General features: G+C 42.5%; 1 protein-coding gene across 2 annotated transcripts; it reads left to right on the top strand.

The window, feature by feature from the left end:
- The first annotated feature begins 29,552 nt into the window (after positions 1 to 29,552).
- On the top strand, positions 29,553 to 54,678 carry TMEM26 (transmembrane protein 26). 2 transcript variants are annotated; one of them, XM_054035769.1, is made up of 6 exons: positions 29,553 to 29,617; positions 38,373 to 38,451; positions 48,333 to 48,449; positions 48,970 to 49,190; positions 50,296 to 50,372; positions 53,242 to 54,678. In XM_054035769.1, the coding sequence occupies exons 1-6, from the start codon at positions 29,613 to 29,615 to the stop codon at positions 53,655 to 53,657; spliced, it is 915 nt and encodes a 304-aa protein (XP_053891744.1). In that variant the 5' UTR covers positions 29,553 to 29,612; the 3' UTR covers positions 53,658 to 54,678. The 2 variants fall into 2 exon arrangements, with proteins under 2 accessions (XP_053891744.1, XP_053891743.1); XM_054035768.1 differs by lacking the exon at positions 29,553 to 29,617 and adding an exon at positions 29,949 to 30,427.
- The last annotated feature ends 17,411 nt before the right edge of the window (positions 54,679 to 72,089 follow it).

Here is a 72,089-nt window from a genome sequence, read left to right as displayed (position 1 = left end):
TAAATGGACACTTGCATGGCTGGTAAAGGTACAAACAATACTGCTCCCTGCAAATACCCTGTATCATGCATTGTAGCTGACAATCATTGCAGGACCCTGTCTATTTTTCTCTGCAAGAGAGATATAGCAGAACTGGAGACTGAGAAATTGCTGTATTTCATTTCACACATTATAGGGAATAGCTGCACACCCATTCCCCCCAGCATAGCTTGCAAATCCCTTGCAGTCCTGCAGCATTTCTGGGAGGACCATCCTGGAGAATAACTTACTGGTGCATCTGACTGGTCTGCCCTTTGCGTTTTTGAATAAGTCCGTTCTCTGCTCCTAGCCACCTGCATCAGCAGAACGTCATCGAAAGTCACGACAGCCTGAACAGGATGTAGAGGGGATTATCCACCAGGTCACTCTACCCCCACCCCCACCTCCAACTCCTCTGACACTCTAGAAGCTCCTCCAGTGCACAAACAAAATTGCAAAACCAAAACAGGAACATAATTCCACCCCTAGCAACCCCCCCCAACTTTCCTAAGTGCAGACAAATCCCAGTGAATCCAGTACCTCCTGACATGCAGACTGCTTCTCTTTGAGGTTTCCCCAGGACTGAGAAGAACCTGAAGGAGGTAAAAATCACATTCATATTTAAAACAATGCTATTATGGCCTGTCTGGCATAGGAACAATAAGTGATTTTGTTTGCCATATTCCCACAGCCATAGCACCTGCAATAGCCAGATTGTCAAGGACAGGGCCTCTATCTCCTGCTGAGAGCTGGCCAACCTGAGGGCATGAAAAAGTGATAGGCACATGAGTTCCATTAATTGCACTAATATCATTTGGGAACCCATATATGCAAAGCCATAGATAGTTTCCTGAGCATTTCCAGCATTATGACTAGTTAGACAGCACCTTATCAATGGCATAGCAATCTGCATGAGAACTGCCCCAACAACCCTTGCTAAATTGGTTGGCTACAGACCAGTAGCATTCTGGGATGGCCAGCTTTCAAATGGCAATGGTAATCTATCCCTCCAGAAGGTATGGGACACCTCGTGTTCATACACTGTGACTTCAGCTCTGGGGTCAGTTCTGCACAGGTCTCAAAAGAGGTGGCTCTCCCCATCCTGAAGTTATCTCACCACTGCTGATCATCCCAGCTTTGCAAAACAATCCCCTCTCACTAATCCACGCTGGTTTCCCAGGCCCAAAAATGGCACAAAAAGCTGTGTAGCTGATCTAGGAACTGGTCCTCTAGTTCCAACAGCTTGACATAGTCCTCTTCTTCCTCCTCATCTGCTGCTACTGCTTCAGAGTGTTCTCCTGCTGCCAGAGGAACTGCTGCTGTTGCTCTAGAACATTCTTCTGCTTCATCTGCTTAGTGGTGCAATGCGTAAATTCCAGTTCTGCAGTCGTCCAGCTGTAATACAACCCAAGCAACCTCTGTATATTCACACTTGTCACCATAATGGTGCAGAGCATTGTTGGGCCAATGCTGGCCAACAGCAATTCTGGAGAGGGAGGATAATGCATTAATATGCTACTCTGAAGTTATAGTTCATAAAATTAGAAATACATTCATAATCAAAGCATGAGATACATTTATCAGAAGTACCAATATACTTCTTATAGTGTCAAATATAACAACATAACTAAGAATATAAATAATGAATAATTAGGATAACCTCTGCAACAAAAGTTTACCATCTTTTCACTGTAATCATACCCTTTCTAGAAATGTATGGGGTAACTATCCCCTTCACTTGTACATGAACTGTCACAGACTTGTTGCTAATTATTGCTATCAAACATGCAGAAGACTAAGTTAAGAGGAAAGACGTCATGAAATAAAGATGAGTGAAAGACTAAACATTAAGTAATATAGAAACTGGAGTGGTCCAAAACTCTGTTGCCATGATGCCATCTATTAATACTGCAGTATCTCTATCTCAAAATATGAGTATCCGTTGTTTATTTAATAGTCTCTAAAATGTATTATATTTCCTTTGCCATGTCAACTTGCAGTTTATGTAGGAAACGTTCATGCACTACTATTTCTCTCATATCTGTAAACCATTCTTTGTCTGAAGTACTGATTTAGATTTCCAGTTCCTTAACAGCATTCGTTTTGTATTGAATAATGGAAAGCCATGATTTAAATATCCTACAGTAGTTGCTTTGGTTATTAGAGAAAAGTTACATCTGTGGGCAAATTACACTTAGTTTTACCAGTAGTCTCCTTTTTAAAAATGAGAGCTCACTTATTTTGTGGAATCTACAGATCCAAAGAGGAAATTATCCAGCAAAAACTTGGCCTCTTTCCCTTCTCTCATTCCCCTGCCCTTCTACCACTAATTTATCACCTCGGTAAACGGGGAAAATATGGTACATGCCCTGGCAGCATGGTAATTTCTTCATTTGCCAAGTTTTTCAGCCTGTCTCCATTTAGATCTTTCTCATTTTAAGAGAAACTAATATAGCAACTATGTCGACCCTAGTATACAAAGTCTATGGTACAGTGAGCTGTGCTTTACCTCACCTAACACCCTGTTACATCATGAAAAGGCTACAGAAACAGAACAGACTGTATCAGCACCAACAGGTAGGATTTCATCTTGTGGATGCTGCTTGAGTCTGACTTTGGAAACACCTTTCCTGTGAGTTTTGGCAGTTTTTTAATATATATTTTAAAGATAGCTATCTTTTTAGTTTTATTGCTGTAGTCTATATATATGTCTACACTGCACCTGGAAGTAGGCCTTGCGGCCTGAGTAGATAGAGTTGTGTCAGTGGGGCTCACACTAGTATGCTAACAGTAGTGTGGACATTGCAGCACTGGCTTGGGTTAGCCATCCAAGCTCAAGCCCACCCTACCCGCTGGGTCTGAGCCTGGGTGGCTAGTCTGGGCCTCCACTGGTGCTGCAATGTCCACACAGCTATTTTTAGAGTCCCACTAATGTGAATCTCACTCCCAGTGGCAGTGCAGACATACCTTTTGTGGCATGTACAGCTCTCTGTATTTGAAGCTACAGTCACTCTCTGAGGTCTTTGCAGAATTGCCAGCCACAAACATTCAAAAACATCATTCATGAGTCACGACACAAAAAAATCCTCAGACTGGCTTAAAAATCATGAAGTTTTTTTTCTTTTTTTTTTAAGTTTGGGGTTCTTTTTATTTGCTTTCTGGTTTTCAACCCTTTATGGTATTCTTGGGTCACATTTTCAATCTTTTCTCTGCAATCATGAGGGCTAAAAACTTTCTAAAAAAAAAAAAAAAAAGCACATAAACATTTGTCTCCAGCAGCTGTTGCTCTGAGAAAAAACACCAAATATCGTAGGAGTTGCAATAAAGTTTTGGAAAGTTGGCAATACTGTCTTTGTAGAGTTTGATGTACTGTATTTGTCTGAAGGCCGGGGTTCTGAGCATTTTAGGCTTAAACTCAGCCCTAGGTACCCTTCCATACTACCTATGCTGTCTTTGTACAGCGAACATTTTTTAATGTAATTCAATTAGGCCTCAATCACTGAGGAAGGTGGTAGTCCTAAGTCAGTGAGACATTTTATCTGGGAGCTTTGGAACTCTGTCCCCAGAAGGCTTGTGGAGGCAGTAGCTGATGTTGTGGGTCACGTTGGGGGAATGCACCAAAGGCTACTGGGGGAAAAGAGATGAGGCCTTCCTCACCCTTCCTCTTTCCCCAATTGCTGTAGCTATTGATTTGCTGATGTTATTTTTAGATAATATGTAACAGTTTTATTTATATCCTAGGAGCAAAGACCATGCTTTTATCTAGTATAACTGTAATTAAGCTCTGTTTTAATAGTATTTCAATGGGCATTTACCAAAACTTCTGAAAATGGCACCTACTCTCTTGAAATTAAGAATGTTAGGCTTACCAGCAATTACAGGCTGGTAAGCCTAACTTCAGTGCCAGGCAAACTGGTTGAAATTATAGTAAAGAACAGAATTATCAGACACATGGATAAACATAATTTATTGGGGAAGAGTCAACATGGTTTTTTTAAAGGGAAATCATGCCTCACCAATCTACTAGACTTTTTTGAGGGGGTCAACAAGCATGTGGGTTAGGATATAGTGTACTTAGATTTTCAGAAAGCCTTTGACAAGGTCCCTCACAAAAGGCTATTAAGCAAAGTAAGCTGTCATGGGATAAGAGGGAAGGTCCTCTCATGGATCCGTAACTGGTTAAAAGATAGGAAACAAATGGTCAGTTTTCAGAATGGAGAGAGGTAAATAGTGGTTTCCCCTAGGAGTCTGTACTGGAACCAGTGCTGTTCAACATATTCATAAACAATCTGAAAAAGGGGTAAACAGTGAGGTGGCAAAATTTGCAGATGATACAAAACTACTCAAGATAGTTACTTCAAAAGCAAATTGTAAAGAGATACAAAGGGATCTCAGAAAACTGGGTGACTGAGCAACAAAATGACAGATGAAATTCAGTGTTCATAAATGCAAAGTAAAGCACATTGGAAAACATAATCCCAACTATACATACAAAATGAGGAGGTCTAAATTAGCTGTTACCACTCAAGAAAGAGATTTTAGAATCATTCTGGATAGTTCTCTGAAAACATCCACTCAATGTACAGCAGCGGTCAAAAAAGCTAACAGAATGTTGGGAATCAGTAGGAAAGGGATAGATAAGAAGACAGAAAATATCATATTGCCTGTATATAAATCCATGGTATGCCCACATGTTGAATACTGTGTGCAGATGTGGTCCCGCCATCTCAAAAAAGAGATATTGGAATTGGAAAAGGTACAGAAAAGGGAAACAAAAATGATTAGAGGTATGGAACAGCTTCCATTTGAGGAGAGATTAATAAAACTGGGATTTTTCAGTTTAGAAATGAGATAACTAAGGGAGAATATGATAGAGGCCTATAAAATCATGACTGGTGTGGAGAAAATAGATAAGGAAGCGTTATTTACTCCTTCTCATAACACAAGAACTAGGAGTCACTACATGAAATTAAAAGGCAGCAGGTTTAAAACAAACAAAAGGAAGTATTTCTTCACACAACACACAGTCAACCTGTGGAACTCTTTGCCAGAGGATGTTATGAAGTCCAAGACAATAACAGAGTTCATAAAAGAACTAGATAAATTAATGGAAGATTAGCCAGGATGGACAGAGATGGTGTCCCTAGCCTGTTTGCCAGAAGCTGGGAATGGGCAACAGGGGATGGATCACTTGAGGGTTACCTGTTCTGTTCATTCCCTCTGGGGCATCTGGCATTGGCCACTGTGGAAGACAGGATACTGGGCTAGATGGGCCATTGGTCTGACCTAGTATGGCCGTTCTTATGTTCTAATGTTCACACAGTCTGCAGCCTAGTACCTTTATTCCAAAGGTGTTTTTTTTCACCTGATGACTTCAAAGTTATTGAACCTTCTAGGAGCCAGTGTACAGTTCATCTACCACCTTCCAGAGTATAGCTTTTGACATGTTGTATGTCTCTTTAGCATCTTGAATCATAAATCCCACCCATACATTTTATATTCTGCATTTGAAACAGGAAATGATAACTGTCCTCAAAGATGACATACAAGATTCCCCATCGGTGGGTGTATTGGAGGGTGCTAATAATTTAGGATGCTAAAGAAAATGATGAAGCTTTTTGTTCACTGTCCAAAAGTTAACAGAAGCAGTCATATGGAACTTGTCAAAAGAAATAGCTTTATTAATAAAACAAAACAAAAAATTATTTGGTGAGGAGAGATTGTGGTTTTGTTCACTCCTAGTCATTTTGTACAATCCTAAAGCCAGTGTCATTCTAAAATTTCTTTCCTATGTAGTTTAGGGGTAAAGGTGCTAATCTGCCTTCATCATAATGCAATACCATAGCAGCAGAATCCTGGATGTGCTCTTTTGCCTCCCCCATCACTCTATTTGTATAGTCTTGGCGCTGGCATTTATATTACAAATGAAAAAGTCAGCAAGTAATTACAAAAGTTCAGTCCATAGAATTGCATTATTTTTTGCTCAAGTGTTGGAGGTTTCCTTTTCCAAATAAGAATTTAGTGTCCAATTCAAATGTTTATTGGACTCAGCAAATTCCATAAGAATTAATAGCCAATTCATTGGGATAATTAATCCCTTTCTTACCGACTTTTCCTTAATGTGACTCTTTCTTCAGAAACACATATCCTTGACATCTGATTTCAAGAAGTTTAAAGACCATTAGAAACATATTGTGGCATTTTCAAGTCAACCTCTGGAGGGTATTTATAGGGGCCTATTACACCATATAGTCTTCTTTATTAGTATCGCTTCAGTCATCTTCTACACCAGGAACAACATAGACAGGCAACTGTAGGCAATGAGATAAAGTACTCAAGAGGAGAAACAAATGAAATTAAGTATGAACAAGCTGGCATTATTAGCCACTTGGAGGGAGTTATCAAACCCAGAATTTGTAACAAGCACTCAGTTTTTGGTATTGCCAGACAACTGGACATTATTTTATGCAGTAAGATAAAAAAAAAAAGGTTCGAAATCTCTGTGGATGTTAGTTAGATCAGGTATTAATAACTTGGGTGTAGAGCATCCAGAAATTATTTCTGGCTCTCAGCCTCTCTTTTTTCTGGGAAAGAAAATGATATAGCAGATGGTTTGTTGAGAAATTACAGCCTTCGGGAGGAAGCTTCTTTGCAAAATTGCATATATTTTGCAACCAACAAAGATATGGGGATATCTGTTATTGGAAAAGTTTACAACATTATAAGAAGGCAGAATAGAAACTAGTGTGCTTAGATTCAAAGAGGATATGACAAACCATATTCTCTCTTCCATTTATCAGGTCAGTGGCAGCAAAAATGAAATCGGAGAAAGTAATTAAGCACCTTGACAGAGGCCTGGCTTTCAGACAATAATACCATGTTAATATTATATTTCTGCTGCAAATGATGAAGAATATCATTAGCAGACTCACTCTTGGATTTTTAAAATTCTGCATTCATGCAATGAGGGAAAGGACTTAAGAAAGCCAGTTTAATTCTCCAGCTGTGGATGCACCTAGTTTGTGGAAATCCCTGAGTGGCATAGAGCGAACACAGGAAGCAGCTATACACTTTCCTCCCTAGCCCCGGTGTACAGATGCACACTAGGGGTATGTCTACACTACGAAATTAGTTCGAATTTATAGAAGCCGGTTTTATTGAAACCGGTTGTATACAGCCGATTGTGTGTGTCCACACATAAAATGCTCTAGGTGCTCTAGTCGGCGGACCGCGTCCACAGTACAAGGCTAGCGTCGACTTCCGGAGCCTTGCACTATGGGTAGCTATCCCACAGCTATCCCACAGTTCCCGCAGTCTCCGCCGCCCCTTGGAATTCTGGGTTGAGATCCCAATGCCCGGATGATGCAAAACAGTGTCGCGGGCGGTTCTGGGTACATGTCGTCAGGCCCCTCCCTCCCCCATCACAGCAACGGCAGACAATAGATTCGCGCCTTTTTACCTGGGTTACCTGTGCAGACAACATGGAGCCCGCTCAGCTCAGCTGAGCTCACCGTCACCATATGTCCTCTGGGTGCCGGCAGAAGTGGGACTGCATTGCTACACAGCAGCAGCTGCTAACTGCCTTTTGGCAGTAGACGGTGCAGTAGACTGGTAGCCTTCATCGGCGATCTGGGTGCTGGCAGCCGTGGGGCTTGCCTTTTGGCAGTAAATGGTGTATTACGACTGTTAGCCGTCCTATTACAAGTCAGGTCATCGTACGTTAGCAGAGTCTTCCCTGAGCAGCCGATTGTGCAATAGGCCTGAAGACCATCGTCATACACCGCCCCGTATTTGCTGCCAAGCACCCAGAAAGATGCCGAGGGCTATCAGTCACGCTGCACCGTCGTCTTAAGATGTAAAAAATAGATTTGCTCTGTATTCATTTGCTTCCCTCTCCCTCCGTCAAATCAACGGCTTGCTAAACCCAGGGTTTTCAGTTTAATCTTTGGGGGGACCATTCTGTGTGACAGTTGTTTGTGTCTCTCCCTGATGCACAGCCACCGTTCTTGATTTTAATTCCCTGTGCCTGTACGCCATGTCGTCACTCGGCCCGCCCTCCCTCCTTCCCCTAGTCCGTCAGATACTACGTTTGCGCCACAGCTCAGAGAGCCGAGAAGCAGTTCGCGCCTTTTCTTTGAATTCTGGGTTGAGATCCCAATGCCCGGATGATGCAAAACAGTGTCGCGGGCGGTTCTGGGTACATGTCGTCAGGCCCCTCCCCCCTCGTCACAGCAACGGCAGACAATAGATTCGCGCCTTTTTACCTGGGTTACCTGTGCAGACAACATACCACGGCAAGCATGGAGCCCGCTCAGCTCAGCTGAGCTCACCGTCACCATATGTCCTCTGGGTGCCGGCAGACGTGGGACTGCATTGCTACACAGCAGCAGCTGCTAACTGCCTTTTGGCGGTAGACGGTGTAGCATGAGTGATCGCCATGGGGCTGGCAGCCGTAGGGCTGCATTGCACCAGCCCCTTGCCAGGAGATGGTATATTGTGACTGGTATCCATCATCGTCGTACTGGAGTGGCTGTCAATCATGGCCACCTGGTCAGACATGCTACTGTTTCGATGATGATGGCTACCAGTCGTAATATACTATTTTCTGCCAATTGCCCAATATTGTCTGCTAAGCACCCAGAAGAGGCCGAGGGCGATGCTGGGTGCTGGCGGACGTGGGGCTGGCAGACGTGGGGCTGCATTGCTACACAGCAGCAGCCCCTTGCCTTTTGGCAGACGATGGTATATTATGACTGGTAACCGTCGTCATCATACTGGAGAGGCTATCACTCATGCTGCACCGTCGGCTGCCAGCTTAAGATGTAAAAAATAGATTTGTTCTGTATTCATTTGCTTCCCCTTCCTCCGTGAAATCAACGGCCTGCTAAGCCCAGGGTTTTCAGTTTAATCTTTGGGGGGACCATTCTGTGTGACAGTTGTTTGTGTTTCTCCCTGATGCACAGCCACCTTTCTTGATTTTAATTCCCTGTTCCTGTACCTGTACGCCATGTCGTCACTCGGCCCTCCCTCCCTCCCGCCCTCCCTCCTTCTCCTGGTCCATCAGATACTACTTTCGCGCCTTTTTTCTGACCAGGCGCCATAGCTAGCACTGGGATCATGGAGCCCGCTCAGATCACCGCGGCAATTATGAGCACTATGAACACCACGCGCATTGTCCTGGAGTATATGCAGAGCCAGGACATGCCAAGGCGAAACCCGGACCAGGTGAGGAGGCGATTGCAGCGTGGCGACGAGAGTGAAGAGGAAATTGACATGGACATAGACCTCTCACAAGGCACAGGCCCCAGCAATGTGGAAATCATGGTGTCACTGGGGCAGGTTCATGCAGTGGAACGCCGATTCTGGGCCCGGGAAACAAGCACAGACTGGTAGGACCGCATCATGTTGCAGGTGTGGGATGATTCCCAGTGGCTGCGGAACTTTCGCATGCGTAAAGGCACTTTCATGGAACTTTGTGACTTGCTGTCCCCTGCCCTGAAACGCCAGAATACCAGGATGAGAGCAGCCCTCACAGTTGAGAAGCGAGTGGCGATAGCCCTGTGGAAGCTTGCAACGCCAGACAGCTACCGGTCAGTCGGGAATCAATTTGGAGTGGGCAAATCTACGGTGGGGGCTGCTGTGATCCAATTTGCCAGGGCAATGAAAGACCTGGTGATAGCAAGGGTAGTGACTCTGGGCAACGTGCAGTCAATAGTGGATGGTTTTGCTGAAATGGGATTCCCAAACTGTGGCAGGGCCATAGACGGAACCCATATCCCTATCTTGTCACCGGAGCACCAAGCCACCGACTACGTAAACCACAAGGGGTACTTTTCAATGCTGCTGCAAGCCCTGGTGGATCACAAGGGACGTTTCACCAACATCAACGTGGGATGGCCGGGAAAGGTACATGATGCTCGCGTCTTCAGGAACTCTGCTCTGTTTCGAAAGCTGGAGGAAGGGACTTTCTTCCCGGACCAGAAAGTGACCATTGGGGATGTTGAAATGCCTATCGTGATCCTTGGGGACCCAGCCTACCCCTTAATGCCATGGCTCATGAAGCCGTACACAGGCAGCCTGGACAGTAGTCAGGACCTGTTCAACTACAGGCTGAGCAAGTGCCAAATGGTGGTGGAATGTGCATTTGGACGTTTAAAAGCGCGCTGGCGCAGCTTACTGACTCGCTCAGACCTCAGCGAAAAGAATATCCCCATTGTTATTGCTGCTTGCTGTGCGCTCCACAATATCTGTGAGAGTAAGGGGGAGACCTTTATGGCGGGGTGGGAGGTTGAGGCAACTCGCCTGGCCGCTGATTACGCGCAGCCAGACACCAGGGCGGTTAGAGGAGCACAGCAGGGCGCGGTGCGCATCAGAGAAGCTTTGAAAACGAGTTTTGTGACTGGCCAGGCTACTGTGTGAAACTTCTGTTTGTTTCTCCTTGATGAACCCTCCAAACCCCCCCCCGACCCAGTTCACTCTACTTCCCTGTAAACCAACCACCCCACCCCACCCTCCCCTCCCGCTTGCAGAGGCAATAAAGTCATTGTTTTTTCACATTCATGCATTCTTTATTAGTTCCTCACAGAAGTAGGGGGATAATTGCCAAGGTAGCCTGGGATGGGTGGGGGAGGAGGGATGGAAAAGGACACACTGCATTTTAAAACTTTCACTCTTATTGAAGGCCAGCCTTCTGATGCTTGGGCGATCATCTGGGGTGGAGTGACTGGGTGGACGGAGGCCCCCCCACCGTGTTCTTGGGCGTCTTGGTGAGGACGCTATGGAACTTGGGGAGGAGGGCTGTTGGTTACACAGGGACTGTAGCGGCGGTCTCTGCTCCTGCTGCCTTTCCTGCAACCCAATATACGCTCGAGCATATCAGTTTGATGCTCCAGCAGACGGAGCATTGCCTCTTGCCGTCTGTCTGCAAGCTGACGCCACCTATCGTCTTCAGCCCGCCACTTGCTCTGTTCATCCCGCGATTCAGCCCGCCACCTCTCCTCTCGTTCATATTGGGCTTTTCTCATCTCCGACATTGACTGCCTCCACGCATTCTGCTGTGCTCTATCAGAGGACATCTGCAGCTCCGTGAACATATCGTCCCTCGTCCTACGTTTTCTCTTTCTAATGTTCACGAGCCTCTGCGAAGGAGAAACATTTGCAGCTGGTGGAGGAGAAGGGAGAGGTGGTTAAAAAAGACACATTTTAGAGAACAATGGGTACACTCTTTCATTACAAGGTCGCATATTTCGGCTTGCAGGCAGCCATGGTAGGCCACAGTGTTTTGGCTTTTTTAACCTTCTTAACATGCGGGAAAGGTTGCAAACAGCAGCGCATTTCCCATATCAAGGATGAATTGGGTTGTCCATTTAAAATGGGGTTTCAATGTAAAAGGAGGGGCTGCGGTTTCCCGGTTAACATGCGGCACAAACACAAGTAAACCACCCCCCCCACACACACACACGATTCTCTGGGATGATCACTTCACCCCTCCCCCCACCGCGTGGTTAACAGCGGGGAACATTTCTGGTCAGAAGAGCAGGAACGGGCGCCTCTGAATGTCCCCTTAATAAAATCACCCCATTTCAACCAGGAGAGCTTTCTGGAGATGTCCCTGGAGGATTTCCGCTCCATCCCCATACACGTTAACAGACTTTTCCAGTAGATGTACTGGCCGCGATTGCCAGGGCAAATTAATCATTAAACACGCTTGCTTTTTTTTTTGTAATGTTTACAAATATTTACAAAGTTACACTCACCAGAGGTCTCCTGTGTGCCCTGAGGGTCTTGGGTGAGTTCGGGGGTTACTGGTTCCAGGTCCAGGGTCACAAACATATCCTGGCTGTTGGGGAAACCGGTTTCTCCGCTTCCTTGCTGCTGTGAGCTACCTACAGTACCTCCATCGTCATCTTCCTCGTTCCCCGAACCGTCTTCCCTGTGTGTTTCTCCAGTGAGAGAGTCATAGCACACGATTGGGGTAGTGGTGGCTGCACCCCCTAGGATCGCATGCAGCTCCGCGTAGTAGCGGCAAGTTTGCGGCTCTGCCCCGGACCTTCCGTTTGCTTCTCTGGCTTTGTGGTAAGCTTGCCGTAGCTCCTTAATTTTCACGCAGCACTGCTGTGTGTCCCTGTTATGGCCTCGGTCCTTCATGGCCTTGGAGATCTTTTCTAATACTTTTCCATTTCTTTTACTGCTACGGAGTTCAGCTATCACTGCTTCATCTCCCCATATGGCGAGCAGATCTCGTACCTCCCGTTCGGTCCATGCTGGAGCTCTTTTGCGATCCTGGGACTCCATCACGGTTACCTGTGCTGATGAGCTCTGCGTGGTCACCTGTGCTCTCCACACTGGGCAAACAGGAAATGAAATTCAAACATTCGTGGGTCTTTTCCTGTCTACCTGGTCAGTGCATCTGAGTTGAGAGTGCTGTCCAGAGCGGTCACAATGAAGCACTGTGGGATAGCTCCCAGAGGCCAATAACGTCGAATTCCGTCCACACTACCCCAATTCCGACCCGCAAAGGCCGGTTTTATCGCTAATCCCCTCGTCGGAGGTGGTGTAAAGAAACCGGTTTAAAGGACCCTTTAAGTCGAAAGAAAGGGCTTCGTTGTGTGGACGTGTCCAGGCTTAATTCGGTTTAACGCTGCTAAAGTCGACCTAAACCCGTAGTGTAGACCAGGCCTAGGGCATAAATGAAAGAAAGAGCAGGGGTGGCCCTAGACTACTGGCACCCTAGGCAAACTATGCAATCGGTGCACCCCCCACCAAAGGCAGATCTAGGCTGAGGTTTTTGGTAAACTGGGAAACATTTTGCCCCTTTTTTCCTTTTAATGTTTTTTAAGTTTTTTTTTTTTTAAACAGAGACTTAATTATTCGGTTTGTCCATCAGTCCGTCTGTCCAACCAATGTTTCTGAGATCAGATAAAATAGAGACACGAAATTTTCAGAATAGATTTGTACACAACAGCTAGATGATATTTCAATCTGATTTCAAATAAAAATGCATTAAAAATATTAATTATAGTTTTTCTTATTACAAATCCAAAATCATCCATTATACTATCCTGCGTTAACTGCCATTACCACCACATCCAATATAAAAAGAAATAAGAAAACTCTTCAATGAACTTTAACCTGTATTTACAAAACTCAGAATAAAAAACACTCTGTGCTCTTAAAACATGACTTTTCTTGCTTTAAGGTTTGAAAATTCAGTCACTAGTTCTTTTAGATCCAGTTTTCCAGCTATTTCATGCTGTATTGACATTGTGGCAGGTCTAACGAGACTCTCTTGCACCATTGTTGAATGCAGATATGTTTTTATCAATTTTAACTTTGAGAAGCTACATTCCCCACTAGCTACTGGCTAGTAGCTGGAAACTGGCAAAGTTAAAAGAATGCGTAGAGCTATACAAATGTTTGGAAAACTGTCTGTGAGTTTAGTTTCACAAACAAACTTCAGTACTTCTTCAGGAGTTGAATGTTTCTTAAGTCATCTTGAAAAAGCCTGAAACTCACTACACAAATATGTAGCATCAATGTCTTTTGAATTTTCATGAGTCAATGCCGACTCCAGTTTTATACAAAATTCTCTTATCTGTTTTGATATTTTCTTTTGCAAGCTGTGGATATCATATAGAAAGCCAAATACTGACTCTAGCTGCTGCATCTGTTGAAATCTTTCGTCAACTGACTGAATAGCCATATCAAGGACTGCAAAGTAGAAATTCACTTTGAACCTTTGTTTTGGGTTCTGAATGGGTGTGACTCGTCCTTCATCTGAAAACTGCTGTTTCTTTTGCCAAATGCGAACTGGCTCAGGTTCAAATTCTGTCGGAAAGTCTATTTCTTCAGCAAGCTCGAGAGAATCTACCAGTGTTCTTTCAAACCCTTCATCACTTCTGAATTCCTCCAAAATATTTTTAGTTTGCTGCAGTTTTTGAATTGCAGAATGTACGTTCAAGTTCTTTTTCTGAAGCTGCTTACTAGTGAGGTTAATCTCGAAAAGGATATTATACCACAAAATGAGTGAATCACAAATTTGAACTTGGAAAGGCCATTTGCAAGAGCTGCACTTAACGTGCTGTATTGCCAGATGATCCAGTAAAGGTAGTATCATCAGAAATTTCAATTAGGGCATCATAAATGTTTCCAGGTTCATAGCAAAGAGGCTTCAAAGCATCAATGCGACTTTCCCATCTTGTCTGACTAAGTGGTTTCACAGTTAGAGAATTCACATTGTGAGTCAGAATCTCCCAACGGTGTGTTGAGCCTGAGAAAAATACATAAACACGTTCCAAAGAAACTGCTTGCCTCCAAACAGCATCTAGCAGCATCATTGACAACCAAATTCAGAGAATGCGGACTGCAAGGAATGAAAAAGGCTCTAGGATTGATTTCCATCATTCTCCTTTGCACACTATTGTCTTTACCCTTCATATTACTCCCATTATAGCCTTGGCCACATTAGTTTTCAACAGATGACATTGTTTCAAGCTCTTGTAGAATAGTTTCAGTCATAAATGCTCCAGTCGTCTCCTTCGGTGGTACGAAACCCAAAAAATGTTCCTTTATGAGCATTTCAACATTATTTTCACCTGCACACTTTTCCATATCCACAAAATGAATGATCATCGTCATTTGTTCAACATGACTCATATCTGGTGTACAGTATTATTGAAAAGTATTTTGCAGAATGGGCAGCTTCTACAATTGTCTTTTTAATGGCATTTGCTAGGATTTGAATCAGTTCATTCTTCATATTTTTTCCAAAGTAATGAACCTGTGTTTCATGATCAGTTATTTTACGTTGCTGCTCCTTAAATACTTGATCAAACAAAGCTAGGTATTCAACAAATTTTAAAACGTTTCCATAATCTGGAGTGCATAATTTTTCATTTCTACTGCGGCTGCGGAATGCTAAATTTTGCCCACCAAGAATTCTCACTAAAGCAATCAGACATTCTAATATTTGTTGCCAATATTCTTCTTTTTCCTTGATCACATGTACATTTTCTTCATCGATAGTTTTTCCTTTTTTCAATCGTAATTCAAGTTTTTTCCAATTTTGAAAACATTCCAAATGTTCTTTACTTCTTTCATGTGAAGAGAGAATTGTTTTTCCAGTCCTTCGAACCATTTTCAATAAGTGATGTACCAATTGCTTGATTTCTATACAACTTGCAGCAAAAGCAAAACAGAGTCCTTCGATACTGAATATTGTAACCAGTTTCAATGAATTTCTTCCCCATTAATGAGTTTCCTCTTGTAATGCTGAGCAGAGAATTTTCTTTTATTTCCATCCTTAGGGAAGGGAAATTCATGAACTTGTTCGGGTCCATGTTCCAAGAGAATTTGCCGCACACTGTCATCACATCTGGGCCATGAAGCTGAGTCCCCATACTGTAACTTGTTTGTAACTTCCTCATCCTTTCTTCCTTCTACTTCATTTACTTCAATTTCTGTATGTCTCTCTGAAGGTGAATAAATTTTCTCCACTTCTATATCAATCTGATGCTGTGAGCTGCCTTCCTCTAGAACAGTGGTTCCCAAACTTTTTCCGCTGCTTGTGCAGGGAAAGCCTCTGGTGGGCCGGGCCGTTTTGTTTATCTACCACGTCCACAGGTTCAGCCAATCGTGGCTCCCAGTGGCCGAGATTCGCTGCCCCAGGCCAGTGTGAACTGCTGGAAGAGGCGCGGGCAGAGGGACTTATTGGCCTCTGTTTCCAGCAGCTCCCATTGGCCTGGAGCAGCCAACCATGGCCACTGGGAGCCGTGATCGGCCGAACCTGCGGGTGCAGCAGGTAAACAAACCACCCCGGCCCACCAGGGGCTTTCTCTGCACAAGCGGCGGAACAAGTTTGGGAACCACTGCTCTAGAAGTAAGTTTCCAACGTCTTGAGTTTCCAAACTGCTTTTTTGTGGATGTGAGCTACTCTTATCTCAAAGTAATTTTGATGTTCCAAACTGCTTCCATGCAGATGTGAGCTAACCTCATCTCCAAGTAGAATTCCTTCATCTGGATGCTGTGAACTGCTTCCATCTTTATTTGGATTAAAGGGAAGATATTTCAGGAAGGATCCCTGCTGTTTTGCTTGGTCCTTTTCCTTTTCAGCCTTTCATTTATGATATTCAGCTCCTGAGGGTTTTCTTTTTCCTCTTTCTGCCAGGGGGCATTTGAGTATTGTTATGTACTGTGCTCCCAACTGCAAGTATTATAGCGTTAAGGATGGCTGACACACCACATGGTTGGTGATTTAAACCACATTGCAGTCATCCCAACATGTGTTTCCACTGCTTAAAGTGATTACTAACATACACTCACTTACCTATTAAAACAGTTAGTTACAGGATTTACATGGAAACAAAATGACCTTTTTCGATGTTATAACCCGACACCGGTTGTTTGGAAAGTAATCCCCTTCCTCACAGTTACTCACTTGTAGTGTGATGTCATCACTTTCATAGTCTATTAAGCGTTAACGCTGTTACTTTTCTTTTATGGACCTTATTTATTGCATGTGAACCAGTTATAACAAAAGAAAAGTTCATAATATACAGCCCGATAATAACGCTAAGGTTTAATAATGCTTAAAGATACTCACATTTTGGATTTATAATGTTGAAAAACATTATTCTTTATTCTTTGGCACTAAGAAACACAATTTTCCATAGTGTCAAGTATCAGAGGGGTAGCCGAGTTAGTCTGAATCTGCAAAAAGCAACAGAGGGTCCTGTGGCACCTTTGAGACTAACAGAAGTATAGGGAGCATAAGCTTTCGTGGGTAAGAACCTCACTTCTTCAGATGCAAGTAATGGAAATCTCCAGAGGCAGGTATAAATCAGTATGGAGATAACGAGGTTAGTTCAATCAGGGAGGTTGAGGTGCTCTGCTAGCAGTTGAGGTGTGAACACCAAGGGAGGAGAAACTGCTTCTGTAGTTGAATAGCCATTCACAGTCTTTGTTTAATCCTGATCTGATGGTGTCAAATTTGCAAATGAACTGGAGCTCAGCAGTTTCTCTTTGGAGTCTGGTCCTGAAGTTTTTTTGCTGTAAGATGGCTACCTTTACATCTGCTATTGTGTGGCCAGGGAGGTTGAAGTGTTCTCCTACAGGTTTTTGTATATTGCCATTCCTGATATCTGACTTGTGTCCATTTATCCTCTTGCGTAGTGACTGTCCAGTTTGGCCAATGTACATAGCAGAGGGGCATTGCTGGCATATGATGGCATATATAACATTGGTGGACGTGCAGGTGAATGAGCCGGTGATGTTGTAGCTGATCTGGTTAGGTCCTGTGATGGTGTTGCTTGTGTAGATATGTGGGCAGAGTTGGCATCGAGGTTTGTTGCATGGGTTGGTTCCTGAGTTAGAGTTGTTATGGTGCGGTGCGTGGTTGCTGGTGAGAATATGCTTAAGGTTGGCAGGTTGTCTGTGGGCGAGGACCTGCCTGCCTCCCAAGGTCTGTGAAAGTGAGGGATCATTGTCCAGGATGGGTTGTAGATCACTGATGATGCGTTGGAGAGGTTTAAGCTGAGGACTGTAGGTATGGCCAGTGGAGTTCTGTTGGTTTCTCTTCTGGGCCTGTCTTGTAGCAGGAGGCTTCTGGGTACACGTCTGGCTCTGTTGATTTGTTTCTTTATTTCCTTGTGTGGGTATCGTAGTTTTGAGAATGCTTGGTGAAGATCTTGTAGGTGTTGGTCTCTGTCTGAGGGGTGGGAGCAGATGTGATTGTACCTCAGTGCTTGGTTGTAGACGATGGATTGTGTGGTGTGACCGGGGTGGAAGCTGGAGGCATGAAGGTAGGCGTAGCGGTCGGTGGGTTTTCGGTATAGGGTGGTGTTAATGTGGCCATCGCTTATTTGTACGGTGGTGTCCAGGAAGTGGACCTCCCGTGTAGATTGGTCCAGGCTGAGGTTGATGGTGGGGTGGAAGCCGTTGAAAGCATGGTGGAATTCTTCCAGGGTCTCCTTCCCATGGGTCCAGATGATGAAGATGTCATCAATATAGCGTAGGTAGAGAAGGGGCATGAGTGGACGAGAGCTGAGGAAGCGTTGTTCCAGGTCAGCCATAAAAATGTTGGCATATTGTGGGGCCATGCGGGTGCCCATAGCGGTGCCACTGGTCTGGAGGTATATATTGTCACCAAATTTGAAATAATTGTGCGTCAGGATAAAGTCACAGAGCTCAGCAATAAGTTGTGCTGTGTCATCATCAGGGATACTGTTCCTGACAGCTTGTATTCCATATGTGTGTGGGATGTTTGTGTAGAGAGCCTCTACATCCATGGTGGCTAGGATGGTGTTTTCTGGGAGGTCACCAATGCATTGTAGTTTTCCATAATATTCGCTTGATTCTTAACCATCTACCTGAGACGTGTGTTAAAATGACTGTTTGACATGTATAAACTCGCGATATCTCCACTCTGCATGAATTTTCGGCTATGCGACCTTGATATGTATATTTGAGTTAGGTGTTACTAGCATTGCAGCTCTTGCCACTGGTGGATGTGTTTCATTGTTGCTGAGTTATTGGTTATCAAAATTGCAGAGTGGGTCATCTTGACCCTACGTTGCAAATTGAATTTTTTTTTCTAAAATATTTTTTATTTTTGCAGCAAATAAAAGATTTGACATATTAATAAATTCTCAGAAATGTAGATAAATGAATTATAATTCATATTCTCTCCATATATGCACAGGAATTGAAATAATGACATCTTCATTATTTTATTTGTATTTTTTTTCATCTTTTTCATTTATTTTTTCATTTTTTTCCCACCTCAAATTTGCCGCCCCATTTAACTTGGCACCCTAAGCGACCACCTAGTTCACCTATATGGACGGGCGGCCCCTGAGAAAGAGCATCACTGAACTCCATTGATCCCAGACAGGAACATGGCCTGTTGGGAGCACAGGTTTAGAATAACCCAGAGGATTCTCTAGAACTATCTTGGGGATGGGGATGGCATAGAACCAGCCCCAGTATTAGAAGACAAATGGATCCCTTGGCCTGATCTGCAATCAGTGTATATTGGGCACAGCCATAGACAGAGCCCAGTGTGTGCATGTAACATTAATGGCAGATATTCTTTAGTATTGAGAGAGATTTATATTCGTTAAGGCTTTATTCTCTTTTACACTAAGGCTTCTTTCAACTGCTCTGGCAATGTAAAGGGACTGTGGTGTAAATGAGAATTTTGACCCTTAGTTTTTAGTTTACTAACTTTTTGTGGCTAATTATAATCGATAACTGTCTATATGAATCCAGTGTCTGATATATTAGGAGAGCCAACCTTTGAATCAGAATAGTTGCTACACATCTCAGGAGCTACAATCACACTTTCAACCCCTATTATTTTATCGCCACACAATACCAAACAAAACTTTGAGTTAGAAACAATGCAATGTACCAATCCAAGGGACTTTGAGATTTATAAAATAGGATGAAGAAAGATACATATATCAGGACCAGATGACCCTTTGATGACTTAGAAAAATTAAATGGCATTCCTAACCAAAGGGGATGTAAAATATGGCCAGACTGGTAGTACCGGGAGTGTACCAAAACCCCATTAAGATGGCGCAACCTCATCTTTAAAGAGCTGTGCCATTGTTTAGCTTCTACTCAGTCAGTGGTTACAGGAATGCCCAAAGAAGGGGTCAGGGAGTTCAGGAGCAGAGTTATGACTCCAGGCTGCTCCCACCCATGATAGAAACTCTGTTTGCTCCAGGATTACTAATATTATTATTCAATTTTGTATGAATCTAGCTCTGAAATGAAGTGGGGGAGGGGAGAGGAACTCAAAATCTTGGTAAAATTCTGGGCTTCCAGGGAAAAATGACAGTGTCTCTGGAGGGTTTTCCTGTTACAGATATAAAGCAGAAAGAGGAAGGATGTGTTTCATTACAGAGATTTAAACTACCCACGTGCTTCTGTCACACTTTCTGGAATAGCTCACAACCATGAGTGCCTACCTCAGGGTAAACTGTCAGAAAACAGAACAGACAGCCCAAACTGGTGGTATGTTCTATAATTAGATTTCACGAAGCAAGTAATAAATGTGAACTCCTGGATCACTATACCAGTTTAACCATGGAGTCACAGACAGTCTTGCCACCCAGCCAAACTGGATTTAGTGATAATGGTCACTGTCACAAGGCAGAGGTATAAAACCTTTGCGTGCCCTGCTAAAGAGCCGGCTTCCCCCTGTTTCCCTGTAGGGTGACCGGGTGTATGGGCCAAGACCCTTAGCACGGAGCCCAGCTGCAGGCCCTAATGAGGGAAGGCTCAGGGTGAACTGCTGAACCAAGTGGAACCAGCTGGGTTGATGACTGGGAAGGCATATAAACCCAGGGAAAAGCTCAGGAGAGGAGGAGGGAGCCAGACAAGAAGATAGGAGGGTTGAGGCTCTGTCTCTGCTGGCTGACACAAGCCTCAAAGGACAGAAGACCCAGTGAGGGGTCAGAGCGGGGACAGGTGTTGGGGGAATTGGGATGTACAGCCACTGTAAATAAAAGAACACGGGCAAAGCACCTGTGAGAGGCATTTGAGACCCTTTCTTTGGCCAGCCCAAGCACAGGGTGCAGGGACAAGGAGAAGGAAACTTGTGCCGCCCTGTGACAGTCACTTAAACCAACAATCACACCACATCAGGTTGCTCCTAGTCCCAAGAGACTAGTCACTTACCCCAGATCAATTGGTACTCCAGATCTCACACCAAAGACAACACTGGCAATAAATTTTATAGTAAACTAACTATAGGCTTATTAGCTAAGAAAAGGAAATGAGAGTTATTGAATGGTTAAAGCAGGTAAAATACACTAACAGGCGAGTCACCATTTGTAATTCCAAATAATGGCAGTGATGTAATAAACTTCCAGTCTCCCAAAAGTCTTTTCAAGGAAACCAGATTGTCCCTGGGGATCTTGGCTTTGCATCTGGTACACTTCCCTATAAGTCCAAACAGAGATTCAGGATCATTCTGTGATATATATATTCTTCACACAGAAAGCAAGCTGACAGTGCCTCTACCCATGTGGGCTTTTCTTTTGATGATGGTGAGTAAGGAATCCACTTAGTCTTTTGACCTCTGACCATCCTACATAATGGCCACTTGCTTTGAAATTAGAATTTTCTGTTAAGGTCCTTCATTCCTTCATTAGCATTTCACATGATTTCTTTGATGGGTTATTTAGTTACAAGGTATATACAATGTAAATGTTTGCTGTTATAATGTAACAGGAACAGATAAGAGAAAACAATAAAAGTAACATTCCACTAGTTTTCATAAAGTCTAAACATCCGAATACACACTTAAACAACACTCACTTTGATATACACTAATACACAAGTGAATTGGCCTATGGCCCTGATCTGACCTGTTCTGCCAGCATCACAGCTTCCCCCAACTTTCTTCTTCTTCTTCAATGTTTAGCCAAACGGCTGGCTATAGCAATCGTTCATCATTTGGTCCATTCCCCTGCAGCTGAAAGGGCTTAACAGGCTGAAAGTCCAATGTTGGAACAGACTTGATGCACCCATATAATTGAGGGTCTGCCTCTGGGCCGCCTCCACCCCTCAGTTGGTGGAATTTTGTCCTGGGTTTTACAAGCCACGTGGAGAACAGCATTTGCTGGAATATCTTGCGGCATTCTGGCAATGCATCCAAAAAACGTGAGACGCCAATGGTGGACAATGACCCCCACAATCTGTAGACCAGAGCAATCGTAAATGTCTGCATTATTAATAAAGTCATTCCACTTTATGCCCAACATATGATGTTGGCATTTTGTATGGAAGGCCTCACTCTTTGCCCAGTCTGAGTGGCATAGTGTCCATGTTTCACAATCATACAGCAGTATGGAGAAGATGCAGCTTGAATAGATCCTGAACTTGGTTCTCATGCCGAGATTATGTTGATTCCATATTTGTCATAAATGACCCATAGCAGGTGCTGCAATGCCAATCTGGTGAAAAACTCTCATATGGGAGTTGGAGAAACTGATGAGTATAGAACCCAAATAGCAAAAGCTGGAGACTGATTTGACAGTTTCATTATTCAAACAAATTAGAGTTGTGGGTGGACCTGATCCTAGGTTTTACAGCTTTGTCTTTCACCACGAAACATGGAGGACGATCTTGACTGACTCCTCCTCCATTTGCTGGAGTGCCTCACGAAACCTGTCGGGGCTCTGTACTAGAAGAGCAACGTCATCAGCATAGTCAAGGTCTGAGAATGAGAGATCACCAATCTTAATGTTGATGGACCTGATGGAATGTTGCATTAGGAGATCCATTGCCTGACAAAAGAGTGCAGGGGTGAAGACACAGCCTGCCTAACACCAAATACTGATATGAAAGGTGCCGACATCCGATTCCCCAGATGTATACAGGCAGTGGTTCCATTATGCAGCTCACTAATCACGTCCAGCAGAGTGGTTGGGATACCTTCATCCTTTAAGGCCTTCCATAGCGCAACTTGGTCAACTGAATCAAACACAGCCTTAAGATCGACATACACTATGTGCAGGGGTTTCTTGAACTCGCAGTGTATCTCTGATAACCAGCAGAGGGCCAAAATGGCATCTAATGTGGAGCTGTTCCTCGTAAAGCCTTACTGTTGGGGGCAAAACTTCCGATGCAGCAGGGGCTCCAAATGCACCAGCAGAACACATGCAAATACCTTCCCAGGCACGGACAAGATGATCAGTCTGTACGTCTTACATTTGCTGCGCAGTCCTTTGCCCTTATAAAGTGAGATCACAATACTGTCCTTCCATGTGGTTGGCAAGGTTCCAGTTCTCCAAACCAGGTGAAAGATGGCCAGAAGTGTTTCCACCACAGGGTCAAAAGTGCATTTTTGCAGTTGTGCGGGGATGCTATCAGCATCAGCTGCATGTCCATTTTTCAGTTTGCAAATGGTCTGTTTTTCAGTTTCACTCATCCAGTCTTGATGCGTCAGTACAAGTATCTGGGTCCGAAACCAGAGTGGCTGCCAAATTATTTTGGGCAAGCAGCAGCTGGAGGGTGTTTCAGGATGCTGTGATAATGTCCCACCCAGTGTGAGAGGATGTCGTCATCTGATTTACATGGATGACTCTGTCGTTCAAGATTCCGTTCATAGCAACTACCACTTGACTGCTGAGCTTGCAGATCAAACAGAATGCCAGTTTTAAGTCTTCCCTGGCTAAGCTGAGTTCAACTTCATCTACCACTTGGTTACAATATGCCTCATGATTGTGAAGTACCAGGATGTTGAACTTTTCCTTCAGCTGATTATGAGAGCACTTATCACTGTGCTGGCAGGCTGTGGCCTTCAATTTAAATGTCTGGAAGGCCTCCTCTGATAGCCATGGTTGACATGCAGGGTGCTTATAGACAATCATGTGCACAGGCAATTGGCAGAGGATGGACATCAACAGAGACCAGGTAACCTCGACATCATCTGGCAGGTCGGTTAGAGCTGAGAATCTATTGCGGTCGTTGATACAAAACCTGTTAACAAAATCCAGTGCTCAGAGAAGTGTATTGTTGTCAAATTTCTTCATCACAGAGGGCTTACTTGCTTGTCAAAACATCAGTGCCATGAGGGCAACCACTACGTGGTGATCCGTGTTTGTGGCGCATTCCATGCCACAATATACTCAACACGAGGTGAGGAGATGATTGTCACATGTGATGATGTGGTCCAATTCCTTCTGAGTGATGCCATCATGAGAGATCCAAGGCATCCGGTGTATGTGTCGTCTCTTGAATCATGACCTGAGAATGGAGAATTCTGAGCAGTGCAGAATGTGAGCAAGAGGCAGGAGTTATTGTTGGGTATACCTGAACCATAATGGCCAATTCTCAGTGAGCCAATAACTGCATTTAGAGCACCCAAAATCACAAGATTATCATGTGGAGGAACAGTGCATATCAGCAGGCCCGATGACATGGGAGGCCAAAGGGGGCAATTGCCCAGGGGCTCGAGTGATTTAAAAGGGCCCGGGGGCCCCTTGCTGCTGCCGCCGGTAGAGCAGCAGGGCTAAGGCAGGCTTTCTGCCCGCCCTCGCTCCACGCTGCTCCCAGAAGAAGCCGGCACGTCCCTGCAGCCCCTGGGGAAGGAGTCTCTGCGCACTGCCTCTGCCCTGAGCGCCGACTCTGCAGGTCCCATTGGCTGGGAACTGCGGCCAATGGGGCTGTGAGGGCAGTGCCTGTGGGCAGCGGCACACAAAGACCCCATGTCGTCGTTGTCCCCCCCCAGAGCCACTGCCAGAGGGGTGCACCTGTCGCTTTCGGGAGCCACCCTAGGTAAGCACCTACCCCCTGACCTCCTCCTTCACCCCAACCCCCTGCCCCAGCCTAGAGGCCTCACCCAAACTCCCTCCCGGAGCCCGCACCCCTCCTGCACCCAAACTCCCTCCCAGAGCCTGCACCCCTCACCCCTCCTGCACCCAAACTCCCTCCCAGAGCCTGCACCCCTCACCCCTCCTGCACCCAAACTCCCTTCCAGAGCCCACACCCCTCGCCCCCTCCTGCACCCAAACTCCCTCCCAGAGCCCGCACCCCTCACCCCTCCCGCACCCAAACTCCCTCCCAGAGCCCGATCCCTCCCCCCTCCCACAGCCAAAGTCCCTCCCAGAGCCTGCATCCCTCAGCCCCTCTCACACCCAAACTCTCTCCCAGAGCCCGACCCCTCACCCCCCCACCCAAACTCCCTCCCAGAGCCTGCACCCGTCACCCCCTCCCACACCCCAATCTCCTGCCCCAGCCTGGTGAAAGTGAGTGAGGGTGGGCGAAAGCGAGCGACCGGGGGGGGAGGGGGGTGGACTGAGCAGGAGGCAGTGCCTCAGAGAAGGGGATGTGGAAGCTCTGCCCATGTTGGAAGAGCGCGCCCAGCAGCGCAGCTGGCAGCTCGCTGGGCACCAGCCAGCACAGTCACAGCACTGCCCAATTGTCAGGCGGACCGCGCCCATGCAGGCACGGCTTGTGTGTACATAGGGGCCCATTGACTGTTCTGCCTTGGGGCCCGGAATTGCTGTTGGTGGATCTGCGTACTAGAGATTCCAATTGATCGCAGAAATTATCTTTGACTAAATCAGCTGATTCCTCTGTTGGCACATAGTCTACGATGACAGCGAGGTGACGATGTTGATGTATACAATGTGTAATAAGTAGTCAAGAAGACACGGTCATCCAAATTATCAAGGAGGACTTGGCCTTGCCTCGCAGTAATAATGCTACCCCATATAAAAGGGGTTGGGCCCGCCGGAATACAGAAGTAATGAATCTTCCACCTCGTGGTGTCCATGATCTGTCAACCTTGCTTCTGTTAGGCCAGCAACTGATATGCCAAGACAATCCATTTAGTGTGAGACAGCAACTTGATGACCACGCCTGTAAAAAGTTGCAACATTCCAGGTTGCAACTTTGATGGTTTGGCAGAGATCCCAGCTACGACTGGATACATTGTCACAGTATACTGCAGATGCGCCTAGCAACATCAGAGGATACGCGTTCCCAGGGGGCTTTGGCACAAACCCATCACATTTGCGCCAGGGGAAGACAGCACCAGCAGGGCATCTGCAGCTGAGAGTAGGACAGAGCCTTTAATCATGGTGCTGAGCACTAACTTATCGAAAATGTTTCTTCTCATTGGGGGCTGCATGGGCTTTGAAGCCAATGGAACTATGCCAATCTACCTAAGGATCTGGCTGGGTGCCTATAGCTGGCACCGGACCCATGGCCACTAATAACTGAAAACATTCTATGATAAGCAGTTTTGCCCTCCAAAGCTGCAAACAATTTTACAATGTGTATTAGAGCCAGGGCCAAGACAACCCCACTCCTCTCAGCTTAGTCTGTATTTCAAGAAGCTCTGTCCAGTGGGAGGCAATGGTTTCCTAAAGTCACACACCATTTTGAGGGGAACAGTGCTGGAAACTGCAGGTGACAGATACAGACATGAGGGAGAAAAAGGCATAGTGTTGACAACAAAGGATGACGTGAAACAGAGACAAAGGTATGGAAAGGGGAGGAGAAGGTGAGGGAAGATAATAGGGAAGGGGAGGGCAAAGAAAGAGGGAAGTGAGTGGCAGGAAGGTGAATAGATAAGAATGGTGAATTAGAGAATTGGAGAGGAAAGAACAAGAGAGGAAGATCTATGAGAAAGATGGGGGAGAATTTCTAATGCTGATGAAGGAAACAGCCACTTGCTCAGAAATTAAAGGAAGGAAAACAATATATCAGTGGTGCCTCACTGAAGTAACTGTTTACTGCAGCTGAGAATGAAGAATTTCTCTCAAGTGAATTAGGAGTAACAGGTATAGAAAGCTTCTCCCCCCTCCACCTCTAGCCTGTCAAACTGCATTGGTTTTATCAGAAAGCTCCTGTTGAGCCCATCTGGTTGATGAACATTCTTATCAACTAGCAAATATAAATGACTTATGGGGATAATATTTCAATGTACAATGACATGGCTACATCTAGGATTCTTTGAAGATCTGTGTTATTAAATATTAAATATCAAAGCTGTAAATTATTGTAGCAGCTTTATATAACTAAATTAAATTCAAACAAAACCTAATTTCCTTAATCATTGACTATAATCCCCAGGAACATATGCTATTAACTCAGTTACAAATGGCACAGAAATTGTATGACTTCAGTTAAGTTATTTTATATCAAATTCTAATCCAGGGCAGAGTCTTCAGTAAATCTCCTACAGGGATTTTAATGCTTCTGCAATCATATTGGCTCTTTACTGGAGAGCTAATCTTTTTATACTCTGTTTTTTCACTCCTGTAGCCATTTCCTTCACTCTCTTACTATGCAGGTATATTCTACCGTATACCATGTTTACAGAGTTTTGGCTTTTTCCACACTCATATTTGATCAGTGAGAGTCAAGATTTTTCTTACTTGAAAACTGGATTGATTATTGTTTTTTTAACACAAAATTGAATAATTCTGCATTAATCTGAAGATATACTTTAACTACCACATGTTGGGTTTGTTTAGTTTTAATTTTTCATTAGGACTGTCATAATTATTTACTTTGTAGCTAAATATTTGGTAAACAGGCTGATTTCCTCTTCAAGCATCCTCTTGGGGGAAAAAAAATCACAGACTTCATGTAAACGGACAGCTTCCAGACTGGCTAAAGAATGTTGGTCAGATCATAAACCGCAACTAATTCAATGATGCAGGAAGAGTCATTAGAATTTCTGGAAGCCTATTGGCTTCTCTAGTACTCTTTATTCCAGATCAGAAGGATCGACATATTTTTAAATCGACGATAGTATATCAAGTTACAGTTGCTGATATTTACATATTGCCCAGGACAGATAATTTACTGGGCAATATGGGGCCAGACAAGAAGTTGTTCACCATTTACCTCATTATGGGGTGTTGATGGGGTCCTTTGGCAGAAAGGTGACTGAAAAAGGGAAAGAACAACCTACGTTATACATCAGTCTGAAAGTACTGACTTGAGAGAGAGCCTATGTCATGGTGGAGAAAGTGTGCCTTACTGTTATATGGAAGAGATTTTGAGGTAGCAGTTGACCAAAATCCCTTAGCGTGAATGGGGCTAATGCCAAATAACTGTAGTGAAGTATTGCCTTACAGTGATACTCTTTCAGGATATTTCAATCTAGTGGGACATGAAATGCTAATATCAATGGGCTTTTGAAAAATAGGCACTGGAATGCTTCAACTTCATGTAATATTTTTATTTGACTGTGTGGGTACCCTGTACACAGCAAAACATTGACTCCAGTTACAGGGGCATGCAGAGCGAACCAATGTTTTTGGTGATATTCTTACCTTGTAAAACAAAATTGCACCACAACTAACAAAAAGCATTTCTCCAAGATCTACCTACCTAGACATTCAGTTAAGCAAAACTTGAAAGTCGATATGGTAACTACTACTAATACTACAGACACTGGACAACATGACCTTTGGATGCAAGACAAACAAAAGTATAACGATATGTGAGCTTAGCTCTGGAAAGTGTTGTGGGATGTTTGGTTGGCTGCATGGCCTCACCATGGTGACCAGGCATGCAAGTATGGTATTCAAAGCTAGTGAGGTCAATCTAGAGTTGAAATCTGTCTGATAAAGGAAAAAATGTCAGCTAAAAATTAGAATCCCATTATAAACAGGCTTCTTTCCCAGCTCACTCTAAAGCAAAGTCCATATACTGTGTAAAGTCAAAACTTGCCCCTTTCTGGGCTTTTGTTAAGAAAGAAATTACAATAAGATACAGTTCTAGCTCAAACCTTCTCCTCAGGCCTGGTAGTTTCCAGGATTCCTATTTCAGGACTACACAACAGATCCTCTCTTACCTCCCTTATATCAATGGGTCCGCAGAACCCAGTTAAATCATTCTGAGCAGGATCAACACCTGTTAACGGTTTCATGCACACACTGCCAGCCTGTTACATTCATACAGTGTCCTTGTATGGCTTCACCATTGGCTATTTTAGAGGTTAAACATCTTGTTAAACATCAGCTTGAGTGCATGAACTGACACCCTCCAGATTCAAAGTGGGAGTGGGACTATACACTAGAGCATTACAGTGGTGGGCTCTTGATTGCAATTAATTTCCCGCTCAGTTGTTTTTGTTGACCTCAAAGGCACACTGCAAAGCCCATCTATTTACCCAGGCGTTTCCTGAATGGGTGCTTTAAGTGGTGGAAGTGGCTTCTTTGTTTTTCTTTAGGCAGGAGAATTTTAGTACTATTGACATTTCCTCCCCCTTCTTCCCCCAATTCTAGATATTTGCTCTTTCCAGCTGACATTTTTGTAAGGGCACCTAGCGACTGGGATGGGCATACACTATACAACTATCTAAAATAACAGGATTAACCTTTAAGAGACTTCAAGTAGCTTTTGTAAACTATAAAGCTGTTTCTAACCAAATTGTGTTCTGCCTCTCAAAACCAGATCATCTGGAGAGTCCATAAAAGACTTTTTTTCTGCCACAGTAAAATCTAAGAGAAAAAGTATCCTTCAGAACTACAAATTCCAGGGTCCTTATTTGTTGTCTCCTTGTGATTCATATGGAAAAGGTGTGTTTTGGTTGGGGGGTTTTTGTGGGGGGAGGTGTAATCAGTGCATGTTCTGATTTCTTACGCTGAAAGAATCCAATGCACTGAATTAAACATACACACACCCATCACTGCTCTGGTAAGAATCACAAACTGTTGCAAAAATGTTTGCTTACATCTAGAGGAACACAGGATATGTAAAATCATCAGATAAGCTAAAGAGTCAGACCATTAGGGAGTCAAAACAAACCACAAGGGACCTGAGTCTCTGCTTCGATGCTACAGTTTTATGCCCATGTGTCTCTGTTGAAATCACTGGAGTCACATGGGTGTAAAACTGGAACACCACAATGTTTCAGTCTAATGTTTAGCTTTCATTTGGGAAACTTTCCTTGTGTGTTATGCAGTGTAAATAAAATTATTCTCTATAACTACATTAAAGCCACTTCACTTTACAGTTTCCATGGAAGTTCAAGGAATATGCAACAGCAAGGAAATTCAGAGTTAATTGGAACAACATTCAGATTTTTGTGTATTTTTCTATTTCTCCCTAATGGCATGAGGTAAGGCTAGAAAGTCAGCCCAGATTTTTGCTTAAGTTCTGTATATTCTTCCTTTCGCTGCTTTGTCAGACTGAGTGCTGAAATTATTTTGCTAAAGCAACGTTTATCAGGAAAGGGGAGTTGTACAACTCCAACTATAGAAGCTGATTCAACTGGTAGTTTTTCTAACATCTTTTGCCCTTTGATATAAATGAAACAACAGCAGCAAATGGAGAAAAGGGATGAAAGCAAAGGGATGAAAAAAACTCATCAGACACAAATCTCCAACTAGTCTAGTCACTGACTGGAGGATTGGGGCAGGGGGGGAAGAGAAAGGAATCCTTTATGTGCCTGTGATTCAATGAGATCAGCCAGTACTGCGTGGAGTCATGCATTGGACACCACTATAATTTAAAAGCCTGGTTTTGATTTTTTTTAAAGAGTTTTCAGGAAGTCTGGGGGAGGGGCAATGCAGTTTTTTTTGTTAAACTGGGCCCCTTTGTCGAGATGGAACAAGAGGAAAGATCTATCTGCTTGTGGTGCATACACACATCAGTCATTCTCAGGGAAACTTCCCATCGCCTGTAAAAGGCACTGGGCCACCGCAGTACTTGGAGAGGGGGTGGGGGGCCAGCTGAGAATGGAGCTGCTAGTGCTGCTCAATGCCCTGGTTACACGGCTGCTCTTTGTTCTACACTCTCTGATCGGGGTTTGGAGGGTGACTGAAGTGAAGAAGGAACGCAAGTACTGGCTGCTGGCATTGCTCAACCTCCTCCTGTGCCTGGAAACTGGGCTCACCCTCAAGTTTAAGCAAGGCAGAGGCTACAAATGGTGAGCATATCCCCTTGGCTCCTTCAGGGTGTCTTTTGGCTCTTTGCATGTACACTTATTGACGATCTGAGGCTCAATCTAGCTGGGTTGCTATTTTATTTCAGAGCTGAGACTGACTTTAGCTCTGCTACATAAGCTGCTCTTGCTTTGTCTTTGTCGAGATTTCAGGAATTTTTGCATCAACTGCTACAACAGGTTTGCAGATGGGATTTTGGGGGGCAGTAGAGTTCTGGACAAGCCACTGCAAAATCCAGAAGAACTTTTTAAAAGGGTAGTTTTGCATCAGGCTCTTTGGAAATCAAACTTTTGTCAGGGAAAGCATTGGAAACTGTGAGAGTTTCATGCAAGGCATTTTTGTTCTAGTGCTGAAATAGCTAGGAAGAAAAACTACATGACTCCTTTTTGCTTTCTCTGGGCTCTTTTTGAGCAACAGCTTGTCAGCTAGCAACTGTGCATGGGCAAAAATCCTGGAGAAAGCAGGCTGCTCCATGCCATAATTCCAGCAACCTCCTCCTTCTGCTAGTCTCACTGATATCCACAGTTTTTCTGGAATATTGTTCCTCAGTGCTGGCTGCAACAAGATTACCCTGAACTGACAATCAACAAATAAAGATGTGTACAAGCCATTGGCATGGTATGATGTAGATTCTGCTCAGTATTTCAGTTTCTAATCGGTCTGAAGTTAAATATGGGAGCTACTACATTGAAAATGTTTCAATATAAATGAATGTGGGCGAGAGACAAAGATTCCTTAAAAACATACCACAGTTTTCCCGAGCACAAGGGTTTGACATGTGTCTAGAAAGTGCTCATACAACCAGGATGACTTTGCTTCTGTCCACATCCCATGTGATTCATTACTCTAAAGAGTGAGCCAAAGCAACAGCTCTGTGTAAGCAGAGGTAAATGTTTGCATCTGCCAATATTATTATGGATCTTCCATTTGTAGAAACTCAAGCCACATGTCCCTGAAAGTAAATAAACAGATAAAAAATGAAAGATAGTTTTATGATAATAAACGCTGATACCATTGTGTGAAATATATTATAAAAGTCCAAAGTATTATTGTGAAGCAAGCCACAAACTTTTCACAGTCTAAACTCACATACCCTCATAGCACTTCCATCAGTCTTCTACCTGAATCTATACCAGGGATGTACTTTTTAAATAATGCAGTAACTGTTTAGTGATTATAGGGATCAAAATACATGTTTATTATATAGAAGCAGTGTAAGAACATCCCATTTTTGTCAACATCAGCAGTTATGCAAAGGAATATTTCACACACCTGTTTTCAGAAAATTAAAAGAATAGTATTAGCTGTGCAAATAAGTTTGCATTCAACAGCAATCAGTGAAATGTCTTGGGGGAAAAAAATTGACTCGGGAGCTAGAGCAATTCTGCAGAAATGTTTTTAAAAAACTGGACCCAATCCTGCACCCTGTGACTTCACTGGGAGTAAGATCAGGCCTGATAACAAGGTGTCTAGACATTTGCGGATAATGGGTAAAATTTGTATGAGCACCTAAGTGAACTCAAAGCCTAAGCCCCACTGATGTTTTTCCCTGTAAAGTTCAGTTCCCTTGTGACTTGCAAATGGGCTAAACTCCTATATCACTAAGGCACTTTTGAAATTTTTACCCAACATCTTAGTCTGAAGCATATCTACAGGGAGTTGAACTGCTACTTAAAATAGATTAATGATTCTGCAAGAAGTTTAAGGAGAACGTTTTTTTAAAAAAAATGCTTGAGATGGATTTTTACAAGTTTGCTATTGTTAAAATCCCACATGACACAAACTGATATCTTCACTGGCATTTTCAACAGAGAACAGATGGAATAGACACAGAGACTGAACTACTCTCACCACTAGAAGGAGTCCTTCCAGATGAAAGTCAAGGCATAATAGAGAGTTTACTGGAGGAAGCTTGCACTACCACTAGTCATGCCCTACCTGGTCAGCGAATAAAAAAGGGGCGTTTGCCTCCAGTGCTGTCAATCTTTTAGACCTTTCCACAAGGCACTCAATTCAGCATAAACATTTTTTTTAAATCAACTCCCATAGAATATTGGGAACAACTAGCCCACCATGTTTAATGGGTATATACAAAGTATCTACTCAGTCTTTTTTTAATTCCATATAAATTCTAATATCCTCTGTCTTCTTGGCGGGGTTTCCTCTGGGATGATCACAGGAGGTCTTTGAAACAAGAAAGATACTCTTGGCAAAATGTTCATTTTGACTGTGGCTCTTTTTCCCAACCAAAAAATTGTATACTTCCCCCTGCACTCCAGACCTCTTCATTTGCTCAAACACAAAGAGATCTTCAAGATCTCTTTTGAAATTTGAATTCCCAGGTATCTTATAAAATGTTGCCCGTTTGTACCCAAATGTTTTCTGGAGGCATGACTTTTCAGTCTGGCTAATTTAAAGCAAGCGTTTTTCTCAACTTTCTAGAAAAGCTGTTTTATATAGAATCGTAGAATATTAGGGTTAGAAGAGACCTCAGGATGTTATCTTGTCCAACCCCTGCTCAATGCAGGACCAACACCAACTAAATCATCCCAGCCACGGCTTTGCCAAGCTGGGCCTTAAAAACCTCTAAGGATGAAGATTCTACCACCTCCCTAAGTAACCCATTCCTGTGCTTCACCACTCTCCTAGTGAAATAGTGTTTCCTAATATCCAACATAAACCTCCCCCACTGCAACTTGAGACCATTGCTTCTTGTTCTGCCATCTGCCACCACTGAGAACGGCTTAGCTCCATCTTCTATGGAACCCCCATTCAGGTAGCTGTAGGCTGCTATCAAATCCCCCCTCACTCTTCTCTTCTGGAGACTAAATAACCCCAGTTCCCTCAGAATGCTCCACTAATAGAAGTGATGGTGTTTGGTCAATTAGGAAACTATATATAACATTTATATCAATCTTTGGAGACATCTTTCCTAACAAAAAGCTGGTCCATATATGGCACACTGCGAAAAGCACCTGGATAGAGAAATGACCCTAGAGAAATGAGGTTTGATTTGGAAAAGAGGACCAGTAGCTTCAGTCTTTAAGATACTGTTTCAGTGCTACTTGACACCAGTCAGATTAAAAAATAGAGAGATTGAATGGGGATGAATGTTGGAGAAATTGTTGGTGAAAGAGGAGATCTTATGGAATATGGTGGAATGTCCACTCATTGGTAAGTATTGGTATGCAGTCCATAACCATATATCACAAATTGCTGGATATTTATTACCAAGTGATCATTTGGTGATCCTTCCTAGCAGAAATGGTCACACAAAAAGAGATGAACAATTAATCTCTCTCATCTGCTAGTAGTTGCTCACCTACTGATAGTGTCTCACTGGAAAAACAAAAAATATTCCAACCATAGAGGGATGGTTCAAAAAAATATGGGAGGTGATTGTTATTGAAAAAATTAGCACACCAATTATATACCCAGCAAAATAGACAGAGGACAAATAGATATTTGGCTACCTTTTATTCAACAGTCAGACAAAGTACACTCACCTCCAAAAAAGCCTAGCATTCCTGTCCAATAACATTTGATAGACATGCCATGTCTGTTAAATATGTGTAGTCAGAGATTTCAGTCAATTTAATACAACCATTAGAAATGACATGCCATGGGTATTAATGATCACTGTGTAATATGGTAACACTTAAATAGAGAGATCTGGTGGCTATATTCCTCTATAATGTCTCTTTAAACAAAAGCTCAGAGTCCTAATGATTGTTTTGAGAAGGAGGTATTAATACTGCCTAAGTAAATTAATTCCATTACACTGGATATTTTCCTTCATAGTATTTCACAGAAACATAAAAATTAGATGAGGAAAAGAATATTTGCTTATTTATTTGGATTTTTAAGAATGTAAAGAAGGATCTATCCCAGCCTCTAGATACCCCCGACATTTCTTTAAAAATCAAAATAAAAAACAACTGGTGCTAGCTGTACCATAAACTAGCAATAACCAGCTAATCTAGTCTACCCCCTGGCCATTATAGGATCGTTTCCTAACTGGGATTCATGGAATTAGCTTTATTCTGAAAATGGAATAAGAAAAACCCTACTGATGCCTCTCTATTCATATTCTTTATGGATATTTCCATGTCAACTAGCAGGCAGCCACTAATCCCAATTGAATAATGGAGTTGAACAAACAGTTCATGCACAAGTTTAGGTGCTGATCCTACAATGTATTGCACATGGAAAGAACTCTGGGCCCATGAAGAGCTCCTCTGAAATCAGTACAAATTGCAAGGCTTGGGTATGTAAAATCACCACAAGCTGCTCCTGAGGAGGAAACCAGATACAAAGAATTTCAAGTTAGTTTAACAACAAATACATCCAAGAATTTTGCTATCAAGAACATTCTGCAAACGGGAAAAGGGAAAATTTGATGAATTGGGGCCCAACTCTGCAATACACTGCACTCTGGATAACCCCTATGCCTGCACAGAGCCCTACTTGTACTATGCTGAGCAGCTACATAAATGTCACAACATTGTCTGCTCTTGGACTGGATATCCCATCCCAAAAATGAGAGTCCTGCTACATGACTTTATCCTTCTAGATTAATACAATGCAATCAAACCTACAAAAATAGTCTAGAAAAGCCAACATTTGCCATCCATTATCCTATAGTTATTTCCTATAAGGTAAGGAAAATACCTAACAAGTTCATACATCACCATGATTTAGCAGTTGGTAAACACTCCATTCTTACTGGTGCTCATTGATTATTCTGTGTAAGGAAATTGCTAATACCTTGTGACTTTCTGGCAATGGGATAGATTAGTGATGTTCCTGTAAATCTGGGGAAAATGTAAGAGGTTTGGTACAATTCTTAATCATTGTTTAGGAGGCATTCAAGGCTGACTGTTCATATATAGGTAAACTCCAGTTATTCAAGTAAGTCAGGGGACATCCAGAACATCTTTGGATACTTAGAGTTTTAGATAAATTATATTTGGATTTGAGGGATAAAAATGAATTTCAGATCAATCCGTTTAGATAACTGGGTTTACCTGTAGTCAAAAGTATAAAAATAAAATCTAGATATCAGGATTTAAGTTTATGTATATACATATATGATCACTGCACATTTGGGCAGAGGTCTGTGTGACTGAACAGTTTGCATCAGTGCTTAATTTGTAATGAAAGAGGTGCCAGGGCTCAAGCAATTTTTTTTTACTTTCATAACTGACACAGCAAGCCTAGAGGTACCAGGGCTATGAATTGCCAAGCCTAAGATGCCTGGCAAGCCCTGGCACAAATTAAGCACTGGTTTGCAGCATATCTGAGATTGTTTCTACAGAATAGCCATCAAATTGCTTGTTGCATTAGCACAGGCAATTTTAACAGCACACATGGAGATTAAATAATACGAAGAAGCTGGCCAAGGAATGTTTTCTCTAGGTTGCTCCTTCTAAAAAGAAAGGCAAGGCTAAAACCCCTGAGCTCAGCGGGCTAGAGACAGCATCATTAGATCAGCGGCATTAATCTGCCAACTGGAGAAAAATTTCCTGTGCTAAAATCCTACAAGAAAGATATGCAGTGTAGCTGTAGCCACGCTGGTTCCAGGATAGTAGAGAGATGAGGTGGGTGAGGTAACATCTTTTATTGAACCAACTTCTGTTGACGAGAAAGACAAGCTTTCGAGTCACATAGAGCTCTTCTTCAGGTCTGGGAAAGGTACTCTGAAAGTCACAGCTAAATGCAAGGTGGAGCAGATTGTTTAGCTCCTACCCCCACCTTACCTCCTCCCACCCCGGCCCTGCCCCCAATCCACCCCTTCCCCCAAGTCCCCACCCCTTCCCCCCCCCTCCCATGAGCGCACCCTGTCCCCACCCTCTCCCTCCCAGTGCCTCCTGCACGCTGTGAAACAACTGATTGTGGTGGGCAGGAGGTGCTGGGAGGGATGGGGAAGAGTTAATCAGTGGGGCCGCCAGCAGGCACTGCAGGAGAGGGGAAGCTTGGCTGCGGATAGGCGCTAAGCACCCGCTAATTTTTTTCAGAGTTGGTGCCTATGTCACTATCACTCTCTTTTTGTCCTATGACTGCAGAGGTGTTAATGGACCACTCTACCTTGAATGGTCCCTTAAAATATCTGCTAACTGCCTAAGCTAAACACTCTGCTCCACCTTGCATTTAGCTGTGTCACTGGGAGCACCTTTCCCAGATCTGAAGAAGAGCTCTATGTGGCTCGAAAGCTTGTTTCTCTCACCAACAGGAATTGGGCCAATAAAAGATATCACCTCACCCACCTTGTCTTACAGGAAAATTGTCTCTAGATAAGATTGTCAAATATACTAGTTGCTTTCCATTTTACACCTGCTTCATGTCTCTAGGGTGGAAATTAGAACTACTTCACACTCAAGATATGACTACACTTCCATCAGTCTTCTAGCTGCATCTATACCAGGGATTAGGTCAACCTAATGACAGTGCTTGGGGCACAACATTTTTCACAGCCCTGAGGGATGTAGCTATGTTTATCTAATTTTTTTAAGTGTAGACCAGGCCTTATTTTGTTCTCTTCTGAAATGATCTAACTTTAAAAAAAAATGGAATCAATGACATCAGGGTGGATTTGATTTAAATCAAATTGATTTAAATCATGATTTAAATCAGATTGATTTAAATCATGATTTAAATCACTAGTCAGGAAGACTCAATTTAATCATGGATTTCTACATAAAAGTGCATTCTTGTTGGTTGTTATAACCTTAATACATATTCTTCACAACTCAGAGATAGATGTAGGTTTCATTTTAGAAGGTACACACTATACATTTTTAAAGTGATTTATTTTGAAAACTTTTCAGATTAGTTTCAGGATTTAGTGATCAGGAGTAATGACAACCAAGTAAGTTTCCTCAGGCTTGCTCCTGCACCCGTGAAGTCAAGGGGAGTTTTGTCATTGATTTTAATGGGAGTAGGATTAGATTCTTAGGGTTTGAACCAGAGCCCACTGAAGTCAATGAAAAGACTCCCATTATGTCAAGAGGCGCTGGATCAGGCTCATTCAAAACGAGATATTAGATGGAATACTAACAACATCGGACCTAACTCCTGATCCAAAAAATGAAGATGAAGAAAGTGTTGACTTGCATTTTATTGGGAAACCTGAGCAACAAACACAAGAACCAAAAATGGGGGAAATGTGCATAGACAATATGATAAAATTCCTGAGCGTTCTTGGAAAACGTGGCCAGCTCAAGAAGCTGAATGCCACAGGTGTCAGAAAGTGACACTATGAAGATCATCAAAGCAACCAGAGGTGACACAAAGTGAAAGAGAAAGCAGAGAGATCCACAACAAACAAGGTTACAGAACTTCCAGTGTAAGTGACATGCATATCTGGCCAGTATCTTTATAAACAGTTTTAGTCCATGTTGAAGGATTCTTTGGGGAGGAAACATTTGTTTTGGTTCAGGATATTTCTACGCTTGTACTTACACATGGACTCTGATCTCAAACTCCTTTTACACCTGTGTAACTCAGTGGAGTGACTCCTGATTTACACCAATGTTAGATCAGAAAGAGGGCCTTCAGCAAGAGATTTTTATATACCCATTTCCACACAGAATCGAGTGGGCAAAATACATGAATTAAAAGAGAAACCTTCGTTTTGTTTTTGAAAAAGGTTTTTAAACAAACCTAATCTTTGATAAGTTGACTAGTAAACCCGTGTTAAGATATACATGTATTGATTGTATTAGGAATTCAGTGAGAATGGCAGCTGTTAAAGTGTTAGTTGCAGTTACCCCTCTCCTTTATATTCCATATGGCAGAACTCACAAACACTTATTAAATACAGTTCACGCTGAAAAGTAACATTCTGAATGTTCCACTCAGAAAATGGTAGGATATATGTGGTGCTCATACAGTGTTGTAAACTAAGCCATCTTTTCTTTTTCTTCACAGGTTTTCTCCAGCAATATTTTTATATCTGATTAGCACAGTACCATCATTATGGCTACTAGAAACTCATCGTGAAACTCAGGTATTTCTTGTGGTATTTGAAAGAAATATCTGGAAACTGATTCCATTATTCATAGTCTGCCAGGTCTTATTCCTATTCTTCATTCCATTCTCTGGTGACATTCAAGGCCGGCTCCAGGCACCAGTGAAGAAAGCAGGTGCTTGGGGCGGCCAATGGAAAGGGGTGGTACGTCTGGGTCTTTGGCGGCAATTCGGCAGCAGGTCCCTCAGTCCCTCTCTTCCTCTTTGAGCTGCCGCCAAAGTGCTGCTGAAGAGGAGGAGAGAGAGCGGAGGACCCGCCACCGAATTGCTACTGAAGAATAAAGCGGCACAGTTGAGCTGCCGCCGAATTGCTGCTGATTGGCTTTATCTTCTCCCTCCCCGCCCCCCGCTTCACCACTTGGGGTGGCAAAAAAGCTGGAGTCGGCCCTGGTGACACTACCACTACAGCTCCAGCTATAGTAACATCTTTTGATAATGTTGGATTGGCAGCACTTCATTAAATTTGAGACCAAACTCTTTGGTATTCTGCTGATGTGGGTGGAACTGGAAGTCTCAAGATAAATGATATACAGCCTTGCACTTCTAGGTTACTGGTCTGAACCCAACTTAGGCTGGCAATGGCATTACCATCAGATAGCTGCTTGGGTGGCTTAGGTAAAATACAATACTGGTTCCGGTCCAGTTCTTAGCAGACAAGTACCATGGTCCCACCTAAGTCAAGGTCGAGGCATATTTGCCTACTATTGTTAGGAAGATTACACAGACACAGTCACTGCCAACCCTGTACTCCTGATGGATGAAATTCATCCCCTATGTCCCACTTTATCCCTATTTTGAGGGTTTAAGTAGAGTTAAGTGATGCACAGGCCTCCTACTGGCCCTCTGACCAGAGATGAACTGACTTCTATGCTCTCTGATTAAATAATGGAGCCAGTCTCCAGAGCTACTACACATGTGATGAAGCAGACAGGGACAGGGCCTGCCTGCAGGAAAGCTGGATTCTAGTCCTAGCTCTGCTGTTGATTCCCTCTGTGACTTTTGGAAAGCCACTTTTATCTATGCCTTATTTTCTCTTTAAAAAAAAGTATACTTACTCCTTTTTGGGAAACATTTTGAGATCCCTGGATTAAAGGTGTTCTGTTAAGGCTAAATCCTCTTGTTATTCATGAGGATTATGACAACTTTACATTTCAAGAGTGGACTCCTCAGCTGCACCAAGGAAAAGCTAAGGGTAGTTGTGAGTGGGTATGGGAAGCTGCAAATGAGTCAGCTGCAGCTTCCCAATCACCAAGCCAATTCTATGCCAGCTCCAGCCCTAGTCAATATAGTTCAGAGCAGCATTAAGGTTCTGTCCTATCCTTGGTGCACCCCATATGCAGGTGGTGGGGGACCAACAGAGCATAGAACAGGACTAAATACGCCAGCTCTTAATCAGCTAATGATTCCTCAGTGCTGGATGATTGTCATCTCCCCAATTAGGACATCTTTAAGTCCTCTTAGCTCTGGCAGAGTGGCACAAAGGGGTTTAGCATGGATCAGGATTTAGCCCCAAGAGTTGCATTAGAACTTCCTGAAGAGCCTGAGAGGATTGTTAACAGAAAGCAATAGAAAGAAAATGCATACATTTGATTAATCAAACACAGAGCCTCATTTTCTCCTTTGAAACATTGTTAGATCACAGAGGAGCGTTATCAAATATTCAAAATTGCATTTGCAGTGAGATTGCCTGAGGCTCTTTCTAAACACAGGAGCAAGAATTTATTGTCTTCATGTTTGGCACATCTTCCTAAACATTTGTGAACAGGTAAACTGGATATTGAGAACATTTGTAATCGTTAACTCTGGGCTAAGAAACAGGCTAATTTTATAGTGAAAGGCAGTAGATTATTTCCCAGAATGATGTTACAACATGGCATACTTTGTATTTTATTGATATACTGCTCCTCTGAATTAAAGTGGTACTGTATCAAGTAAATAGTTTAGCTTATTCCTGGAGAGGGATAGAAGATTCTGAAAGTACATATGACCTAATGGATTCAAACCAAGACCTCAGGGAAGGACATCAGTCCCGTTAATAATTAAGCAAAAATGTAGCACCCAGTCACAAGTGCTACTCTTTATAATAAAATATCTTGTGCCTTTTCTTAATAACAGGATCAAGACCAGGCAATTGTGCAACAACTACAGCACATTTATTGAATACACAATAAAAAGGTTTTGCAGTAACTGAGGCAATAAATACTATTAAAGATTTTGCTCTCAGATTGAATCCCTAAAAGTAAACATTAGCCCTCTCACCCCCCCAAAATAGTAATTATTTAGGGCATAATTTCATATGTACTCCCCTACCACTGAAGAGCATGGAAGTTTTGCTTCCATAAATATCACAGCAGTGGGCACAAGTAATAACATATATATCAGAAATGTGAAATATTGACAGTGCCTTGTATTATTTAAAGCAGTGGTTCTCAAACTTTTTTTTTCCACAGACCACTTGAAAATTGCTGATGATCTCGGAATGATCTTTCCAAATGTTGTTTGTACCGTTAGCTAATTATTGTAAAGAGCTTTGGACAAAAGTGCTATATAAAAAAACCTTAATAATAATTAACTTTTGTTCTATAAATAAAAGCCCACAACTCATATTTAATATCAGTAGTCTTAACCTTTCTAATGGGATGGATGTGCCCTCTCTCCCCCGCCGTGGCAGCCACAGAGCTGGGGCTGGGAAGGAGGGGGGTCTCTCACCGGCAGCTGCAGTCCTGGAACTGAGGGAAAAGTCGCCTCTTTCTCTGCGCCGCAGCCCTGCACATCCCAAATTCCCCCCACTCCCTCTTCTCACCCCACTACCCCCTCCCACCTACCCTCTAGTCCTCTAGTCCCCCCAAGGCCACCACCTCACCGCACCTGTGCATCTTCTCCAGGGTCCACTAATTAGGTGGGTGGCCCTTCATTCTTTTGTGTGCAGCCGCCCAGTCACGCACCTTAGAGGGAACTATCCGCGGACCACCTGAATGGAGCTCGTGGATTGCAGTTTGAGAACCTCTGATTTAAAGCATGTTGGGATGCACTTTTTAAATAGAGGGTTATGGTATAAAGTCAGATTGAACTGTGTTAAGTAAAAAAAAATTACTGTCAGTAAAATCAGTGAATTAAATAGCAAGGTAGAAAAATGACAAATATTATAATCTGTAAAAACACAGATTTGAGACATTCCTGTTTTCTTCCTAAAGCTTAAGGTCCCAATTGAGCAAGCCACATTAGAATGTGTTTAAGTGCGCTGCTGAATAGAGAATGACTTAAGTATATGCTTAACTTTATGCACATGCTTAAATGCTTTGAATCAGGCTCACAAAGAGCTCACATGTACTCAAGCAACAGCCCAGTTAAAGGTAAATTTCCATTGAGTACAAAAGAAATTACAAGTTGTGCCAACCAAATATTTATTTTAAGCAACCCTAAACAATTTAAGAAGAAACCAAAATCCATCCCACGGACAGAACTGGTGCTTTGTACTACATCTGGGCAAAGTTTTGTGGATGAATAGTTTGTTTATTGAAAAACACAGCCTTGGGTTGACAAACTATTTGCACATTTGGGTAGAATATGGAAAATAGTTTCAGCTGAAAAAAATGAAGAGATTGTCAAAACATTTTGTTTTAGCCTGTATGGTATGAAACGTTTTCACTTTTCATTTTGAAGTGATATTTCAATAGAAGTTTAGCTAGATTTATCTTTAAGAAGGGGGAAAAAAACATCCAAAATCTAAACAAAAGAAAAACGTAATTGGGGTTTTTGTTGTGGCAAGAAAAAAAAATTAAAAGTTCCATTTTGAGTTAACATGAAATGAATTTTTTATTTTGGATTTTTCAGTTTGCCCACCAAACTAAGAAAACCATTATTTGCTCAGCTTTACTCTGTACATTTTAAGTATGATTTTCATGCCAGATCCAACTTAATATATCATCCTACTAATAAATTAAATGTTTGTTTTTTGTCACTTGCCCTGACATTTTTGCGAGAGACAAAAGACTATATTTAAACAAGTGTCCTCTCCTTATGTCATGGGTAGGGCCCTATCAAATTCACGGCCATGAAAAATGCATCATGGACCATGAAATCTGGTCTTTTGTGTAGATTTACCCTGTACTATACGATTTCATAGGGGCAGGGGAGACCAGCATTACTCAAATTGGGATCCCGATCCAAAAGGGGTTGCAGGGTAGGGGGAGTTGCATGATTATCATAGGGCGGTCTTGGTATTGCCATCCTTACTTCTGCACTAGTGCATTGCCTTCAGCGCTGGGCGGCCGGAGAGTGGCGGCTGCTAGCCAGGCACCCAGCGTTGAAGGCAGCACAGAAGTAATGGTGGCAATACCACGACCGCCCCCTACAATAACTTTGCGACCCCCACCACCTCTTTTGGGTCGGGACGCCTACAGTTACAACATCGTGAAATTTCAGATTTAAATATTGGAAATCATGAAATTTACGATTTTCAAAATCCTATGACCGTGAAATTGACCAAAATGTACTATGAATTTGGTAGGGCCCTAGTCATGGGCCAGCTTCTCTTCACGTTTAATTTTGCAGGAAAGTCATAGTGCAGAATTGGCAGCATCACGTGCATTTCCATAGCAGCAGACTATGAAGGTCTCCAGCATCAATTTCATTCTTTGCAGTACAGCACCATAGGTGTGCCTGTTACTTCAGAAGGCACAATCCTGCAAGGTACTGAGCGCTCCCATGGAGTTTTCAAAATTCTCAACTCCCACAGAAGTCAATGGCAATTGAGGGTGCTTTGCCCCTTGTAGCAGTGGGTCCAGAATAGAGTTGGTCATATGACTCTTTGTGAAAAGTGTATTAGTTGGCCCTTAATTCCATTTGCAGACTGTTCGCAATCCCAAATGGAATTTTCTGAATTAGTCTACAGGGTTTTCACAAGCTGTAGCAATTGCTCTTTGAAGTATTAGAATCTAGAATATAACTGATCATGATATGGTTTCTGTTCCTTGATTGGATCACTTAATGTTTATAAATACAGTAGAACCTCAGAGTTACAGACACCAGAGTTACGAACTGACCAGTCAACCACACATCTCATTTGGAACTGGAAATACATAATCGGGCAGCAGCAGAGACCAAAAAAAGAAGCATCAGCAAATATAGTACACTACTCTGTTAAATGTAAACTACTAAAATAATAAAGGGAAAGCAGCATTTTTCTTCTGCATAGTAAACTTTCAAAGCTGCATTAATTCAATGTTCACTTGTAAACTTTTGAAAGAACAACCATAATGTTTTGTTCAGAGTTACGAACAACCTCCATTCTCGAGGTGTTCGTAACTCTGAGGTTCAACTGTAGGAACAACATGTGAAGAAATCATAGGGATGTTGAATCTCATTTTAGGAAGAAAAAAAAGTAGGAAATAAGGTAGCCCAGGAAGTTTGAGGATTTTTAAAATGTCTTCCTTTTTTGCACAATAAAGAGAATTACGTGTAGCTACATATATAGACCCAATATTTAAAAATAGTTGAATTCCTTCCTGACAGAGAAAGAAAGATGTAAGCCAGATTTATTCATTGCCTGCCAGGCTTTACGTTCAATTTTCTCTTGTCATATTCCCACTAAATAATTGCATGTATATAGTGGATAGATGGGCTGGGCGAATAGCTCTGGCGCCAATGCTCCCATTTACACTCATATGTACTTTGTAAAATGAACAGCTCTTCCCCAAACTTTCATGTGAACAAACACCAGTTTCATAAATATTCACAGAGAACTGAACCAGAACAAGACATGAATGTAATTGGATCAAATCAGGACTCAGATTAAATGAACATGTTAACAAATATAGTTGTCCACTATTTGCTCACATCTAGTCCAGAATAAGATATAGTCCCCACCCTAAGGAGCGCAAGTCAGGGCAGAATTCTTCAGAAGGAGAAGCCTAGCACTGAGGGAGAAAAGCTCACATTAAAACACAAATAGCTTTAGAAACAGAAAGAGGAACTGAGACAGATACTGACAGAGTAAGTTGCTTTTGCATGTATGTTCTCTGTTTCCTCACCCCTACGCCAATATGACAGTCCTCAGCTTGCTCACCAGGCTGCAGCTTTGATGGTGCCAGGAGGAGCCACATGTTCCCTCTCCTTTTCCTCCCCACTTTCCTTCACTGTGTTGGGGCTGCTACTGCTTCTTATCCTCCTGTCACTTCCTTACTCCTTCTGCGTCTGAGCCTGGGTTCTGGGCCTGTCCCACCTACTGCGCTGCGTGTCATGTACATAGCAGGTTGGTGGGCTGCTACTAGCAGCCCAGGCTCCTGTACCTGATATGGACTGCGCTTCCTTCTCAGAGCTACACACCAGATGCATTCAGTATGAAGTCCTTTAATGTTCTGCCAGGTATGGCTGAGGTTAGCTTAAAGAAGATATGTTACACACTGTGCCACCAAGCAGCTGAACAGTGTATTATAGTTCAGTATTCCACTACAATTCAGGGTGGTGCTATGACTCTGTGATTGGCTCCCATTTGGTGACGATGCAGGGTGAAGGGATTGATACAGCTTTCTGTCCAGATGGGGCAGCCATTGTGGGCTTCCTGTTTCAGCCCGGCCCTTAATCTACGTGGTGGATCTCTGGTGATGCTGGGGGATGATTATCAGTTTTGGAGTCTGGCAAGGATTTTTCCCACATGGCAAAACTGGCAAAGTGCTGGGTGGGTTTTTCACCCTCCACCTGGCACCCAAGAGGTCTAGGCTGGGGGGTTACATTACACTTGGTGCAACTTTGGCAGTTCTAGTGCCATAGATAAATTTAAAAATAGTCTAATTTGAGCTCCCTGTCACCCAGTGGGTTGCCTGGGCATTGGCCCTGAGCACAGTCATGCATAGTGGGGTTTGCCTCTATGTCTTGCATAGTTTATGGCTCCTACCCCGAGTGGGAAGAAGGAAGTGTGTTGTGACTCTGGTTTTTAGTCAGCGTTCCTTGGTAAGCTTGAGGGTATAGAGAGGTCATGGCCTTCACACTCACCCTCGGGTTTATAGTCCCACTCAGGCCAGTGGTGCTTATTGAGATGTGTACTGAAACAACCCTCCCGGGTATTTTGGGGTCATTAACCCAATTAGACAATAGCTTTAAATAAAATTGCAGCCTCCTCATTTAACCACATTATGTTCATGTCTCATTGTTTTCATGTCCACAGTAATACCTGTCTACCTTCCTTCCCATAAGATACAAAACCTTCATGGTTCTTTTCCATCTCTCCCTGTGAAAAAAAACCTCCCCCACCACAACCCCCATAAAAATAACCCAACCAGCTAACCTAAGAGCTTTTTTCTAAATTTCCAGGTTATTGGGGAAGGGGCTCTGTTTACAGTATTGTTCACAATTGTTCACAATTACTGCACAGTGGTACCTGAGGTGCTTCACTTATGCTCCATTTTAAGTAAAGGGGAAAAGTGGAATCTCAAATACAGATATTTGTTGGAAGATGTTGCCTTTATACTAGCATATAGCTCCCTAGCACTCCCTGGAAAACAGTCTGTTTGGTGCAGAAAAAGTTAGGGTGGGATTCTTACTTAGGCACCTAACTTCCATTAAAATCAATGGGAGTTAGGTGCCTACTGTACATACCTTTGTGAATCCCACTCTTAACTCCTACACTGATGCGATGAGCATGCTAGAAAACAATCATCCAGGCCTGTCTGGCAGAAATAGGACGGGATGAAAGTCTTCAATAACTGAGGAGTTTGATTTTCTAATTAGCTTTGTTTTTGAGTAAAATGAAATGCTTAGGGATTGTTAGGAAGACAGATTTTTAAAATCATATCCAATCTGCTCCAGGGACAATAATAAGAGTCACTGAATATCTGCTCCCTGCACCATAGTAGTTTCTTTAGTCACCGCAGCTCCATGCAATGAGGATTTGTTTACTGAAGTTCAGTAACTTCATGGTTTTTTTGTCTTCGTTACATTCTCTCAGAGCTGTATGTACTCAAAGAGTGGAAATAGGTGCTTTTCTGCTCTAAAAGGATACACAGCGGCACATGCCTTTCTTTCTTAATTAGTCCTGACATTTCACCAATCACACCAGGAGTTTCCTTGAAAGATAGAAATAAATAGCCTCTTGCCAGAAAAAATGGTCTATCTTTTCTTCCTCTGAGGGATCTTATGGAAGGAGAAATGAAACAACCAGAATAATTACAGACAGGTCCTCTGGATAAGAGAAAGTTGCCTTGAAAATAGTCCCCTCCCCCTTAAAAAGCATAGGCCACGCCTGTCTTCAGATTAGAATGCAGCTGTCAGCCTTTACCCTGATTTACCTTTTAATCAGAGGGAGCCTGACGGGATATTTGTGGAACCATTGGTGGCATATTAGAGAGAGCTGCAGCATACTGCATTTATGAAGTGAAATCAAAACTCTACAAAAGTTTCCCTACCACATCAACCATTGGTGTAGAGTCCCGTTCCAGAGTGAAATTCACCCCAGCACTAGACCCATGCACCACTTAAGTCTTCAAAATGGGGAATGCTGTATTAGCCCCCTGAACAATGGGAGAATTTCACCATTAGTAGACAGATATTTTTCTACATACCCAATGATTTGGGGGTAAATAAAAAATTCCTAATTCAGTAAAACTCTTTTTTCTACCCACTGCAGACACCAGAAATCATCTATCCCTCTAAGATAACACTGGGTTTTGCACCCATGCATGGAAGGTGACTATATGTTGTATCGAACTAGGTTGTAAGGTGTCATTTTTGCAGTATTTGAATGCTCTCCTGCACAATGAAACTACAGAGAATGAGGCCAAATTCTGCTTACACTGATATCAATCTGGAGTAACACCACTGACATTAATTACATTACTCCAGATATAAAGTGGTGCAAATGAGCAGAACTGGACCAATAGCCGTAGGCACACAAACCCACTAAGATCATACAAATCCTATATCGGCCATATTTGATTCTGCTAAAATATACTGGCAGTTACTAGAAAATTCAACAACACACACAATATAGAAAATCTACAATATTCTGCTTTACAAAACTGGGTAGTAATTTATGGGCTCCCTAGCCGGTCCCTGCAAACTTATGTGAATTATGAAATAAATGAACTAATAGGATGGCACTATCGATAATCACAGAGAAAGCCATAGAACTCATAGCCCTAAGGGAAAATGACAATTGTACTGAAACCCCTTCCCTTTCTAAATGATATTGCATTGAAATTTTCTGATGCAGAAAGAGAAAATGGTCAGGCTTATGGTAGTCGGGGGGAGGAGTGGTGCTACCAGTGGTTGTGGCGGTAAATGGATACCTGTCATTTTTTTCTTGTTTCTAATATGTGCTTATTAAAATAGGTCACTAAAAAGACAGTTGAATAGATTCTGAACGAAAAATGTTTACTGTACTACTAGAACTCTGCTGCAGTGTCTGGATCCTACACTCATACTGCATTTACTAATCCAGCAAGTCAGAGTCAAACTTCAGAAGTAAAACTAAGTGCAGTACAGTGTTGGCATTACATAGTATTTTAATACATGAATAGGTAGAACCACAGGCTCTCTCAGAGCTAGTTGGCTTGGAATTCACAGCACACCCTCACAGGGCGTTGGGCTTCAGGAGTGACATCCATTGTGGGCTTGTTGAGACTGGGATCAACATGCAAATGAGGCTCAAGTTCTACAAAGGAGGTTAGCAAGTGGCATATTACAGTTTGCTGCCAGAGCATAATGCAAGTACGGCTAAGGCAACAGGAATGGAAAACTGGGGGATTAAATGTTGGAAGGGAAGAAAGGAGATGTCTCTAGGATGAAGTTGTTGGGTGAAAATTCAAGAATTCTTCTCCAGCTCCATGATGTTTTCTGAGTGTATGATGTTTTTGTTTATTGTAGTTTTGCAGTGATGAAACTGAACAAACATGGGGAAATATCAACAACAGAGAAGACTTCAATCAATTAACAGAGAGCACTCCCAAAAATGAGGGAGCAGATCATCACATAATTGAGTTGGTGGGATACCTTTCTCTACTCAGTGCATAGACTTTATAATAAATAGGGGCACAGAGATAAGACATCACTATTTGGGTCTATGTGGTGAACCTCCCTTGCACAGGACAGTTTTGCAAAGCGGTGTGATGGAAATCATCATTTATAAAAAGCCATTGGTGTAGATGGTGCTTGTGCTCTTAATGTTGTTTCTAGGATTGGTCTGAGTCTGAAGGGATTTCTTTCCTCCCCCAAGAATGACAAAATTCAGTTCAAAAATTTTGGAGTTACAGTGGAGCAAAGTATAACAGTTAAGTGAACAATGAGAGAAGGGGAGAAAAAGAAAGAGATAAATCAACTTGGTCTGGCAGTCCATTTAGTGAGTCACACCAGCAGCATGAAATGGTTTAATTCTGCCTGAAGAAAGAACTAGCATGATCAGTGGAATTGAAGGTGCATTCAGTGGAGATAAGTTTTTATAGCTAGACCATCTCATTTTCCTATAGTTACAGTATTTTTCTTGTTGTTTTGGTCTTTGCAATAGGCTAGAGATTTGGTCTCCCAGCTCTCCACAGTGGGTGAGACTGCATGGACACTAGGACTCCACCAGACTTTTCTGCTGCTACTAATAATAGGGAGATGGCTTCTTCCCATTGGTGCTGAAATCACTCGTGATCAGTTGTCACAGCTGCTACTTATGTTTGTGGGAACTGCAGCAGACATACTTGAATTCACTAGCGAGACTTTGGAAGTAGAAAATGTAAGGTAAGTAATATTTCCTGAAGTACGTCATTTGTATCCAAGGTTATACTGAAGACTTTCTTGTTCCATTTCAAGTTTTGTAATCTGTGTGAATGTGGGGTTGCTGCAACTGTATTATTCAGAGATATCAAGAGATGGCTACTGTCTAGGTCTTCTTTTTATCCTCTTCTGCGCCTCCATGGAGGTCACAAGTAGCTCCCATCTGCTTCATAGGAGGTTATTCATAATGAAACATGTCACATTCATCAAAAGGAAAGGACTCAAAGAACCAGGAAAATGGAGTAACTAACACACAGTGTTTATAATATATACAATTAGAGCTACTCCAACTATTTATTACAAAGAGAGCCTCTCCTTTGGTTAGTGATTTGTGCACAAGCTAATCTTGATTATCTTGTAGAGCAGATGCTTTTCAGACTGTGTGTTGTTTGCAAACAGTTTGCTGTGGCTATTCATTATCCAAGTTGCATGTTCGGTTACCTGATATGGTTTCTGCTCCCTGAGTGGGTGATGACAAGGTTTTAAAATAAGAGAGGAGAGAGTAATCTGCTTCCAATGTGAATTTTCAGATTAATAATCATTAGAGTGATTTAGAAATGTCTTCAGAAATACTCAGTTATCGAATTATCATAAAGAATGTGACCTCACAAATAATGGGAAACAACTTGGCACTTTTGTCCCTGAAAATATCCATATATTATTATTTTTTCACTATTCAACTCAGCTGTACCTGTAACAGAACTTATTTAACAGCAGGGAAGGCTCTCCCTACATAACAAAGATGGTTCAAGCTCAACAAAGGTGTGAAATCAGGGTAGGGTAGGGCATCTTCTCCTCGTTGAACCTCAGAATTTATTTCCATACTCTGATCACTCTTGAGTATTAACTCTGAGGTTTGGTCTAAATCACACAGCTCAAGCAGGAGGAAAATGCAGACCAACTGTAGGTATTCCCACCAGGAGCTGCCCCAAATTTCTGCAGAATTCTGCTGGAATGACACATGAGCCCACTAGGTGTACTGTTGGGCTCCACATCCTTTTAAAAGTGACAGTGTTCTAAATAGTTTGGGGTTCATTTCATTAGTTACTCATTTTTTGTTTGTTTTTAGGCATAACCATGCTCTTGTTTATGCAATTCTTTGTCTATGGACTTGGAGTATGTTGCAGTTTCCACTTGATCTGGCAGGTTAGTATCAGCAAAACACCTTTTTCAGAGATGAGCATGTCTCAGGGCTGTGCACACTTAGGGCTTGTCTATACTTACCGCGCTGGTTCGGCGGCAGGCAATCGAACTTCTGGGTTCGATTTATTGCATCTAGTCTGGACGCGATAAATCGAACTCAGAAGTGCTCCCCGTCGACTCCGGTAATCCTGCTCGCCGCGAGGAGTACGCGGAGTCGACGGGGGAGCCTGCCTGCCGGGTCTGGACGGGGGTAAGTTCGAACTAAGGTATGTCGACTTCAGCTACGTTATTCACGTAGCTGAAGTTGCGTACCTTAGTTCGATTTGGGGGTTTAGTGTAGACCAAGCCTTAGGCCTTGGCTACACTTACCAGCTAGTTCGACGGCTGGAAATCGAAGTTCTGGGTTCGACTTATCGCGTCTAGTCTGGACGCGATAAGTCGAACCCGGAAGTGCTTGCCGTCGACTGCGGTACTCCAGCTCGGCGAGAGGAGTACCGCGGAGTCGACGGGGGAGCCTGCCTGCCGCGTGTGGACCAAGGTAAGTTCGAACTAAGGTACTTCGACTTCAGCTACGTTATTCACGTAGCTGAAGTTGCGTACCTTAGTTCGAATTAGGGGGGTAGTGTAGACCAAGCCTTACAGCACTCTGTGAATGAAAATAAATACCCCCGCCAAAGACTATGCTGAGGGCTTTTGGACAGCAATTCACATCACAGAGACAATGATGCGTTATTCGAAGGAAGCTCAGCGTCAGCATAGAAAAATAAGCATGCTTTCTTTTGAAGGAAGATTTATTTCAAGCTGAACTGTGATCTCTTTAATATACACTGTTTGTTTCCAGGCAAACTGGAATTACTGCTGACATGTGTCAAATAGGACCACCTGCTGTGATTGTGTCATTATAATGGAAAAATTGACAGAACCTTAACTATAAACCCTGGGGCTAGAGCCACTCTTGGAACTAGGCCGGCTCCCACTGGGATAAACGATAGCAAAGAGCCCCTGAGTTGGGATGTCTCTCCTTAACATGAGGCCAGCCTAGCCCATAAAGTGGATATGGCTGGCTGAGAAAAGGGTGTGGCCAGATACTCCCCCACTCAGTAGCTTTGGTCCATAGAGCTTCTCTGGAGACCATAAAAGTATTAAACTGCTCATCCTTGGCTTGAACCCCAAGGAAAGCAGGTAGTGGAACCATCACAAGTCCTACCTCCGGGTGATTTTATCCTCTTGCAGAGGGGGCTTTTCTGGTGCAGGGAGGCATAATGAACATCTCCCTATATCACAGTCTATTATTCTGACCCCTCTTTTCGGGGAGTGTACAATTCAGCTGCATCTCATGTATACAATCAGCTCAAGCAGGAATTATTTTCAACAGGTTTTTATATAAAATTGATAAAATGGCCCAATCAGTTTTTTCTTATGGGACTTTTTCTTGAGTCATTTTCTTACAAAAGATATTAGGCTTTTTTAAATATTAAGGTTGAGGAAATATTTCCATGTTTTAATGTTTCATTTTAACAGCTCGATGCTACAAATTGATGCAGGAGCTTTTAAGATGTGTCACATTAAGATTTACAGATATATGGACTGCTAACAATATATTCTTTTAAAAATACATACCACTGTAGTTCAAGAAAACATTCAAATACCCTTAAAGGATCATAGCATTAATTTAAATGAAGCAATGTGTATGCCACATTTTTCCTTGTCATTGCTATTCTGTTTTTTTCCCTACATTTCACAGTTGAAAATTAAAGGAAAGAGTATATGTATGATCTTTAAAATATTTATCATATGTGACAATTCTATTTAAGAAGGTAAGTTTGTAACGATCACACCTCTGTGCAGCTGTTTTCGTGAGACACAAAAATGTTATTTATTACTGATGCACCACTGTGCTGTGTAACAAAGGGCTGTGTCAGTGCTGCACATGACATTCAGCTGCATCAAGGCAGGGTATTTCAAGATGATGATGCACAAGTGCACAGAAAATTCAGCAACTGCATGCAGAAACTTTTGTTTCTCTAATGAATTCAAATGAAATGCTCCGCTGTTCTAAGAAGTTTGCTTTCCATTCTTGACCGAATTATTTACATCCAAAGAGACAAACAATACAGTACTTCTACTGAATGTGTCATGATTTGTGATAAAAAAACAAACAAACAAACCTGTGATTATATCCAAGTATCTACATCTTCTTTTTACCAATTAAATCTAAAAATTATGCAGTCTAAACAAAATAAAAAATTTACAACAGAAATGAGGTTATGTTAGACAACCATATTTATCATGAATGAACCCTAGATATTACCTTGCAGGTGCAATATCACTGCAAGCATTTTAAGTTAGCTAGTGGGACATTATCATCAGGTTAAGGGAGACTCATGCATACAAGTTATATTTCCATGTGATTTAGTACCCATAAAACCGGAAATAGATAGCAATGACTAGAGTCATGCATACTGTTTGTAAGCACTGTACATACCTCCCATCAGTATATCCCAACCCTAACCTGCAAGGCCTGCTGTGTGAGCTATGTACCATCACTGAAAGGAGGCTACTGGTCATACCAAATTTGTATGGTGGGTGTGTGATGTGGACAAGTGTCCAACAAGGACGGAATGAGACCAAACTGTTTTCAGGCCCTGTTCAGCAAAGCACGTAAGCATATACTTAACTGTAAGCACATTCTTAAGAGTGAAATGCATGCTTTGCTGAATCAAGCCCTGGACATACTTAATTTTGAACCTTGACCTGCAGGGTTGATAGTTTAATGCACTAAATAATCCACTCTACCTCAGAGCTGCCCTTTCAGCCTCTTATGTCTAGGTTTCAGAGTGCTACATTAACACAAAATGTCTTTTCTTTACAGTGCAACATATTGGCTATAAACTATCTGTGTCATCTACGAGAGTCCCCATTTTACTGCTGTGCAGACACAGCGCAGATCTGTGGAACATTGGAATCAGCCTTTTCATACAAGATGGCCCTTTCCTTGTTTTACGTTTGATACTGATGAGCTATTATAAAGTAATTAATCAGATGCTGGTGTTTTTCACAGCGAAGAATATCTTAGTTGTGATGTTACAACTATACCGTCTAATAGTGCTATCATTAGATTTCCGTGCTTCCCTGCAGTATCTACCAAGCCGCCGGATAGAAGGAGTCAGCTGCTGCCCATGTGAGCCTAATGATACCACACTCCCACCCAGAGACCGGGATACTGATATGAGAGAATGCACTGCTATTCCTCTGGAGGATTCGCCAGTCCCATCAGAATATCAGTGAACTCAGCTGTTTATTTGCTAAAACACGGTCTGTTTCCTGTGGCCTTTTGGAAGGGTTTGGCCTGTTCGTATTATCATGGTTCTTACTCATCTCCCTTCCACCACAAAATGAAATGTTGTTCTAAAAACCAGGAGAAGACTTTGAAGCGATGTCACAGAAAGGAGAACTTTTTGATCCTATTGAATTTGGGGGTGGGGGGAGGGGTGTTTCCACTACATCCGTATTATATTTATCCAATGGGATTAGGTAGGTGTAGTTTATAGAACTACAAGGTTTGAAATTGTATGTGATGCATTAACAAACTTGGTTACTGTCTTTGGAGGCATTATGTTAAAGAATGTGCTCAGATGTATTTGTGCAGAAGGACAGACATATCAGGACAGTTACCTGAAATTGGGGAGCCTGTAACTTTGCTTCAGTTGACAGGCTGTAAAAACAGTGTGCTGAATGATACATTTGCCTATCACAGAATTACTTCAGCAATGGCAATTGAATAAGAGTGTAAGTGAATGGAGATAATGTGTTTCTGCTGTCACTATGACATCAAAACACTGTCCTTTCAGTGAATGCAAGAACTGTTTTAGAAGATGCCTCACTATTGATTTGATTCAGTGAAAGCACCAATGACATGGAGTAGCACACAGAACCATGAAAGTCCTTTCTCAGTGTTTTTTTGGGGCTTGCCTGGTACCAAATCTAAAACATTTTTAATCTGGCCTTACAGTTCACTGTAGTGAAGGATATTTCTGCCACGAGCCATATTCTACAGAGGTGCTTATCTTTCTGTTACAATTAGAGATGGTCAAAATAATGAAAAAATGTCACAAAATACTTTGAAGCTTTTTTCCATTTCAGTGTTTGAAAGTGAGCTAATTCACGAAATGTCTTTTTTTAATTGCAATTGTTATGACTTTACTCAAGCATGTAGTCCCATTGAAGGCAATGGGATTGTTTGTATAAGAAAAGCAAAAGGACTTTGGCTCTCAGTTTGCATTTTATAAAGTGCCTAAATTCTGATGTATTCAATTCAGAGGCTGTCTGGTCTATTGAGTATCTGAGCGTCGTTTAAAAAAAGTCTGAAAAAAATATATGTTCACCAGTGCAGGGGCTTCTGCAGAAGTTCAATAGTGAATAACAAGGTCACTTCTCACCTAAAGATATATTACACCAATGTAACTCCACTGATTTGATTGGATTGATTCCTGATTTACACAGGTGTAATGTGATTTGAGAATTAGAGCAGTGATTCCAAAAACCTGGATAAATAACTATAATTTTTACACAAATGGCAGGTGCTTTTACAACTTGCCATATTTTGAAAAGTTAATTACATTTAAAAACATTAACAAAACCTATGAAATTTTAACATGATCCAACAGATGTAGTTTTCTCAACTGAAAATTCCCAGTTAAATCTTCTCATTTACTCTTTTGTGGTATGAAAGATTAATCTGTTTATAGAAGTTAGGAATACATGAAAATTTTAGAAAAAACAACAACAACATTTCCCCTTCATAGCAGGGATACACTGGCTTATTATTATAGGGTCACTTAGGAGTGCTGACATGATTTTAATTCTTTTTAAAGGGAAAAAAAGATTTGAATAATTTGTTTGTTTTTAAAAACTGCAAAACATATCTTTGTTTATATTTGTGAGGTTTGTAGTGCTCATGACGATGAGGACCTGATGTTACAATGATATTTGCTCAATGCGGAATCAGGACTTTAGGTTATCAAAGAAGAGCGTGCCCAGGCATACTGCAAGCAGGAAGTTTTTCACAGGTCCTTTCCATTCAGGACAGTGCACTTCAATAATAACCTGCAGCACCTCCTGCTCTTTTAATCTTGGGCCTCTTTTCAGTAGAAAGTGCCAATCATTAATTGCAGTGTTTTCACGATGTTGACATATGGAGACTAGGCCGCAGCTTGCTCTGGGATTTTAATTCAGGTTTAATGGTAAAAAGCTAGAGCTCTGCTGCTGCTAACCAGCTGTTCTCTCTAAAATCTTCAGCACTGAGGTGAATTTAGAATCAGTTGCTTAGACAGTATTTTGCCCTTTTGACTTAAGACTACACTGTTCACATTCCTTTTGAATTTTTTTCCAGTTCATTGTTATACACAGGAATTAAAATATCAATGTTAAATGCATTTGTTAATTAATCTGTAATGTACAAATTTTACAACGGCATCATCCCAGATTCATTAGTGCAATGACAAACAGCATGACTTGTGTTTTTAACTCATGATCTACTTAAAGGTTCAGTTAGCAACAAATTATCTACTGGGCTACTGGCCTGTAGCAGATCCCAGGGCCTCCAGGGGTCAGCCACAGAGCCTAGTTAATATCAGGATTATTCTATGGCAGTATTAATCTTTCTGCTCATTAATTGTCTCTTTCAAGTCCTGGCAAAACTCACATTGACTTAAAAAGGATTTGGGCCTTTCGAGCTACTCTCTTATGGCCTGATCCCAACCCTGTTGACTTTACCTGACTCACAGGTCCATTTCTCACACTGGCCTCGGGCTATAGTAGAGATGTGTCCTCTAATGCCACCTCTCCTCTCAGCAAGGCAAAAAGAAAGTCTAAAAAGACAAACAAGGCACTTAAAAGATGAGCTGTCTATCTCCCCATTTGCGGTTGAACATGGTTAGCAGCAGAATAGTTACATTGGCTTGTACAATTCAATAAGGGACCATGGAGAGAGAGATTTAAAATTTATATTATCTGAGTATTTGGCCATGGCAATACATCTCATTTGCAAGAATCCTCCATTTCCCTCTGCAAATTTCTTATTAGACAAATGAGAGGTTTTTCCAGCAGCCTTTATGAGTCAGCTGATCTCTCTCTGAATCTGCCAGCTGGGTGGGGAGAAATACTGCATCATACTGCAGCCTTGCACAGATTTTTGCATCATGGAAGCGGTAGACTATATTTTCTTGAAGATAAGCCAGTCTCTGTGGCATATCTGAAGAACAGTAGGTGTAATGTTTTCTATTCAGGAAAAGCTACAGATATCCTTTCATACTTGGAAAATGAGCCATTTAAAATGGCAAGGGTTCAGAAAATTCTCCCTAGCTACTGTTCTTTCCTGAGTCAGCAGCATTTTATTACATTGTCTCTTAGAATATGTATCTAACCATTTATAATTATTTATCTAGTTGTTGCCAGTACTGTCCTTTGTTGGTTATTCTACATACTAAGCTTTACTGCCTACTTCTTCCTTTGCTGAAATATATTCCTCTTTCTTTTGACACTGGCTCAAATAAGTTGGTAGCTCCTGAGCCTTTAAAAAGTCATGATTGTAGAGTGTATTGAAACCTGGTTCTACTTGTTTCTGTTGGTATGTGTAAAGTACTGTTCTCTGGAAATCGGTGGAAATGGAATAAAATGTGTAATTACTTTAAAGAAAATTCCCAACTGCAAATAAAATGCAGTTACCTCAGCGAGAGCTGCCAGTTTATTATTTGAGAGCCAATGACATATGTATTTCCATTAATTATATTGTCCCTGTGCTGCTTTTCTTTTCCACTCATGCTAAATTAATTATTTAGGCCAGATTCTGATCTCAATCATATCCGTGTAAATCATGTGCAATAATAGTGAATTCTGTTCTGTGTAGGTTCTTGTACCACCCTCATCATTGTAGCATCTGAGCACTTAAGTGAAGTCACTGACGTTATTCCAGGTTTACACCAATGTATCTGAAGAGAATTTGGCCTTTAATATTTATGAAGCAAGATATCTGTGTAAGCAAATGTGTGTACATATGCACATGCACACATAGTAATGTATTAAAGATACAGCTTTTATTTTATTTTACTATGACATGTGAACTTGCTGTTGAAAACTCCAGATCTCTCCAGAACAGTTACAGAAAAGCCTAGAGGTCACAGATATGTTAAGATGAGAACCTTAAACACTATGCAAAGTGTATGCAAATCTACTCTATGTAGTAACTCCCATTAAACAATTAAATGCTCAAATGTTTGGTAAACTCTCTGGAATTCATCACTTCGGTGTGGGTTTGCTTAGTTTAACAAGACCTCCTCTTAATCAGCTCTTTCCCCGAAAACAAAACAAACTCCCCCTGAATTGTTTCTCTGTACTTTTGAAATAACTAATTACTAAGATTATTGCATCTCCGGCGTCTTTGTCTTTACTTTAAATTTACAAAAGATTGGTCAGTTAACAACATTATGAAAAGAGTTGCTCTGTTTACCTTCCAGAAGGCAGCCCTCCCTTTGCACATACAAAGTAAGTTGTTTGGGACACAGATTTTTTCCCCCCCACACAGGACTGTATTTGGAGTTTTGTGCCATCATTTACACATTTATTTTTATCTCACCTGAACATTTACATAGTATTGTTTGCATAACAGTACGACATAAAAAAAAAGCGACGCTTTCAGCCCCAAACGACTTGACCAGAGGCTAGCAGGTAAAAGGTGTTTTGCCAAATCTGATCAATGGACTTCAAATATGGCAATAGAGATAAGCAGGCTTGTTGGGAATTATCCAGACTGGATGGCTTCTTCACCAGCCCATCTTATCTGAACAAATCCTGACGCTCACATTAATTCAGCTGAGAAAGCCATCTAAAAGCCCGCCTTCCTGTCTCTCAGCTTTCCTTTTCAGCTGTGTAAACCAGGCCCTAGTTTCTCCAGGAAGGTCCCTACATTCCTACCACCAGCTGCTCCAGTTCATGATACCATTTTATTCAAATTTGATTCTGCAAACTGCAGTCTTGATGTTGCATTTCCTAATGTCTCCCTCCAGCGAGCAACACGTTCTGGGGCATGTCGGAGCAGTGGCTGCACTATGCATACACAGTGCTGGAGTCCAGGCAGATATAAAAGCAGTGGAAAACTAGAGAAACTGGTCCTGGAGGATGCAGGAGTTTTTTCAGTGACAGAGGTTAGGCGAGGATCTAAAAAAAATCTAAATGTCACCTGAGATGGGAAAGAAGAGAAATATCAGGATCAGTTTCTCTTTTCGTGAAGAACTGATGCCATGAAAGGAGAAAGATGCTCGCTACTGATATTACTGCAAAAGGACTAGGCATTTATATGGATGAGACCACTCACAGTTACATTATATGGCATCAATAAATATAAACGAGATTTTAACCCTTGTGCCTCAGTGCATGAACCAACCTCTCGCTGATGGGTTAGGAAGAAAACTTCCCCTGTGGGCAGGTTACTTCATAAATGTCCACTAAGGAGTTTCTTGCACCTTCCTCGGAAGCAGCTGGTAGTGGCCACTGTCAAAGACAGGATATTGAATGGAATGGCTCACTAGTGTGGTCCAGTATGACAATTCCTGGAACCTGTCATGAGCTTTGATAGAACATTCTCCACATGTGGGTAGGAAATGCACCATCATTTACCCTCAACAGACTCAGATTTCAATATATGCATAAATTACAAATTAAAGGTGGCTACAAAAAGGAACCTCTCTCTTGCCAGCGAGCTTTTTTCTTTTTTGGATAGAAGTTCATGATGCAACCTTGTAAAATCTGAAGCAGGCTGGGGCAGCCTGTTCGCATGTGCTGTTGACTCCACTGGGTGATGCTAAGTGAATCTTCCTAACTCACAGTTACAGAAGTGTAATTTAATGAGTGGCATATTAAACTCCACCATGAATATAAGGGAGGTGGGAGTGGCCCTCTGGCAGAAGGGATCTAGAATGCAAGACAGAGGGGAGTGCAGATATGGACTAAGAAGTTCTGCTGTAGGACCCCTAGGAGAAGCCAAGCCTGGGGAGAAAGTTTAGACTGAACTTTATAATTACTATCATAAAGCCAAAAGCCAGAAGGGAATGAGTGTAGGCTCTATACAGTATGCAGACTGCTTTTCACCAGGGTGGGAAAGGCTCCTACTTACAGCCTCCAGAAGGTATTTGTAACAGCACTAGGATAACTAACTTCCATGAAATTTAACACTTTGGGAATCTCCCACTTTGGGAAAAAACCACAAGTGGCCTTTTTCTTGAACACAACTTGCAAGAAAGCACCTTGTGTTCTAATACACTGCATGACGTCTCTCTGAGGGCTATTTTATAAGCCACTGCTGCATGCTTTTAAGGCAACTTTTAATGGAAAGTACAGGAATCAATAATGCTTTTATTTCTGCCTCACTTAGAACTTTGTTGATGGGGACGTACATACAAAATCTATGGGTTAGACAGAGATTTTCTTTTCTGGTTCTGCCATTTTTGCAGGCTTGTATGTCCTGTGACTGTTGTCCAGTTTCATAATAACTTACATTTATAGTGTCCTTCATGCAGACGGAACCCAAAGTACCTTACAAATAGCAAAACAACAGCAAAACATCCTCGTAACGCTGTACTAGGTAATTCCTTCAGAGGGAAAAAGATGGCCTTGTTTGGAGAATCCAGGGAAAGACACTCCTTGACTTAATTTTCCCTCCCCCTAGACCCGGGCAACATTCAGCCACCCAAGAATAATTTAGTGCAAGCAAATGAGATCAAAAAAGTTTACTATCTGGTGATGAAGAACCAACTTACACACATAATAAGTAAAGATCATAAAAAAGCAGCCGTGACGGGGAGCTGTAGTGTGGAAATAGACACAAAACTGGTCAATGTAACGGTGATAGATAAAGTGAATACAGACACCTATCTAAAGGAGTGGTGAATTAATGACTAAGGCAACCAAACATCCTCCCTCTGCTGGTACAATGAATGCAATTATACTTTAGAGCTTACACAAGAAAGATTCTTGCTGGCAGGGTCCCACCAGACCCAGGCCCCAATGAGCTGATAGTTTAGGACGAGCACACTGTGTTGCCAGTCTCACTTTCAGGCTGTAGTAATCCCAGAGCAGAAGCCTAAAGAATGAATACACACATCAATCCCTTTATCTCAACTCACTGGGCCCCTTCCACTAAACTCGCTATGTCTCCTCATTCTGGATCAGCTCCCCCTTCTCTCTCTCTTTCTCCTATTGGATCTGTTTTAAGAAACTATATCCACTCATTTAGACTCTCTTCTGGCCTCTTGGTATACAAGCGGGCAGGTAAAAAAGACACTTTGTATGGCCTCCCCTTCATTAGTCCTTAACTCTGATTCTCCCCTGTAGTGAAGAGTCTCAAACTCAGGCCAGTCTTGGGCTAGGTCTACACTACCCGCTGATTCAGGTGGGTAGAAATCGATCTCTCGGGGATCGAATTATCGCGTCTCGTCGGGATGTGACAATCAATCCCCGAATCGACGTTCTTACTCCACCAGCGGAGGTGGGAGTAAGTGCCGTTGACGGGGAGCCGCGGAGGTCGATTTTGCCACCGTCCTCACAGCGGGGTAAGTCGGCTCCGATAGGTCGAATTCAGCTACGCTATTTGCGTAGCTGAATTTGCGTATCTTAAATCGACCCCTCCTCCCCCTGTAGTGAAGACCTGCCCTTAGAGAAGAGCTGTGCCCATTTCCTCCAGCTAAGTGTTTAGGTATCTCCAGCTGCCAAAGAAACTTCTTCAGTCACCTGTCCTGAGATAAAGTTATATACCACTTCTCTCTATAGAGGATTGGCCTTCCGAATTATCCACATCACTTCCTGCAGGGCCCTGCATTATCATTGGTGATCTTCCCTTCCAATTACTGACCAGGCTCAACTTTTAAGACCGATGAGCTTTCAGAATGAGGCTGTAAGGCTGCAGGTTAAATAAAAGAACAAGTGAATGGCACAATGCTCAGTATATGGTATCTTTCTAAACAGCACTCTTCTTTTTTCAGCCACAGGGTTCAGAGTAAAGAAAGGTGACAAGAGGGTGGAAGGCAAGTCTGACTGAAATTGACTCTGACCAAAATCTTCAGTCTTCTACATGAGTGTCCAATAGTGTTCTGCAATACTTGGCCAGGATAGTATGATGATAAAATAGTAGAAACAATGGATGAAATCCTGTCCCCACTGAAGCCAATGGGATAGCTTTAAAATCAGGCTTTTACATTCTGTGCTGGTCTGAATAAATGGATGCTCCTTGTTCCAGAGATGTGCTATACAGCATTCTGCCTATGTGTAAAGACAACTTCCATTCCCTGGCAAAACTCTCAGAAAACTTGTCTCCCCAAATTATCTTACAGAAAGGCTTGTTGGAGTATCTCTCCGACTTGTGTGAGAGAGCAAACAATAGAAGGCTGATCCATGAACCAAGTCAGCTGTCATTGACTATAAGTCACCAAAGGCCTAGGAGTGTCTTCACTGAGCACCCAGCAAATCGCCTCTGAAGTCAAGGGAACCTTTTGAGTGCCCAACGATTGGAACACCAGGCTCTTTAGAGAGAAATGCAAAACCTGAATGTACATCCAATAAAACCTGGCACAGGAGGGAGTTTCATCCAGGGATCATTAAGACCCCTGCCATCACCACTAAACCAGAAGATTCTTCTTGTTTTTAATTAGAAGCCAACAGTGCAAAATAGCTGGCCTTGTTACAAAACCAGCAACAATCTCTCTTCCTGCAGATTTCATTTCATGCGTGCAGTCCATTTGCCCTGGTCCAATAACGAACCACTATAAGAAAGTAAGGACTTCTTCTTGTGTGTCGCATAATGAACTTAACGTAAAATTAGGATACATTGTGGTGTAAGCAGCAGAAAAGGCTATTTCCTCGTCTAATTCACTGAACAATCATTCATTAAAAAAATATCTTTTACATATTGCAAAAGTGGAGAATGCATAAGTAAAGGCTGCCACAGGGGTAGCCTGAAGCCATGTGCCAGCAAGTTAATGTGCTTGTGTATTATGAGAATTTTTATCCATCTAATCAATAAGAAATGAGTCGTTACTATGGCAATTTCTATATTAGAAGGCAGTTGTGCTGCAGTACAACGTCTTAGAAAGAAAGATACACTCACTCTGTCATGTAATTTTTTGTGCTTTTTGCAGAGTTACAGTATAGTTCGTAGGCTTGAGGAAAGGTGAAAGAATAAAGTGGGTCAGAAATTAGTTGTGGTTACAAAGGGCAGACTGAACTGTTTTTAGAATTCTTAATGGTTAATAGCTGTCAGGTTATAATAATTCACAAGTCAGATCCACAATGTTAACATAAATCAAGTGGTAGTTTTGGAGGTCCGTTTTACTTAAATACAAAGTATAATTGTATGAAAATTTGCTTTAAATATACAGTTCAAAATTTATGCTGACAGGGCCAGAGTCTGGTTTCTGTTATGCCAGAGTAAATTCAGACTAACTTCACAGATGTCAATGGAAATCAATACTTTCTTCAGCACCCAGGATTGAGTCCAATGGAATTACCAGTAGTTTGGATTTACCCTAGTGTGGTTGAGATCAGATCCTGGCCCATAATCTGTGTATATACTGTAACTCCTGGTGGGATTACTGGGAGTTCCTCATGCAGAATGAGGACAGACCATGGCCCTTAGCCTTATATCATCATTATGCTTCTACTGGAAACGTTTTTCTGTCTTAAAATCACTGCTTAATTAATAGTCTTTATGAAATATATGCACAACATGTGTATACACTGAATACCAAGGAGGAAATCCTCAACACATGTCTATTAAAATATAAATCCATGAAAAATAGTAATTACCCTTTAAGCAGTGATCAGCTATTATTAGATTAGAGAGAGGTGCAACAAATCAATGCACCTAATTTAGGCCCAGATTTTGATGCTCTTACCCTAATTGATCAATTGTGAGAAACAAGATATTACACTCAATCACATGTCTCAAAGAATAAGGTACTACTTAACATGATTCACTGTAACAAATTGCAGCTGTTAGGTGTTATAGACCACTGTATGTTTTATTTTAGATATCTGTTCTAAAAAGTCATGTTGTAAAGAAGCTGCACATTTCCTAGACCAGTAGGCTTAATGGAACAGAGAATTCATTGAAATACTAAAGGATCAGGTGTCTAGCAAAGGTCTAACCTCAAAAACTCAGAGGGGGAGGGGATAGCCTTTGAAAAGGTAACAAAAACAAAAATTATACTTCAGTTCAAAAGAACTCCTTGAAATGCTCGTAGAACTGGGGAAGAAAAGTATGATAGATTTAGACAAAATCTTTTGGAGAGTGGGAAATAAAACAGTAATTATATATTATGCTTCAACTGAAGAAAGAGGAAATGTCTAAACATACTAACAAATCTCCACAGCCAAGAAGTCTAGAAACAGAGAGACTCATTGGCAAAAGAGGCTACTGACACCCTATTTTGAGCTAATGGAATGTGATGAGCTACATTATCTCTAGAGAAGAAAATAGGTCGTGTGTGGGAGTTCTATGAATTCACACACCAAAAGGCCAGCTTCTGACATGTAAATCTGCTGCCACCAGTACCTAATCTACTGCAATTAAGACTCATAATCTGTACTACTACAGTTTTTCAGAGTCCACAGTTAGACAAGTGTACAGATTAAATGGTTTTCTTTGGTTCTTTTCTCTATTTTCTTAATTAACAATTTGTGTAAAGGTGCCACATTTGGATTGAGCTCTTGATTTTGGGTCCCTGTCCTGACTGAATATCCCAAGAGACAAGTGAATCTCAACCATTAAAGGGGAAAAAAAAGAAAAAACACAAGGGGTAAACTGGTCCAGAGATACCCAAGGTCATAAAACAAGGTTTGGAAAAGGCTTCAGTCTCAGCCGATAGAGGTGTCTAAGGAGGTGGATTGGGGTCCCTATTGGCACATAGCAAGTCCTCAGACATTAGCAGGGTCAGCACAGTTATCCACCACCACAAGACATATTGAATATTATTTGTGACTTAGAGCCGGATTAACCTTTTGTGGGCCCCGGTGCCAAACATATTTGTGGGCCCCTATTTAGTCACTGTGGGCTCCAAGTGTGGGTCTGGTGTGGCAGGTGCCATAGTATACCCGGTACTGAATCTCAAAGACATTTTTCATTTTGATCACACACCTCTACATAACTATATGCATTGCCATACATAGCTCCCTCAGCCCCCAGTTTTTCTCATTGAGCTGTACACCCATGTGGGTTTACCAGTATCCACAGTGAGCAGAACTTTCATAGTGATCAGGGAAACTCCCCACAGATTTATCTCCTTCCTCATTCAGACCTTCTATAGCCATGTCTCCAGTACCACCCTATTTCACCAGTCACAGTATGTGGTCCTAGTCTCAGCTCAAAGTTCCAAAGCCAGCAAATACCTGATCAATTGTGACAAATCCCTCCCTCAGCACTCATCCTGCCATTTGAGCAAGCCACTTGCAAACAGCATTTCCCCAAAGTGAGGACTTAGCCCTTGGGAATCTGAAGATACCAGCCTTTCTCCCTTGGCTCCCATCTACATGCTAGACTACTATCTGATCACCACCACCTCTCCCCACGCTTGTTTCCTTTCTACTTTGGACATGCTCCCCAACCAGCTGGGGCTATTCTCCCACTGCAAGCCTGACCTGCTTCCTCTTTCCCTGCTTCCCTTGACATTCCTTTCCTACTGGTGACCTCTGTTCCTTGAGGTTAATTCCAGTTTCATTATCTGTTCTAGCTCTAGGCCTCCCTTAGTTAAGGAGCCACTTGCAGCTTCTCTGGCTATAGCCATGGGGCCAATTGCCAGAGGCCATCCTTAGATAGCTGCAGCTACTAGTCAAGGGAGGGGTGGCAATTCCAAGGCTGAGCATGCTTGAACCTTGCAACGGCGGCAGTGGGGACTGTAAATCCTCAGCACTTGCCCTAGGCAGCTGCAGACTCTGCAGTTAAGCACTTCCCTCATCTAGGCCATGGCTTTAAGTACCTGAGATGCCCATCACCTGCAGCAGAGGCCACTAATTCCCACAGACCCCTCAGCTAGCACATAGTTGTGCAGAAAGTGAAGCCTGAATGATTTTGAAGGCTGGGGTGCCAGGAGGTTCCCATCCCTGAGCAGCAGCTCTGCAACAAGCTCACATGGCCCCCCTCCGCTGTGGGACCAGGATCCTGTGAAGACAGTGGAGTTACCCTGCGTATAATCAGTTCTGTCCAAAGCCTGTTGAAGTGAGTGGAAGTCTTTTTATAATCTTTAATGGACTGTGTATAGAAGCAAAGGACCCCATTCTAGACTCTAGGAGCAAAGTGCATTCTATGCTGCACTGGTTTATTATTGTAACAGGAAGGGTCTCACATTACCTAGTGAACAACACCACCTAACTTTTTCTGAGAGGCTTCCCACCCAATTACTAAATGTAAACCTGCATTGCTTACAAGAGCTGAAAATATCAAGTAGTGTGGTCACAAAAGCAAGGCACTTCTGAATTCAGTAGGAATTTTGGATGTGCACAGAACACAAACAGGACTAGTTCCCGCATGGTTACAGAACTGCAGTAAAGTGGAACAATTTCCAGCTTGCGTGATTGGAGGATATCTGGATCCATATTATAAGACTGTCCTACATAAATGAGGAAAAGTTGAGATGCCTTTGTTATTCTTTTGTGCCACTTTTCGTTTCTATGGGGAATTTGCCAATGCAATATTATTGTCTTCCTTTTGAACAAAGGAAACTAAAAAAAAAAATGGTAATGGCCATTGAAAATACCCATTCCAGTTCTTGTTAGCACTGGGGAGATGCCAGCATTTGTTGCTCAATTTTATCCTACTTTTTCTACAGCAAGTTACAGTGGATCAGCATATTTGATTTGGGAGAATTGAAGTAACAGCATAGAATCATAGAATATCAGAGTTGGAAGGGACCTCAAGAGGTCATCTAGTCCAACCCCCTACTCAAAGCAGGACCAATTCCCAGCTAAATCATCCCAGCCAGGGCTTTGTCAAGCCGGGCCTTAAAAACCTCCAAGGAAGGAGACTCCACCACCTCCCTAGGTAACGCATTCCAGTGTTTCACCACCCTCCTAGTGAAATAGTTTTTCCTAATATCCAACCTGGACCCCCCCCCCCACTGCAACTTGAGACCATTGCTCCTTGTTCTGTCATCTGCCACCACTGAGAACAGCCGAGCTCCATCCTCTTTGGAACCCCCCTTCAGGTAGTTGAAGGCTGCTATCAAATCCCCCCTCATTCTTCTCTTCTGGAGACTAAACAATCCCAGTTCCCTCAGCCTCTCCTCATAAGTCATGTGCTCCAGACCCCTAATCATTTTTGTTGCCCTCCGCTGGACTCTTTCTAATGTTTCCACATCCTTCTTGTAGTGTGGGGCCTAAATTGAGCTTGAGCACTCCTGAATTTTGCAAGTGTTCAAATCTTGAAGGCAGGTGCTAGATTCTCTTTCTGAATATTAGATAAATCTGGAAAGGAAAAGCCAATTTCTGCTTCCATGGCTCAGACATGGAAATCCTCCTATGTGCCTGGTACTGTATCTAAAGCTGCCCAGGTCCTCTAGTAGAGCCTTCCCTCCCTTACTTATCATTTTCACTTCTGGGGGGATCCACATACCTCCCCTGCTAGGCTTCAGATAGAGAGGTGCACTGTCCATTTAGTCCACCCAATTCCTTCTTTGGGGGCGGCCAGGCGAGGTCACACCAGCATCCCTAATCAGTCTGGGGAAGTCTTCTGAGGGTGATATCTGGGCCAAAGCCTTCTACTACTTGGGCATACTTGTTCCCCATTCACAGTGTCATAGACTTTCATAGAGTGCCACCTCCTTCTAGCAGCCAGCTCTCCATTCACAGCAAGCACCAGCGTATGGGGGCTCAGCTTCCCCACTCCCTTCCCTGTTGATAGCTGCCAAGGGAATGCTGGGAAATGTAGTTCCTTCCCTGCTCCAGGGTCGGCTCCATAGGCATGGAGCTGACCAAGGAACTACAGCTCCCAGGGCCCTTTGGGTTCTCAGCTCCCATGCTGGATCCCTGCTGCTCCCGAGCCTCTGCTTCTGCAGTTCTGTGAGCAGGGAGGAAGTGAGTTTTATGGGGCCTCTTCTGAGCTTGGGCCCGACGCTATGGAGCCATTGGCGCCATGTTAAATCCGTTACTGGTGACTCTGAAATTGGGAATATTCTTTAATCCTGTTGATACTGAAGAGAAACAAGGGGAGAGGACTGAGAATTTCTTCAACTTTTTTTTTAAATAGGATTGTTGATTATTCTTGGGGAATCTCTAGGGTAATACACCATTCTATTAAAGGTTTAGTCCTTAGATTGGATAGCCTGCCTTAATACGTCTTGATCTACTTGTATCCATACTTTTCATGTGGTACATCCAACTAGTTATTCTCTCCTAGATTCTGTGCTACAGTTCTGAGGAGCAGCATAGTATGGCACAGGATTAACATTTAAAGAGACAAACAATTTTAATTATATATATTAGCATTAGTCCTGTTTCTAATAACACCTTAGAAACCCTGAGAAAGTTGTTTTCAAATTGTGTTTGCAATTCTCCAGTTTCACAGCTTGTTCGCATATGCTAGTTCCTATGGGTCTGCTGATGCGTTCCTGGTGCTTGTTCTTCATATGCACCAACACTGTGATATCATCAGGCCCATGCACCACTCTGGAAGCCACGTGGCTTCCATCCCAAGAAGATGAGAACAATCTCTGAGATCAGAGACATGAGTGAGGGGCAAGTAGATGTATTAGATGGATATTATATCACTGTTCATAAAACGTTGAAGTGTATTTCCTATTTATTCCTGCACTGTCTGACCTTTTCCAACCTGCCCCCTCCAAAATCAGCAAAAACCAGAAGCAAGCTACTTGTGCATTTCTCTTCACTCAGCATGCCCAAATACCCCCAACTCGATGCCATTAGCAACACACACACACACACACACACAGGCTGTCCCACCCATCACATAGAAGTTTTGCTAGGAAGAGAGAATGGGCTATCTTTAGACAGGAAGGTCTTGTTGCTTGTTGTTTCCCCACAGGGTTCTTTTGTTGTTCTCTTGAAGCTCTGCAGGTGTCAGCAACCCAGGCCCAGCTCGTACCTGGGAAGTGCTCCTGTGGGCCATGTTCCAGCAGGCAATATTTATAAATTATTTGGAAAAGGGAGTAAACAGTGAAGTGGCAAAGTTTGCAGATAATATAAAATTACTCAGGATAGTTATATCCAAAGCTGACTTCAAAGAGTTACAAAGGGATCTCACAAAACTGTGTGACTGGGCAAGATAAAATTCAATGTTGATAAGTGCAAAATAATGGAAAACATAATCCCAATGATACATACAAAGCGATGGGGTCCAAATTAGCTCTTACCACTCAAGAAAGATCTTGGAGTCATTGTGGATAAAAAGACATCCACTCCATATGCAGGTTTCAGAGTAGCAGCCGTGTTAGTCTGTATCCGCAAAAAGAACAGGAGTACTTGTGGCACTTTAGAGACTAACAGATTTATTAGAGCATAAGCTTTTATGCATCCGAAGAAGTGGGCTGTAGTCCATGAAAGCTTATGCTGTAATAAATCTGTTAGTCTCTAAGGTGCCACAAGTACTCCTGTTCTTTTTACTCCATATGCAGTGGCAGTTGAAAATTAGGAACTATTAGGAAAGGAATAAATAATAAAACAGAAAATATCACAGTGGCATTATATAAATCCATGGTATAACCATACTTTGAATACTGCATGGAGTTTTTGTTGCCCCATCTAAATATATATATTTGAATTGGAAAAGGTACAGAGAAGGGTAACAAAAATTATTAAGAGTATAGAAGATCTTTCATATGAGGAGAGATTAAAAAGACTGGAACTGTTCCTCTTAGAAAAGAGACAAAGGGGATATGAGAGGTCTATAAAAAAAAAAAAAAAAAAAAAAAAAAAAAAAATAATGGAGATATCCCATCTCCTAGAACTGGAAGGGACCTTGAAAGGTCATCGAGTCCAGCCCCCTGCCTTCACTAGCAGGACCAAGTACTGATTTTGCCCCAGATCCCCAAGTGGCCCCCTCAAGGATTGAACTCACAACCCTGGGTTTAGCAGGCCAATGCTCAAACCACTGAGCTATCCCTCCCCCCAATCATGAATGATATGGCGAATGGTAAGGAAGTGCTATTTACCCCTTCACATAACACAAGAGCCAGGGTCACCCACTAAATTAATAGGCAGCAGGTTTAAAATAAACATAAAAGTATTTCTTTACACAATGCACTGTCAACTTGTGGAACTCATTGCCAGAGGATGTTGTGAAAGCCAAAAGTAAAACTGGGTTCCAAAAAGAATTAGATAATTTCATGGAGGATAGGTCCATCAACGGCTATTAGCTAAGATGGTCAGGGACGCAACCCCATACTCTGAGTGTACCTAAACCTCTGACAGCTAGAAGCTGGGACTGGACAACAGGGGATGGATCATTTGATAATTGCTCTGTTTTGTTCATTCCCTCTGAAGCATCTGGCACTGGCCACTGTCGGAAGACAGGATACTGGGCTAGATGGAACATTGGTCTGCCCCAATATGGCCATTCTTATGTTTTATGTTCCACATACATGCATTCACGAGGTCTTTCAAAACTCCAGCCTGGGATGTTTAACTCAACCAAAAAAGTGTATATATTATCAAATTTTAGTTTGCACCAAAGTGTGGTTTGGAGTGCATATTACTCCTGGACAGGGATTCTATCCATAAGTCCTAACGCTTTAAATTGTTTAAGACTTAGTTTGGAAGCCGACCCCCCCCCCGCCCCCGCCAAGATGGATAAGCAAAAATGGAAAAAATTTATGACCCGTTCATAAACTGACCCTATAATTCGGGGATCAGCAAACTATGGCTCCCAGGCCATCAAGATAAGCCGCTGGCGGGCCAAGATGGTTTGTTTACCTCGAGTGCCCGCAGGCACAGAGGTAAACCTAAGCAAACCAGCTGCTTACCCTGATGGGCCGGGACAGCAACTGGTGGGGAAATTTTTTGAGGGGGAGAAGCTGGGGATCAGGGGAGTAACCCCTGTGACCACCCGCCACATGATCCCACCCCTAGCCCGGGACCACATTCTCCCCATCCCATTCCTTCCCACCTTATCTGGGGAGGGTCAGGCGAGGCTGTCTCTGGCCTGGTTGGAGCTGCTCTGGCAGGCTGGGCAGCGTGGCCACAGCCTGATCCGGTAGGCCAAACCGGGTGGCGCAGCCGCAGCATGTTCCAGCGGGCTGGGCCAGGTGGCACAGCCACAGCCTGCTCTGGGGGCTGAGGCAAAGCGGCACGGCTGCAGCCTGCCAGCCCTGGAGCTTCAGCTGCTTCGGAGGCTGGGGGGGAGAGCAGCGTGGCCAGAAGCGGAGAGACTCTGGCCCCGCCTCTTCCCTTCTGTCTCTGCTGGCTGTGCTGCCTCTCCTTGCTCCCTTTGTTGGGGGGAGGGGCTGCCCCCCTCTCCCTCTCTATACTCATTCATAAGCCAACCCCCTTCTCTGATGCTTCCCTTTTTTACTAAAAAAATTCAACTTATGAACAAGTATATACGGTAGTTACTAGATGATATTACAGACTAGATGTAGGTACAGGACATGATTCAGGGCCACAGATAGCTGTATACCACCTTTAGGCCCCCAGTTCTGGGTAAGCTGGAGGCCAGCTTGGCCTTTGCAGCTGCTGAACTTTGCACTTGGCTGGAGTGGCTCCCAATGGACCATTCCAGCAGCCAGAGAATGCCTGTGCAGCAGCACTCTAGCTATGCCCCCTTCTCCTTACCCATGCTCCTAGCACACTCCTGTGCCAGGGACTGAGAGGGTCTGATAGGGTAGGTTCAGCTACACTGGTTAAATGCCAGTGGATGATTCTCCAATGAAAGGAAAATCCTCAACTAATGTGAAGACAGATTTCAGCAGCACCACGCCGACTTAGGAGGACAAACATAGCCGTATGCATTTCAGTACGTTTTTGTAAAAGGTCTTATAAACATTATTTGAATGGCAGGAAGTGTGAAGGCTCAGCTGCATGTATAACATTGATTCCTCTTTTCTTTTGAGACCTTATAGACTGTGATTTGTACATTATGACCAAACTCATTCTAGGTTAGGGTAGAAAGTGTGAAAAATTGGAACACTTTTTTTGGAGGGTGGAATTGGAGTATAGTTTTGTCTATTAGACTAAGCCTCTAATATCGGAACATCTGGTCATCCTAATATAGGACTGTCCCAATATTTGATCCAAAGTGATCTAAAACCCAGCAAAAACTCTTCAAAAAACAAGCTTTCTCCACTTCCCAACCTCAGCATCAAAAATAAAAAAAAAAAGGAAGCCAGCAGCTGCTAGTACGTGAACCACGCACTCCTTCTAACATCCACCATTCCAGGAACTGACTGATAACAATCACTTAACTCAGTGGCAAAAAGGCCAATCAGGAATCTTTCTGCAATTAATGCCAAACTTGAATAACTGGGCTGGCACTTAACTGCGAATGATGGGAAGATTACACCTAAGTGAAACTCTCAAGTCACACCAACTGACTCCCAATTTTAAATAATTCTCATGTCACATTTTAACTCTGTTCTGTATTGTACTAGAGGCCAAACTAGATTTGACATAGGAGGAAAACAGTGGAAAGTTTCTGACTCTCAATATTTCTAATTTGAGTCTACTTGGAAG

The sequence above is a fragment of the Malaclemys terrapin genome, chromosome 7, assembly GCF_027887155.1.
Source record: "Malaclemys terrapin pileata isolate rMalTer1 chromosome 7, rMalTer1.hap1, whole genome shotgun sequence".
Classification (NCBI taxonomy): domain Eukaryota; kingdom Metazoa; phylum Chordata; order Testudines; family Emydidae; genus Malaclemys; species Malaclemys terrapin.
Note: the sequence above shows the minus strand (reverse complement) of the source record. Positions and strands in the feature narration are given on the sequence as shown.

What these genes read in the sequence shown, in the direction of transcription:
- TMEM26 (XM_054035768.1), top strand. Translation starts at nt 30,066, where the DNA reads ATGCAGTTTTTTTTGTTAAACTGGGCCCCTTTGTCGAGATGGAACAAG. An exon ending in AAACTCATCGTGAAACTCAG is followed by an intron (nt 38,452 to 48,332) that starts GTATTTCTTGTG and finishes TGTTTATTGTAG; the next exon opens with TTTTGCAGTGATGAAACTGA. An exon ending in TTGGAAGTAGAAAATGTAAG is followed by an intron (nt 49,191 to 50,295) that starts GTAAGTAATATT and finishes GTTTGTTTTTAG; the next exon opens with GCATAACCATGCTCTTGTTT.